Raw genomic sequence first — 64,817 nt, forward strand, 5'->3', positions numbered from 1 at the left:
AATTGCAAGAAAAATAAAACAGAGGTCGGGCACAGTTGCTCGCGCCTGTAATTCCAGCACTTTGGGAGGCCAAGGCAGGCAGATCACCTGATGTCCGGAGTTTGAGACCAGCCTGGTCAACATGGTGAAACCCCATCTCTACTAAAAATACAAAAATTAGCCAGGCATGGTAGTGGGCACCCATAATCCCAGCTACTTGGAAGGCTGAGGCAGGAGGATGGCTTGAACCTGGGATACGGAGGTTGCAGTGAGCCGAGATCATGCCATTGCACTCCAGCTTGGGCAATAAGAGAAAGATTCCATCTAAAAATATAAAAATAAATTAAAAAATTTGAAAAAAATAAAACAGAGAGAGAGACAGAGAGAGAGAGAGAGAGAAAACCATAGACTTAAAGAGTCCAAGGAGGCATATCATTCCATTGTAATGTACGCACCATATTTGGATCCTGATACAAACAAACTCTAAAACAACAAAATTACCTAAAATAATTTTGAAAATCTGGATGCTAACTGAACATTTGTTGATAAGAAACTGTCATTAATTTTCTAGATGTGTTGATGTGCAAATGCATAACCTACTGAGAAGGACACAGTCCCTTGGAGACGTAAACTTCATTGGCCTTTTGGAAAGTCTAAATTCTTTCTCTGTGCTGTAAATTTGCCACCCTCAGTAAGGGGTTTAACCATGTTAGGCAAATAAACTTAATTCATTCCATTTAAGAAGCACAATTTAATTCAGCTATCCTTTTGAACTAATGAGTTTTACCTGACTCATGAATAAAATTTTAAAATCAAAGCTAGAAAACAGTTATCTGTGTCTGTCTGTATATTTATGTGTACATGTCTGTATTTGTGCATTGTTTACATGTTATCAAATTGGCTTATAAATAAAAGAGTACTATAAATGAGTAAGCCCAACTATTTCCCTAGTTCATACAACTTAAATAAATTTTTGGTAAATAAGACTAGTTTAATATTGTTGGTTTAATAAAGAACTATCTTCTGAGTTATCTGCCAAATACCCATATATTTAAGTTTTTTACTTAAGTGAATTCATAATGTTCACAGATTATGAAAATGGCTAAAAGGAATGTATTTTGAAATGGTGACTAGCTTTGATAAATATCTCAGTTCACATGAATAATCAAGGGAAACTGGTAAAAATAAATAGATTAGGTAAATGTAAATGAGATAAATGTCTGTAAATTGAGTTTTCAAGTAATTTAAAATCTTAAAGTTATGTTAAATTAAATATTAGATGCTTATTAAATGTCTGGATCATTTCCAATTAAGATAAATTATAATAAAACATATTTCTGAAAATTATAAAATGGTTCTCATTTACCAAATGCTGAGATGTGACAGTTTAAAATTTTTTGCTAAAATTTAAAGTTACTAGGAGTTAAAACTTCTTTTCTTTTTTTTTGGTTCACTGCAACCTCCACCTCCCAGGTTCAAGCAATTCTCCTGCCTCAGCCTCACGAGTAGCTGGAATTCCAGATGTGTGCTATCATGTCCGGCTAATTTTTATAATTTTAGTGAAGATGGGGTTTCATTGTGTTGCCCAAGCTGGTCTCAAGTTTCAGGCCTCAAGTGATCTGCCCGCCTCAGCCTTCCAAAGTGCTGGGATTACAGGCATGAGCCACTGCCCCGGCCTGAAAATTCTAATTTTTATATAATTCTATATGCAAAATGTGTCCCAAAAGGTAAGTTTTTTAAGGGAAATAATTATAAAATGGCATTAAAATATGGGCTTTTTTGATAAAAAGAATAATTTTATCTAATTTGGAGGTTAAATGTTGATTCAAAATATGGAGTTAGGAAAGAAATAGAAACAAGGCAGAAAAAAACAGTAAGTAGAAAAGAGAGATGTAAAGAAATTTATGGATATGGCACTGTATGCTTGGTTAAAAAAGTGAAAAAGAAAATAATTTTATATGAAAAGAAATCTTGTATGGTAAATTTGTGTCTTAACTAAAATGAATGGCTATTGAAGAAAGAGGAAGCACAGGACAGAGCAGAAAGTGTAAGCACGTCATTGATGCACTGAGTAAGTCATGATAAGGCTCATGAAAAACTTTATGAAATAAATTTTGTGGCCAGGTGCGGTGGCTCACGCCTGTAATCCCAGCACTTTGGGAGGCCGAGGCAGGTGGATCACCTGAAGTTGGGAGTTTGAGACCAGGCTGACCAATATGGAGAAATCCCATCTCTACTAAAAGTACAAAATTAGCCGGGCGTGGTGCATGCCTGTGTACCACCACATAGTGCATTCCTGTAATCCCAGCTATTTGGAAGTCAGAGGCAGGAGAATCGCTTGAACCTGGGAGGCAGAGGTTGCACTGATTCAAGATCATGCTGTTGCACTCTATCCTGGGCAACAAGAGTAAAACTCTGTCTCAAAAAAAAAAAAAAAAAAATTTGCATGTGATCCAGTTGGCAATAATTAAAAGGAAATTATTCATGTCTTCCTAAAGATTGAGCTTTGATATTAAAATTACATTAACACAAAACTAGAAATTTTGGTCTCATGTTAGAACAGCATTTTTCTTAAATTATTGATTTGATCTTAATAAAATTGCAAGAGGTTTTGATTTCTAATTCTGAAATCTATTTCTTTCTGTAACTTGTTTTTATCTAGATAATTCTCACATTATCTGTGTTAGATTTTTGATTACTTAGCAAAATCAATCTTTAAAAGGATTGATTTTTACATCATGCAACTTTTTGTATTGCTTTTGATGTCTTTTGATTATCACTCTGATTAAATGAACAACTATTATTTAACAGTAAGCTGTGATTCTGTTATGGTCAACTGTTTCGAATCTTTTGACATCTTTGGCAGGTTTCCCCAGGATCAAAATCCTAAGTTAAGTCTTATTGGCTTAAACTCAATTGTAAGGTTATCTAGTTGGGCCCCTGGAGAGTTTCAGAACATACATTTCTCATCTTACAGAGATAGCGAATGATTAGACTTATTTGGTAAACTGTATGGGAGTCATTGCTAAATGATAAATAATACCAAATTTTCTTTCAGTTGCATTTATGGGTATGCTATTGATGTCAATGTTACAAAAGTATGCAGATTCATAAAAATGTAGTATTAGTAGTCATAATTTTGGTTATGTTAAATCTTTTCTAAAGTTATATTTGTATACATGTGTTATTAATGTAAATATTCATACAATGTAAATATTCAAGAATATGTGAAATTTATTAAAATCTGATGGTCCTGATGTGACGTTATCAGTTAAGATTCTGGTTATTATCTGAAAATGCTGCATGTAATAGGAATAACTAAATTTCCTTGTCAATTGGGACCTTTCATTAGATTTTAACCATGACCATTTTAGGTGTTTTGTCATCCACAGTTATTGTTTTGAATTCTTCTCTAAAAGCACTTGCAACCAAGTATAGTCCAAAATCACTTTCATGAAAAGACTGTGACAAGTGCTCTTGAACACAGGCTTCCGATAACTTTGGAGATGATATCATTGAACTAGATGAAAACCTTCCAGAACGCTAATAAAAAAAACGACGTGTTCATGAAGATTGCTAACACGACACCAAGCAGAACAAAAGTACTTGCAACTGAACTGCTGAGGGAATAAAGTGATTTTTGTGACTTTATTTGAAATATTGCTGATTCTTTTTCTATTTTATTTTTCAGAATCAGAAAAACTTTTCTTTTGAGAAATTTGTATTTTACAGTAATTGGATAAAGTATAGTTTTGCGAGCACAATGGAAACATTTACCTTTCTCTCTCTACCTGAATTCTCCAGGATTTGGAAAGTACTCACAAGCATTCTTATTTTATTTCAGTATAGTTATTTGAATAAGCTCAATAAGAAACTATTTTCTGGCCGGGCGCGGTGGCTCAAGCCTGTAATCCCAGCACTTTGGGAGGCCGAGGTGGGTGGATCACGAGGTCAGGAGATCGAGACCATCCTGGTCAACATGGTGAAACCCCGTCTCTACTAAAAATACAAAAACATTAGCTGGGCATGGTAGCGCTTGCCTGTAATCCCAGCTACTGAGGAGGTTGAGGCAGGAGAATTGCCTGAACCCAGGAGGCGGAGGTTGCGGTGAGCCGAGATCGTGCCATTGCACTCCAGCCTGGGTAACAAGAGTGAAACTCCGTCTCAAAAAAAAAAAAAAGAAACTATTTTCTTTTGTTATAGGACACATTAGAAACACTGGTTATTTTACTAAGGCTTTGGCTGGAACGTTATATTTTCAAATATGACAAGACTGCTTTGAGAGACTGAGATGGACATTATAGAGCCAATATAAAGAGAAAGACTGGCCTGGTACCTGGTCTGCACAGTTGTTTTACAGGGTGCTTGACCTTGTGGTAAGGAAATAATATCACTTTTTGGCTGGGCACAGTGGCTCACGCCTGTAAGCCCAGCACTTTGGGAGGCTGAGACAGGCAGATTACTTGAGCCCAGAGTTTGAGACCAACCTGGGCAAATGGTGAAACCTTGTCTGTACAAAAAAAAAATTAAAAAATTAGCTGGGTGTGGTGGTGTGTGCTTGTAGACCCAGCTACCTAGGAGGCTGAGGTGGGAGGATCACTAGAGCATGGGAGGTTGAGGCTGCCGTGGGCTGTGATCACACCATTGCATTCCAGCCTGGGCAACAGAGTGAGACTTTGTCTCAAAAGGAAAAATAGAAAGACCAGTCACAGTGGCTCAAAGTACTGTAATTCCAGAACTTTCAGAGCCTGATGCTGGAGGATGGCTTAAGCCCAGGAGTTCAAGACCAGTCTGGGCAATGTGGCAAGACCATGTCTTTTAAAAAAAAAATTAGCTGGATTTGGTGGTGTGCACCTGTAGTCCCAGCTACTCTGGAGGCTGAGGTGGGAGGACAACTTAAGCCTGGGAGATTGAGGCTGCTATGAGCCATAATCATGCTACTGCACTCCAGCCTGGGTAACAGTACAAGACCCTGTCTCACACACAAAAAAGGAATGTCACTTTCTGACAGGCCCAAGAATGTCAAGATATTTGGGGGACTTTAAGAAGAAAGGAATTCACCCCATTTGTACAGGTATTACAGGCATATTCTGATGATGAATCCTTGATTTGCCTTGCTAGCCTTGAGAGGCTTTTAAAAGTCTAATCCAAAATCCCTTGTGAAAAAATTCCGGCGAAGTCAACTTATAAAGGATCCTATGTAGGCAATTACTATTCTTTTTACACTTCATGCAAATAATCAGGCCAAATATAATAAGACTAAAATGTATGTTGAGAATAAATTGGTGTTGCTATGATTTCTCTTTAATAGAAGACGGGGACAGAAGAAAGAAAAATAATGTTTCAGAAGAGAACTATAGCACACCTGCTATTAGATTCTAGCCTTCACCATTGTTTTTGAGTTTTTTATTACTTGCCTGCAATTTGGACTGAATACTAAATTATTTCCTGGCTACAAGAAATCTCTAAATTACAACCTGGATTTAATTTTCTTCATGTTTTTAGTTGGCTCTATAATGGAATCAGGTTTTTTTTTTTCCATTTTGGCATATAAATTTTTAAATTATAATTCTTACGTGCAATATAGTCCCACTATTCAAATTATTAATGTTATGTATCTCTTGTTTTATTCTGACAAGAAACCTAAAATCATGGAATCCTGAAGACTAAGGATGATTCAACAAATGACAGTACCTATAAATTGATGACTTGTTGAGTCATCCCTTGGGACTAAATTCTGTATTTTGTTCTGGTTTTCAAGTTGTTATTATTAAAATCATAAACATGGTTGTTGTTTTTCTGGCTGCTTCATGTTGTCTTTATGAGAAAGACCCTGGAAGGGTTTTCTCACTAGGTTATACTTAATAAACATGATGAACCCACTCTGAAAAGTCATGCGCTTAACAGCCAAACAAACTAAACAGAGGTTACAAAAGTGCATCATGCTAAAGGCCAAGAAGTGCACGAAGTAAATAAATGCCCAAAGGAGTCCACAGGAATTTAAATATAACTAAAATTGGCTGGGTGCAGTAGCTCATGCCTGTAATCCTAGCACTTTGGGAGGGCAAAGTAGACAATGCCTGAGCCCAGGAGTTTGAGACCAGTCTGGGCAACATGGTGAAACCCTGTCTCTATTTTTAAATAATAATAATTTAAAAAAACAACTAAAATATTGCTAAACAAAGGAATCCTCCTGTACGGCTTTTAACTCTGTATTGTAATTAAATAGATTAAGGCACAATTGAATCATATATTTTCTCTAAAAAGCCTAATGTCTATTCTCCACGAATTTTCATTTTCATACCTTATCTTATTCTGCCATTTCCAAATGCTATAGCCTTAAAAAACCCAATATATATATTTGAAAGTATTTGCTACCATTGTAAAAACCATTAACTATTTGATCTAAAGAGATCTCTTTCCAGGGTTTTTATTTCAAAATAAAAGAAAATACAGAAATTATAATTTAAAAAATCACAGGGTTATCATTGGATTCTAAAAATGTCTCCTGTCAAGAGCATACTGTGGGCTCAAAATTTTTTCTGAGGGGAAATATCCCAATATTTTGCTTTAGGACTCTGTCTTATTTGCACAAGTCCTCTCTATCTTGCTAAATTAATCTTTCTCCTGCCTATGCCCTCTATCATAAGGATATATTAAGATGTCATAATAATAAGTCTGTTGTCTTTCCATTATGTGCAACTATGTCTTGCTCTACCTACTCAACCTGGTGGAGGAAGGGATAGGTGGGAAAAGTGGGATAAAGTGGTTTTCTAAGAGAATTCCATGTATTTATATGATCCTTAAGTTCTTATGTTTCATTACCAGCTGTCAGAATTTCTGTTTCACTTTGGCGAATGTACTTTATTTCACCTAGCCTCAATTGTGCAGTGTGTAAAATAGGAATAATGTTATCTGTTAGAGTGATTGTATTAATACAATTATAAATGTAAGCCACCTAACTGATTGGTTTAGTAGAAGCTCGCTTAGTGCAAATATTAGAAACTCATTGAAATAACTTCCGAGGAAATAAAGACTCACTAAATAATACGAACATATGGGAACTAACAAAGAACCGGACAACCAGGGAGGAGAGGACTGATGTGCCTCTAAGGATTAGCCTTTCTCTACCTCTCTTTTTCTTGTTTTTTTTCTGCCCCTCTCTACAGGTCTGCTTATTGTCCTCTTTCCGTCAACCAGCTTTGTTATTTTACGAATTACTCAAATGGCGTCTCTAATCTCCAGCCTATATAGTCACCTGGAACCGGCACCCACCACTAAAAGGTAATTCTCTTTGTTTCTTTATTTTACTTGTAGAGCCTCCTGATGTTCAAATTCATCTTTTAGAGCAAAGAAAGAAGTCCTGGCTTGTTGGTCATGCCCTGAATGAAATGTCCTTGAGGCCTATATTTCCTGTTTCAAAAGCAATGGAAGGGAGGTGCAGCGTCTGGTGGGATGCTTCCTATAGAATGCACTCTGGGTGGGCAGACTGATACATTACTGTATAGGGATGTTTATTTAGCACTCCATAAATATTTGTTCTCCTTGCTGCCTTTACTCTTCCTCCTCTCCTGAGTAATTTGCATCCTAACGCCAAGGTCCAAAGGAGGGAATTACGGGCCCAGGATTACTGATGAAGGATATCTGGGAGATAGGCCTCTGTGGAGTACACACTCTTCATTTTCTGTGCCAGTGAAGGAGGCTCGTTGTGAAATGATAAGCAATACTCGTGCACTTTTTTGCTTCACCATAGCCAGAATGGATCTATTCTGTTGTAGTAATTTTCTACAGTGTTGTGAGCAGCAGCAGCTGTGATGAATAAATTGAAAATAGACCATAAATGTTATAACAGTTATCAAATCACTATGACAAGATGTCTCTTGAAATATATAATTATTAGTCTTCTAGGACCCCTTTAGATATTTGCCCTTGCCATGTGTAAGCGTAGCACCTTGTATTTTCCCTATGACTATAATTGCTGGTTTATTTCCCCCTGTGCCAGACTCTGAGCTACAAAATAGAGGGTTGGGGCTATGTCCACCTTATTCAAGTTCAACTTCATAACCTTGCTACCCAGCATTGTACCTGGCATATAGTAGATGCTAAGAAATATTTTCTTAATTATAAACAAACTTACCTAAGAGACTTATGACTGCAGCTGTTTTCCCTGAGACAATCACTGAATCATTTATGCACTTACAAATTATTCTTTGCTTCATTAAGGCCCACAGTTATTATATTTGTCTTCTATAAACTTCAAGTAAACTCAGGTTGTCTCCTGAGGATCTCATCTTTGAGAACTGCCCATTCAGAACAGTGCTATACATTATATAAGTTTTGTCCAAAAAAGGGCACCCAGATGATGGTGCTTGAAAGGGGTTGAACTTCAGCCTTCAAGAAATATAGTCTTGATTCACATCAAGCCTCTTGGTATAGACTTCATTACCTTAGAGCAAGAGAATGTGTTTCTTTTTGGTCTGTCCAAATGGGGTGGGTGGCTTTTTCTAATTGTCATGGAGGCACTATACACTATAGGACAGCCTGGCCCTCTTCACCTTGGTGAACTCTTGATAGCTGGATTGCCTAGAAAATGGAGATGTGAATTGTTTAAGGCATTTATTCTGAGTCAACAGTAGATATGGGAAGATAATTTATTTGCCAAATGGCAGCCAATTTATTATTTTGCCTCTAGTTTTCAACACAAACTTAGCTCTTTATATAAGTGCCTAACCATGATGGCCTAATCATGACGTTCCAAAAAAGGAGAGTGGAGCATGCAACAACCGTTCCAGACAGTTGCTGACCTGTTTACATTGGCAGCCTGAGTCCTTGCTGAAGATAGAATATTCTGGACAATCACTTTCCAAAGCAAGATTTTAAGGGTAGCCAGAATGTTTCTTCTATTCTAGGGCAGTGAAGATTGAGGAGCAAGTTTTGTATCATTATTTTACTTTTGGTTTTGCATTCATCTTAGCCATGGGAGAGGAAGGTAATAAACTTGTGTCTGTTGGCTAATCTGCTGATGTAGTTGCTTCTGCTATTACTGAAAGCCAAGAGGGTGGAAATTACCCAATACAAGAAATTATTCAGCAGAAACCTACAGAGGCGTATCATCCATTTCAACTGCAAATTATTTTTCCATGTTCCGAGCCTGGATTTCAGTATTTTCCTCATTAACACTAGACTATGGTTTGAGAACAAATTGCTCCATATGAAACCAAAGTAAGGTCAAGCCTGTCATTCACACCTAAAAATGAAGTTCTCTGAATACAAGCTGTCAAAAATACAACATGAGTAGTATTTATAAACGTGTCTTGGACTTAGCTAAGTATAGATCATCCTAAGGAAATTAAATGGCAGCATGCTAGTGCTCTGTACTGAAATACTGTGATTTTGATATCAAGAGCATAACAACCACAAGATAGACATCCTGACAAATACTCACCTCTGTTATTGTGTGTTTCAAGAAACTGGGATTGGCTGGGTGCAGTGGCTCACACCTGTAATCCTAGCACTTTGGGAGGCTAGATTATGAGGTCAGGAGATCGAGACGATCCTGGCTAACACAGTGAAACCCCGTCTCTATTGAAAATACAAAAAAATTAGCCGGGTGTGGTGGCACGTGCCTGTAGTCCCAGCTACAAGGGAGGCTGAGATAGGAGAATCTCTTGAGCCCAGGAGGTGGAGATTGCAGTGAGCCAAGATCACACCACTGCACTCCAGCCTGGGCAACAGAGAGAGACTCTGTCTCAAAAAAAAAAAAAAAAAAAAAAAAAAAAAATGGAGAACAGAGTCTAAACCCAGATCCAAAAATAAAAATAAACTTAAGAAGACAAGATGTTCTAAGAGGGGCTAGGAAGCAGACAGACTGGTTAATAAGCGGACAATAGCAGCAGCATTAAAAAATAAGTTTATTGGTCAGTTGTCTTAACAATAGGGAAAACCATTAATACTCTTGTAAGTTCTTCTTTCAGAAGTCACAGATGGTCCATTCCATTCTCTAAATGGAATTAAGCCTGAAGTTTACAGGTATATAGGTGCCCAGAATTTTTTAGTAACATTTTCATTTATTTCAGTAATTAAATAACACATGTGTTTAATTTTTAAAGGGCACCCAAATAATGGACAGGATGGGAAGGCAGCATAAAATAAAATGTAGTTTATCACCACTACGGCTTATCACTAGAGTTGTGCTGTTCATTTTGGTGGCCATAAGCCTCATGCTACCACTTGCCATCTAAAATGTGGCTAGTGCACTTGAGAAGTTGACATTTAATTTAAATAAAAAAATGAATACTCAATTTAGATATATACAAACAATTCATTTCATCCTGTTCAATTTTCTGCAACTCTCTTGTTTTAGGCCCATCACCCATCATTGAGGCTCTTCCAAAAGCTTAACTACTTTTCTTTTCTAAGGCAACACTGTGGGAAGCTGGACTCAATAGAGCTGCCAATTACAATGAAAATTTTAAACTTTTTTTTGAAGTATAAAAGACATACAGAAAAGCGCAAAATTATAAGTAGGTAAATCCACATGCAATTACAAAATGAACACAACCTGGTAAACAAAGAACCAGGTAAGAAAATGTAACCTTAATCACACCCTAGAAGTCCCCTATTCATGATCTTTTCTGATCACTTCTCCTTATCTCTCTCCAAAGGTAATATTATCTGTACTTCTAATACCACAAATTAGCTCTGCCTGTTTTATACAAATGTAATCATAAGATTGTGCATTCTTTTGTGTCTGGTTTGTTTCCCTCAGTATTATAGTTGTGGAATTCAAATGTTGTGACACGTATCTGGAGTTCATTCATTTTCACTGCTGTAAAGGAATTTTATATATATGAATGTACATCCATAATTTATTTTTTTTCTAAAAGCAGCAAGAAAAAATGAATATCCACAGATTATTTATCCATTCTGTTCTTCATGAATATTTTGATTGTTTCAAGTTTTAGGCTACTATGAATAATACAGTATTGAACATTTAAAACTTTTTGGGTACGCAACATTTAAAATGTGCTTTATGCACACATTTTTGTAGCAGCTATCTTTAGCAGTGAAATTACCAGATAACACAGTATGCACATGTTCAGTTTTAGAAGATAGTGCCAAAGTTTTCCAAAGTAGTTTTATCAGTTTACACTCTTGCAAGTCGTATATGAGAATTAACTTTCTACATCCTCACCAATGTTTGGTATTGCCAGTTTTTTTTTTTTTTTTTTTTTTAAAGTTTATTCATTCTATGAGCATTTAATGGTGTATTATTGAGGTTTGGTGAAGTCCAGCATGTTTTTGTATGTTTACATACAAAAAAGAAAAGAAAATTCTTTTCTTTTGAAGTGCCTGCTCAAGTCTTTTGCTCATTTTTCTATAGCTTTTCTATGTTGATTTGTAGTTCTTTATATGTTCATTTATGATTTACACAGATGTACCACTTTGTAGCTTTGTATTTTATTCTCATTTATTTACTTATTTTTTCAAATTAGAGACCCTGTCTCACTAAATTTCTCAGGCTGGTCTTGAACTCCTGGGCTCAAGTGTTGAACACCTTGGCCTCCCAAAGTGTTGGGATTACGGGTGTGAGCCACTGCATCTGGCCTGTATTTTTTTATTCCTAATGAAGTTTTAGATGAAAAGTTTTTCACCTTAATGTAATCCAGTTTATCGCTGTTTTCCTTCATGACTAAGGATTTTTTGGTCCTGTTTAAGAAATCTTTCCATACACCTAAATTTCTTGGAAGTGTTATTTGACTTTCAGTTTAGAGTTAAAATCCATTTGAAATATATATTTTTATATATAGTGTGCAGTAAGAGTTAAGTTTATTTGACATGATTACCCACTGTACCACTAAAATTTATGGAAAAGACCATCCTTTTCACATTGCTTTGAAGTGCCACCTTTGTCTAGGGTGCCAAGTCATTGCAGTTTGCCTGAGGCTTTCTTGGTTTTAACTGAAATTTCTATGTCCTGGGAACAGTCTCAGTCCATTTTGTCATAAATTACATATGCATGCAAGGATGGGCCTGTTTCTGATAAGTCCCTTCATTTTAATTATTTTACCTTTCTAAGTCTTGTTTATCTTGTAAAGAAAGTCATTCTACCTTGTTCCTTATTTCCGAAAGTCTTGACAATTTTTGGAATTTTCCCCTTTATACTTCAGAATCAGCTCAATACAAAATAGAATTCCAAGATTCAGATTGCATTGATTCTATAGACTAGGAAAAGTTAACTATTTATTTTGAGGAAAAATTAGATATTTATAATATTGAGTCTTCCAAGCTGTTTTATTTAGGTCTTCTTTAATATCCTAAATAATGTTTTGTGGCATTGCATGGCAATCTTATGCATCTTTTAGTTCTAAAAAGCTGTTTCTACATTTCTAAAAAATTGATTTTTTACATTATTGTAAATATTTTAAAATTCCATCTTCAAATACCTGTCACTGGTGTATTAAGATACCCTTGAATTTTGTATATTGCTGTTGTATTTAGGGGACTTGCTAAATTCAATTCTAGAAGTTTGTGTGTCTGTTAAACATTCTTATTTTGGATTCTACATAAACAGGTGGCTGGGTCAGAGGCTGTAGTTTGCCCACCTCTGTGTTAGTTCATGTTTATACTTTTACTGGGGCTCTTTGTCTGTTCAGTGTACATTTGATGCACAGTGGATGGAGCAGAAGGTCCAAATTGCTGCTCATGGGCACAGTGTGTCTTAAGCTTCCCAAAACTGTCCTTGCTTTCTTGTTTTGTAAATTGAGTCAGTGGCATCAAATCCATTTCCAAACCTTCTTTCCTTTTTATAGATCCAAGTTTCCATCTGGTATGTTTTTTCTCTTCAGCCTGAAGAATTTTAACCTATCTAGTAGTGCAAATATTCAAGAAAAAAAATTCCCTCAGCTTTTGTCTAAAAATATCTATTTCACCTTCATGTTGAACGAATATTCACTGGATATAGTGAATATTCACTAGGTTGACATTTTTTTTTCTGCTTCTGTACTTTTTAGATGCCATTCCACTATCCTTCTGTCTTTCATATTCTGATAAAATGACTAGTCTTTTGTTTCTCTATATCATGGATCAGAGTTTTTTTGTCTGCCATAGTAGATATTTTAGGCTTTGCAGGCCATATGGTGATATGGTTAGGTTTTGTGTTCCCACCCAAATCTCATCTTGGATTTAATTTCCAGGTATTGAGGGAGGATCCTGGTGGGAGGTGATTGGATCATGGGGATGATTTCCCTCATGGTGTTCTTAGGATAGGGAGTTCTTATGAGATCTAATGGTTTTATAAGGTAGTTTTCCCTGCTGTCTCTTGCCTGCCACGTTGTAGTGTCTGCTTCCTTTTCTGCCATGATTGTAAGTTTCCTGAAGCCTCCCAAGCCATGCAGAACTGTGAGTCAATTAAACCTCTTCTTTATAAATTACCTAGACTTGGGCAGTTCTTTACAGCAGTACGAGACCAAACTAATACATATAGTCTCTGTCACAACTACTCAGCTCTACCATTGTAGTGTAAAAATAGTCATACACAACATGTCACAGGTATAGCAATGTTCCAATAAAACTTACAGGATGCAGGATAGACTTGGCCTGTGTGCTGGGTATTGTTTGCTGATCTTATATTTTCCCCTGGGTGCTTTTAATTTTCTCTTAGATAATTAACTCTTGGATGTTCCATTTTTTTCTTCATCGTGCTCGTAATTTTCTTTAGATTCCTTTTAAGTTCCTACTTCACAAATTCCCTTCTTACCATAATTTCTGGATTTTCCTCCTTTGAATGCCTCGTACTTTTTGATCAATACTTTTTACAATATCCAGCTGCTGGATATTGTAAATTTTACTTTCTTAAATGCTGGCTATGTATACTGCATTTTTTTTTTTTTTTTTTTTTGAGACAGAATCTTGCTCTGTCACCCAGGCTGTAGTGCAGTGGCACGATCTTGGCTCTCCGCAACCTCTGCTCCTGGGTTCAAGCGATTCTCTTACCTCAGCCTCTTGAGTAACTGGTACTACAGATGCATGCCACCATGTCCAGCTAATTTTTGTATTTTTAGTAGATATAGTGTTTCACCATGTTGGCCAGGCTGGTCTCCAACTCCTGGCCTCGTGATCTGCCTGCCTCGGCCCCTCAAAGTGCTGAGATTATAGGCATGGGCCACTGTGCTTGGCCTGCATTTCTTTAAAGAGGGTTGCACTTTGTCCTGTATGCAGATAAATTAAAGAATTTAACCAGCATTAGAATTTGATCCTTTTAAGACCTACTTTTAATCTTCGTTGGATAAACTTTACACTGTAAAGAATTGGCCTTAACTCCAGTGCTAATTTAGCCCCACTGCTAAGCCATGGCCTTCTCAAAGGGAACCACAGTACATAACCCAGGATAAAGGTGGGGGGACTAATCAGTTTGGGAGGTCAGTATGAGAAGATATGAACATACTGAAGAGTGAGAGGCAATTAGTCAGCTGAAAGCTGGGAAGAAAAAGTAGGGTGAGGCAAATGGTATGCTATCCTGAGACCTGCATGTACAAAGGTCTTGAGATGGCAAGTATATGGTGCTGTGTGAATAAAAATGATGTAAGGTCCAATATGCATGAGAGAGGACATAAAGGCAAGAATGGAAGAGATAAGGCTAGTAAAGCAAGCAGAAACTAGATGGGTTTAACAAATGAGTTTGTTAACAACCACATTTCTCAACCCTTTGTATTATCACATATAGGTTTGAACAAAGTAGATTTTATTTTTCTTAAAGAATCATGTTTGGAGTGCAAAAGGATAAGTGAAATACACTGAGATTTCATTTTATAAAATTCATTAAGCTTTTGTTAATATGTAATTTGTTTAAGTCCTATTGCTTTATTAGAGTATTGACTTTGGAGTTCTGAAGACTTGGGTTAAAATCTTAGTTCTGATTTTTACTAGGTGTGTGACATTGAGCAAGTTCTTTAATTGGAATCTATTTTCTTTCCCCATTAAGGTGTGAGGGAGGATATGGGTATGAGCGCACTTACAGGGCTGGTATAAGTTAAAAAGACACATAAATATCTGCCAGCATCCAGCACATGGTAGACTCTCAGCATACACTGATAATACACTTGAAAGAAAGACCTACGAGGGGAAAAAATTCCTTATGTAGTCCAGTTAGTTCTCAACCCAGGTGACACATTAAAATCACGTGAGGCACTTCAAAAATGTTGATGCCCAGTCTCCACATTAACGTAATAGGTCTGGGATGAGGCTTGGACATAGTATTATTTTAAAAAATGCTCTTCAAGTCATTTTAACATGAAATGCAAGGATAAAAACTGATGATCTGGCCAGGAAAGCCTAAATTTTTCACCCTCTGAAATCAAGGGGTGTCTGTGTGTGTTTCAACAACACAAGCAAAACATGAAAACATGAGATCCATGGAGAGAAAAACAACTGCAGGTCGTAACAGACACTGACGAGAGCTGGCAATACACTTGGCTGACTTCTTAGATTCTATTTTTAATATTAAGTCCACTCTGGTTATGTAACTGGGCTAGTGGTTTTACATAATAAATCCTTTTGAATTTGTGAAACCTAGATTGTTGATTTTATAAAAATCTTGATTCTCATTTCTTTAAAAATTATTTCTATAATTATTATTCCAAACTTCTTCATATGAGAAAGCTTTTTTTTAAACAAGCTAGTTTTTTTAAAGCAGTGTTTTTTTTTTTAATCCCCCATTCTTTTTGAGGTTTGTTCACTTCTAAAAAAGGACTCTTAAAAAATTAACGTAGGCTAACACTGAAGACATGGAAGTTTGATAAAGCTTAAGAATATACAAAGGAAATAGCTTATAGCTTATATTTTAGAATTATTTGTTTCTTTGGGATAACAACTTTTAATTCACATTTCCTTACTATTGTACTTTAACTTCCTAGTTACAGGTTTGCATTATCCAAGATTTAACCTTACTCTTCTGGATGATGTCACTCAGTTGCTAATGACAACCAGTTAGCATTTCCTAGTAAGTTTTCTATAAAATGTGAATAACTTACTCTTCTCCACCTCAGGACTATTTAGTTTTAGAAATCTAAACTCTTTAGAAAAAATGAATGACGAAATGATATATAAACTACAGCATTTTCATGAGAGAAAAATATATAAATGTACAGTATTTTTGAAATACTCATTTTAAAAGTGCTCTTTATATGGAATATATTTTATGAAGTACACAATCATAGGAAAAGATAGACAGAGAATTAAAACCTGGAGCTAAGTACACAGCAGCAAAATGAAGACTTCCAGTAACTGGACAAATTATGCCAATTATTTTTTTCCTAAACTGTGCTGGGCACACAATAAGCATCCAACCCCACTTATAAGAGAATAGCTTTAAAGAGGTAGTATGTTAAAAGAAAACAACTACCTTTGTAAATAATATTATGATACAAAGAACAGAACTAAAGAGAAAAAAACATGATTTAAACTTAAGACTTAGCTTGAAATATTTTTATTCTTTCCAGCTGTGCTGTTTGAACCTTTCACATGGACCCCCCAATACCTCTAGACATCATAATGGATTTTTATCTCTAAATCCAAAGGATCTACCAATAATTTAAGATATGGAAACAAAAGTCAGGGTTCTCCAGGTATATGTTGCCCCGCTTCTCTGATTATTTAGCTGGAAGAGAGGCAGTGGGAAGATGCTTGGAGAATGAACTAGAATCCTTCCTCCAATTTGAGATATGTTAATGCTGTAAGTCAGAGTTGCATAGGCAACTGCTTAGTGACTAGGTTACCGGGGTTTGTTTGACATCATATATATTTCCCTCTCTGCATATCTCTAAACAATTTTTTACTTTTTCAAATGTGTCAATAAACATCTTTGAAAGAAACAAACTGAGATTTATAGTTTTTCATTTTTGCTAACAGTGAAGCCTAATGCTTCTTAGCAGCAATGAGCAACTTCATTTAAACTGATTACTTTGGACTAAAGGAAAGACAAACAGCAATTGTACTCTACTCAGTCTTCAGAATCAAACCTCACAACAGTATTTCCTAGAATTGGAGCTAAGTACAAGGGTTAGAAATACAGGAGAAATAAAAAACCTAATATGACAAATAAATCTGTAATGAAGTAACAGGGATCTGTTAGAATCAGAGCAGTCCTGAGTATTACCTTACTAAAAAAAGTTCAGCTGCATAGGTTTTGAATGAAGCTTCTGATTATTCTGGTTCCACATATGTTTAATTCAACAAATAATTTAAAAGGTTACTATATTTTTAATGTTAAAAGGAAGTCTTCAAATTTTTGGTATTGGTATAAAGTTATCATTTGAATACTCTCAGTTACTACATTCAGTCAGCTTTCCAAATCCTCAGGCTCTGTATCTGTGGATTCAGACAACTTTGGATAGAAAGTTTAAAAAACCAATAAATATTATAAAGGATAATACAAATGAAAAAACAATACAGTATAACAACTACATAGCACAATGTAAGTGCTATGCAATCACATCTAATCATCTAGAGATTATTTAAAGAATATGGGAGGATGTACATTGGTTATATGCAAATACTGTGCTATTTTATATAAGGAACTTGAGCATCTGTGGATTTCAATATCAGGGTATGGCGTTCTGGAACCAGTCCACAGCAGATACTAACTAGAATTCATTTTATCATTTTAAAAAGTCAATATATATTATCTTGATACATAAAATCCTTGAGAGACCTGATATTCACAGATAAAGCTGTGTAAGTCTAATTGCTTTTATGAAAGTTCCTAGAAGCATCTTAGCCCAGTATCAATCTACCAAGTATTAAATGACTTTACCAATTTCAATAAATGCCAAGACTGATATAATCTGATCATAAGTTACTATTAAGTGGATAACTGAATACACAGGGTAGTTCAGAAATTCACTATTGGGAATGGAAGATCACAGAAAAGCATGATAACTCGTTCATTCATTTATAAGGAGGAGAACCTTGATTAAATCTGCAAATAATTTTCAGTTTTTAGTCTAACCTGCTTTCCTAATCTTCCCGGTGACTAGAAACAGGTTAGGAATGGGAGGTAGTGGAATAAACATGAGGATTTCTGTTTTTTAACCACTTCCATAAAAGCTTGGGAAAAAGATAAACTCCAAATCACCCAAGAACATTCTTTCCTTAAAATGTTTTCAAAATAAATGAGACCAATCTTTAGAACAATGCACAACTGTGGATAAGTTAAAACCTTTAGGAAGGGGATAACTGGGATAACTCTTGAGTACTGTATAATCCAGACTCAGGAGAAATGACATGTTTCCAGTTTCCTGGCAATAGAAAGTATAGGACGGTAGGGTTTGGCATTTTAACATTTTATCTAAAACTGTGAAAACAGAAATAAATGTGCAAAACATATGACTGAAACAAACAAACAAAAAACTCAAATGTACAACTCTAAAAATATGTGATCAATGTTTAATATTCTGAGGCATAAGTAACAAAATCAAGAAAGATTTTTTACTTAGCTGGATTCATTTACTCTGAATTCTTCTGAGAGTTAAAAATGAAGTATCACACTCATTGATTTAGAACCATCAGATTTTACTTCTGGAAAATCTAATTCCTTTCAAAAGTTATAATTTTAATGTTAGCACAAAAATTACTTCCTAACATTTCATTTTTAAAAAACATTTTGCAGCCAAAGATTCCTATTTTTGAATTACAGTACTGCAAGGCACATACAGAACTCACCTCCTTCAAAACACACAGAAGATATACTCCCTGAAATAGAATTTTAAAATCCTTGAACAATTAGAAATACTACAAAGTTAGCATTTTTTAGGTAAAAATGTTGCTCCTACAGGATCATGCAACTTTCTTAAAATCAATTCAGCACATATGTCTAAAGAATCCTTTTTAAAAACATTTGCACTTAAAATGCAGATACAGTGATGCTGAAGACACTAAACAAAAACTGAAAAGTACGATATCTTGATAAATTTTGTTATTGCCTTCTTTAGAGATTTTATCATCTCTAGTTGATTTTCAAAGACTTGAATTTAATAATGGGGTAATTACAGAAGACATAAAGGATTTTTTAAAAAACAATTATTTTCTTACCTCTAGCATCAATTCTTTTATAAAGAATGCTAAATAAATTACATTTTTTGTTCAGTAAAACTGAAGATAGACCATTTAAATGCTTCTACCAAATTTAATGCAGCTTAATTAGGGACCGGGTACATATTTTCTTCTGAACATTTTTGGTCAAGCATGTCTAACCATAAAAGCAAATGGAATTTTAAGAGGTAGATTTTTTTTTTCCATGATGCATTTTGTTAATAAATGTGTCAAGAAAATAAAAACAAGCACTGAGCGTGTTCTCTTGAAGTTTAAGGGTCTAATGAAAAATAAAAGATAGATATTTGCTATAGTCTTGACATTTTAACAGTCATAGTATTAGACGTTTCGTGACCAGTGCATTTTGGACTCTCTAAGGATCAAAATACGAGTCTGCCAACTGTATTAAATCCTCCTCCGCCCCCTCCACCAGTTGGTCCGCAGCTTCCTGGTGGGTCATTGTCATCAAATCCATTGGGCCGAAATGAACAAGAAGCAGATGAAGCTTGTAGGGCTCGGGCTCGAGCATTCAACTCTTGCTCCTAAAATTAAAAATAATTTTTATAAAATTAAAATGCTAAATACAATGGATGGTTATATCACCTACAGAAATATTTTAAACTACGTTAATCCTTATAAGCATTCTTCAAATCTTAGTAACTTTGAAATTAAAGCACCTAAGAAAAAAAATTTCTCTAAGAAAATATTACAGTTCCTGCAACACTCTCTAAAACATATTGGAATAGATTGTTTTCTAGTATATTTAACATAGAATTCAAAGATTATCACAATAGATTATTCTCCAGCAATTGAGGCTATTTTGGAAGTGGGTGATAACAGTTAAAGGTATGGATAAAGGAAGAAGACTGAATTTTTTTCTACCCTTTCCATAGACTATTTCTCAATGAACAATAAGACTAGTCTCAAAAAACACTGACAAGTAAAATGAAGCCTACCTCCTTACAGTAATATCTAAAACTTTTCCTTATCTGGAAAACTTTTTATCAGAAATCAGTTATATTAATCTAGATGCCAGGCATATATTGGGTACTCAATAAATATTAATGATTTCAGATTAGAATAGTATTAGGTGCTTAGCTTCACAGGGGGCAAATGTGAATAAATAATGGCAGATTCATTTGGCAAGGTGTACAACTGTATTCTAAAACTGGGGACCCACAAACTCTTTGGAAAATATGCAAAATATTCTGGCATGTGCCTATTTTTCTGGGAGAGGATCTACAGATTTCAAATGGAGTTGGTGAAAATAAGGTTTAAAAGTTACTGGTCACAGGATACCCCTGAACTTGTTAGCATAAGCAGCCTGAAGGGCTTTTAAAATACAGTTAACATTAATAACAAAAATTTTATTATTTCAATTTTTCAATTTAATGCCTAGTGACTTTGTTCCACCTGGCAAGGTAATATTATTTTATAATTTCTAGCTAAAATGATTTAGTCAACTATTCTTCCCCTTTCACAAAATGCTCAAATTTTCATTGTGAAGAAAAGACCCAGGCATACCCTAACACTTATCCCTCACATTATGGATACCTTATTTTTTCAGTGGAATACAGGACCTTCTGTTCAAGTCTCAGTACACAAAATCATCAAGAATCACCTATTTCTATGGCTGAAAGGGACCTTTGCTAAATCCTTGTAACAAAGTGGCTTAACTAACCAGTCTCTGATAGAGCTTTTAAAACTTAATTGGCAAAATATTTCTGAAAAAAACCTTTGTAATCTACTGCGTCATTTACATTTGTAATTGCTGGCTCTTTGGTATAATGTCTACCTACACAGTATTTTAAAGGTGATATATATATTAATTTATCCTTTCATCTATAAAATTAAAGAATTACAAATGTTTTACAGATTTAAAATAAGTGCCATAAGTAACATCAGAAACAGACACACAACCCCCGCCAATCCTCGTTGTTCTAGCTCTCTAATGTATTAAATTATCCAAACAAGAAATGAAACTATGACTCTATATCTGAGAAACAATACACGGTTTCAGATATATAGATGATGTTCCCTAATAAATTAAAACTTAACAAACATGTAAGGTAGAGCTCAAGAAGTTCAGCCTGAACTTCTGCTACTAAAAAATATGGCAAATTTTGCATAGACATTTTTATACAGTGATTCCCTTTCAGAAACTATGTCGAATGACATAAAATACAAAATTAGTAACTCCATTGCATCTGTACCCATGAAACCTATATTGTATTTCAAGATATACAGCATCCCAAAAAAGAAATATTCCTTTTCTGCTTTATTATTTATAGAAGTATACGGCTGACAGAAAAAATGTGTGGTATTCTGTTTTCTGACAATAAACTTAGACAGTGGATAAAAATAGGAAAAACTGTCTTTCATTTTACTTAATATAGGTAACAACATTGTATACAATGCCAAAATTATGATTATCATAGAATGTGTAATTTATATCAAGTACTAAAGTTAATTCTAATTTCAGTAGACTACAGGTCTAGTCACAGAAAAGTTACTGCTCCTTAAGACAAATAATTTTCAATATATCTCATTCAAGTAAAACTGTTGGCATTAATCCTTTTATTTTTCTTTAAACTGTACACATATGTATATTGAATATACTCTTCTGAATGTATGAAAAAGAAAAAAAAGAAGTTAAACTACCACTTCCTTCAAAGAAACAAAGGAAAGAAATAAAGCAAGAAAAGATGGGAAGCAGTCTGTGGCTGATGCAGGATAGATGAGTGAAGAATCTGGACAATGCAATGATGATGCATTACACAATCTCTCACTGGATCCTAACCAAAGGCATAGTTTTTGTAATCCAGACACTAAAACAATAGTGATACTCCTAATGGAAGCTGGACTGAAGGGAAATAAATATATGAAGAAAAAATCCCTTTCAAAAATTTACTTCGAGATTCACAATTTGTATTGTTTTCTCAAATGTCAGGCAATGATACACAGAGTAGAAAATGGTTTGTCATAAAAGATTTTTTGCCTAGGTTTTTAAAAACTATGGATCTTGCCAATACTCAAAAGAGCAACATTTTCTAACACTTGTAAATCTGGTTGTGGCTAGGTTTAAAATTGAAAAATAAAATACTAAAATTTAAAAATGAAATCCTAAAAAAAACTCCTTAAAATTGTCACAAGGTGAGTTTCTCTTGTGATTATGAAACACTAAAATGAAAGCAGCTACCACGATATGAACAAAAATGGTAGATTAGCAATACTGTTTAAGAGCAGAGGAAATAAAAATGTTCACTTCACATCCTTATTTTTACTATTTAAGTTTTTATAACTGTTTTATAAATAGGTATACTGCTATTTCTTAAAGCTATAGTACAGACATGATAATCTATTATGAAGCATGACATATTTTTATAATTGTATCTCAAAAATGGATATAAAAATGAAGATAGTAGCCAGAATGAAAACACACATGTACATGATCCATGTGTTTAAAACTAAAAAGTGATAGCTGAAAACTGCTGTATTCACAACCTCAACACTATAGTTTCCAATTGCCTGGCAATTATGAGCACGTGTGCATTCACATAACAGAATAAACAACGTAGTCTCTTATCATGCACTTAAAATACCAGAATGATCTGATTAAATGGTATGAAAAACTTCACAATTTAAGCCTTTATCAATCACTGTTTTTAAAAGTAAATAGGCTGGACACAGTGGCTTATGCCTGTAATCCTAGCACTTCGGGAGGCCAAGGTGGGCAGATCACTTGAGGCCAGGAGTTTGAAACCAGCCTGGCCAACATGGCAAAACCCCATCTCTACTAAAAAGACAAAAAAATTTACCAGGCATGGTGGGGTATGCCTGTCATCCCAGCTACTTTGGTGGCTGAGACCTGAGAATCGCTTGCAGTGAGCTGAGATCGCACCACTGCACTCCAGCTTGGGTGACAGTGTGAGACTCTGTGTCAAAAACTAAATAAATGTAAATAATCACACTCTTAATTATAAATTTCTAATTAAGAGTTGATTATTGGGCCACATGTAGTGGCCCACCACTTTGGGAGGCTGAGGAAGAAGGATTGGTTGAGCCCAGGAGTTTGAGAATAGCCTGGGTAAAATAGCAAAATAGTCTTAAATTTTTTTTTTTTTTTTTTTAAATTAGCCAGGCATGGTGACATATGCCTGTACTCCTTAGCTACTCAGGAGGCTGAGGCAGGAGGATCACTTGAGCCCAGGAGTTCAATGCTACAGTAAGCCACGATCATGCCACTGCACCTCAGCCTGGGTGACAGAATGAGACAGTCTAAAAAAAAAAAAAAAAAAAAAAAAAGAAAATTGAATATTTATTATTATATTTTGCTTTCAAAGGGTACTCTGATAATGAAACTTTGATTTACTACCTAGTCTTAATACACGTAGATACCTTAATTAAAAATTTTGCAGTATCTTTTTTTGCACTAAACAACTTGTCAATATGAAACTTAAGATCGAATTTAGAACTGCATAACACTGAAAAACTGAATTAACAAAATACATAATGCTTTTTCTTTATAATAAAGTTACATAAGAGCCTTAAAATAATAATGAAAAGATGGTTCCTCATGCTCAAATATTGCATAATCAGAAAGTAACGGCCTAAACTGCAAGATAAACTGGAAAATCACTTAAAAGCTAAGCTACGAACAAGTGTTGCTCTGACTATACAAGCATTTGGGATTCTAATCAGAGAAATGAGGGTAGTTTTTTGTCTTTCAAAACCTGTATTTCTCCTTTGACAAATATATTTCACTCAAACACTGATACATAATCATCTAAAAGTCAAAACTGTAATAGGCCTTGTATCTATCTTTTATATTGTAGAAATTTTCTATTCCAAACTAATCCTTTCCTCCTCATTCCACCTTTTCAAACTTCAAGAATCGTGAAGATCTAACTAGAGCTTATATGATATCTAGGAAGAACACAGTTGAATATATTCTATTTCTAGTATGTTGATCATAAGCCATCTGACTGGATGTTAGAGTCTTCAGTAGTTAATCAGTTCAAACAAATATTCTGATTTTTGTTTTTATTTTCCGTAAAGTTAATTTTTGTGTGTGTCACGCAAGAACATTGCTATACTTCTTTAAAAATGTGTCAGATGAGTATTTTATAATGCAGTACATTTGAAAGCTTTTGAGAAAATTTCCCTCTAAAAATCAGTATTATATTGGCTCACTTCTTACTCTGTCTGTATTTTTTAGGAGTGACATTCAAACACAAAAATTTTAAAACATACTCATTAAAACTTGAAATCACTTGGACTACCCAATTAATATACCTAGAATTTCACCTGTAATTTACTGTTAGCTCTGTATATTGAGAAATTGGTAAGCTTCAAAAAAAAAAAAAATTCTTTCAGCAAGACTTTAACTTTTTATTAGCCTTAACTTAAGTAATAAAATCACGAACTTCTTGAAAGAAGTATATTTATGAGTAAATTTATCTCACATAAAAACATTCCATGGCTTTTATTTACAATTGTATTATCTCCTTGGTTTTACTGCCCACATCCTCAAAGAATATGAATATCTTTTCTTTACATAATCTACCTTTTAGTGTTTTTTTAATCTTATCCACCTAAATATCAATAAATGACTCTTAAAATATTTACACAAAGGTCTTGCAGGTATAAACACCACATTTAGCAGTTGCTTCCCCTGGTGGGTGAAGTGGGAGGATACGTCCACTTTATTAAACTTTCTATATTTCTGTATGGCATGATTTCATAATGAGCCATCGTTTGCAATTAACACATAAAGTGTTACATTCTGCATTACATCTAATTGCCACTTTTCATTTAAATTAAGTCACAATATCAGAAAGTAAAGCAATTTAATTTTACAGGTTGAGAATGTCATATAAATCCAGAATCAAATTTCAGAATTTCATAAAAACTTATCAGTTAGATTTTAAAATTAGGGTACTCATTTAACTATCTGTTAATTATTTAATATTTTCCACAAATAACAAAGCTTATAATTCCAACTTACCTGTAAATATAGTTTATTGTCTTTTGTTATAGCATCCATAAGTTCTTTCTGTAGAGGTGGGTCTCCATTTATCCAGAGTCCACTGGTTGGGTTATTACCACTTAAACCATTAGTACTATTCTGTTTTTTATACAAAAGCACATAAGCTGTGTCCTTTGGAAATCTACTCGTAATTTTCTGGACTGACTGAAATGAAGTGAATGTCACTCTACTGTCATTAAATAAAAACCATTCTTTTGACATTTCTTTATTTTCTAAATCCTGTTCGATAATTGCACTGGGACTATCTCTCCCTAGTAAATGACTCTGGGAGGATGCTAATGCCAGAGCTTCAGATTGGTGGCACATCTGATATGAAGACTCTGTACTTGTGACATTTCTGGCATAAGAATAGTAATGGCCACTTTCAGAGGATATACCAGAGTGAACCACAACAGAACTTAATAGATAGGGCACCAATTTTGTGCAGGAAGCTTCATCAGTCCCTGAAGGCTTTAATTTTTTAGCAAGGTTCTCACTAATATCAGTGAAGTCAACATCTACAGACCAACTTTCTGACAGTGAAGAGAAAGAAGTAGTTCTTTTAACTGGCAACTCCAAAACCAGTGGCAGTGATACATTGTCTAAAATTTTTCTTCTCACATGGTACTTCTGATCATATGAAAATCTCAGGAGAGTAAGAATAAGGTATTCCGGTTCCTCCGTGATTTGCATAGTTTTCTCAGCATTCTGCAGAGAGGCACAGTTTCCACAATAATATTGGTTATCACCAGTAAGAATCTCTGGAGCCAAAAAATAATTTAGTAAGTCAGTTACTGAAGGTGTGGTTTCACCTCCTGTTTTCTGAGGTACACCTTTATTAACAAGAATCTTGTTAGATTCATTAGGGACAGAAGTGTTTTCAGAACAGTAAAACTCATCGGGAGGACTGCCTATGGTTCTTTCATTCACAACTGAGTCACAGATAAAGGCAGCTGTCGTTGGATTATAAACTACTGGTTCTTCTGAAGGACTGGGTATAGTGGCTTGCATCAGACCACCATCTTGTGCATTGGGTGATGACGCCGTATCTTGGAAAGACATGTTTTCCAAAGAGGAAGGACAAAAGGCAAGAGAAAGATCTGTAAAGGCTTCCACTTTTTGTGAGGTACTCCTGCAGTTCAAACAACATATGTGAGTTCGTAGTTTTCCTCCAAACATTTTTTCTATTAAAGTCTTCTCACCATCACTTGTACAAGGGGTCTCTGTTAGTACAGCTGCTTTACTAGTTACTTCCTGTAAAGAAGTTTCACTACATTCCAGAATTTCAGAAGCCTTGTGTGAGGACTGAACTCTTAAGATCTTTTCTTCTTCATGGAGCCTGCAGGAGAGTATATCATTATATAGTTACTTAAATTAACTTCAAATGTCATTTCTATTTAAAAATATTAGTGGCTTCCATAAACTGTTTTAATCAAATTTAATGCTTAAGATAAACAAATCAGGTTTTATTCCTGTTTTAATTAAAAACAAATTGAACAGTTTCAGAATGCAGAAAAAATAGCTAAGTGGCTATTACTAGTCTATATTCTCATTACACCTTCTTCATACTGCTACTTAATAGAACTTATTACATTACAGTTAATTATAAATGTTCCTTAACTGTCTTATATATCTGTCTTCCTGACATCTCATAGAAAGTCAGGCACAAAGAAACCACTGAATAGATTCTTAGCTGAATGGAAGGAAAGCTACACATACCGAGCCCAAATAACTTCATTCCACACAGTAGAACAAAGACAGGAAGATAACAGATAACAGGTTTTATTAATTAAGTGGTCAGGTGACAATAAAATATATCAAACCCATACAATTATGAACTAGTCTAAAAGAGTGGATCTTAAATTTTTTGGTCCCAGGACCCCTTTATACTCTTACAAATAATTAAAAAACAAAGAGCTTTCCTTTATATAGGTTATATCTATTGATATTTACTGTCAGAACTGAGAAAATAAAACATTAACATTTAACAATAATAAACCCATTATTTAATATTAATAACATTTTAAAAATGAAAAAGTTATATTTTTTAAAACAAAAAAAGCAAGAACGGCAGTGTTTTACATTTTGTAAATATTTTAAGTATCTGGCTTAATAGAAGACAGCTGGAGCCTCATATGTCTACATTCTATTGTTATATGTTTTTTTGGATGGAGGATATAAAGAAAATCTGGCCTCACACAATTATGTTGTTGGAAAAGAGAAGACCTCACAGACTCCTGAAAGTGTTTGGGAACCCGCAGGGGTCCTTGTATCACACTTTGAGAACAGCCGGTCTCAAGGAAGAAAATTCAAAAAAGAAAACAAATTAAAAACAAAAGAAAACATAAAAAAAATACAAGAAATGCAATGGTATTTTAAAGAGTAACATTTGAAATATGTTTTTAAAGGTAAAAACAATATTAAGTAGAATTAAACTGTTATGAAAGACAACATTCAAATCATGATTTTAAGAATACTTTTTACCTGTCAAGGAGAAATCTGAGGTATTCAGAACAGTCTTGCTGTGATCTGGGAGTAAACCAAGGAGGTCTGGAAGCCTCAAAGAATATCCGAGGTGCATATGCTTCCCTCTTTTGATGGCAGTTGAGAAAATATAAGGAAGTGATTCTTATAGCATGAACCAAGTAACTGAAATCTTAATATACAGTTTTTAATAAAGATTATTGAAAGTTACATTGCATCAGCCTTTACTAAAAAGTGCCAGATATAGCAACATAGGGACAGGTAAAATTATTTAGAAATAAAATTAGGTAATTTTTAGCCATAACTTGAGGAGAATTAAGAGCTACAGAAACTTATGTGACTTGCCCAGGGTCATACAGCTAAATGAGTGGCACAGGGCATTAAAGTAGAACCCATGTCTACTTTACTAAACCCAAAACAGTATATATCTGCCTAGGTATACATATATACATATGTATTTTATATATAATAAATACAGACTAGTGATAAAGTCTCTCTTAAGTCTCGATATAATGCTCCTGGTATCATCCCTCTATGATAGTCACGTGTTTGAGTCCACAATTTTTTGAAATATCAAATTTAAAAAAGATTAATATATATTTTATTAATGTATATTTTGAACAAAGTAATAAAGGAAAAACTCTATAGAGTTATGCATATCCACTAATTTTCCTTGACTAGGTACATGTTATAAATGTGCAGATTGTGAGTTTACTGTTTAGGGACCCTTCCTAATTTTTTTTTTTTAAAGTATAGAGGCAGTGTAAACTAGTGATTAAATAGTGGACTCTGGAATGATCTAGGTTCAAATCCTAGATTTTTGCCATGACAAAAAAGAACTGAAAAGGCATCTAAAAGATGTAATTATAAGTTGGAACTTCAGAATTCTCTTACATTTTGATTATTTGTGGCATATAACGATGAAGTTCTCAGTTAAGAAAAATTTTACGGTAAAAAGGAACGAACAAAGTCTCCAAGAAATATGGGACTATGTGAAAAGACCTAATCTATGTTTGATAGGTGTACCTGAGTGTGACGGAGAAAATGAATCCAAGCTGGAAAATACTCTTCAGGATATTAGCTAGGAAAATTTCCCAACTTAGCAAGGCAGGCTAATATTCAAGTCCAGGAAATACAGAGAACACCGCAAAGATATTCCTCAAGAAGAGGAACGCCAAGGCGCATAATCGTCAGATTCACCAGGGTTGAAATGAAGGAGAAAATGCTAAGGGCAGCCAGAGAGAAAGGTCAGGAAACCCACAATGGGAAGCCCATCAGACTCACAGCAGATCTCTCAGCAGAAACCCTACAAGCCAGAAGAGAGTGGGGGCCAATATTCAAAATCCTTAAAGAAAAGAACTTTCAACCCAGAATTTCATATCCAGCCAAACTAAGCTTCATAAGTGAAGGAAAAATAAAATCCTTTGTGACCACGCAAGTACTCATAGATTTCATCACCACCAGGCCTGCTTTACAAGAGCTCCTGAAAGAGGCAGTAAACATAGAAAGGAACAACCAGTACCAGCCACTCCAAAAACGTACCAAATGGTAAAGAGCATCAACACAATGAAGAAACTGCATCAACTAATGGGCAAAACAGCCAGCTACCATCAAAACGGCAGGATCAAATTTACACATAACAATATTAACCCTAAATGTAAATGGGCTAAATGCCCCAATCAAAAGACACAGACTGGCAAATTGGATAAAAAGCCAAAACCCATTGGTGTGCTGTATCCAGGAAACCCATCTCACATGCAAGGATACACAAAGGCTCAAAATAAAGGGATGGAGGAAGATTTACCAAGCAAATGGAAAGCAAAAAAAAGCAGGAGTTGCAATTCTCGTCTCTGATAAAATAGACTTTAAACCAACAAGAGCAAAAGAGACAAAGAAGGACATTACGTAATGGTAAAAGGATCAATGCAACAAGAAGAGCTAATGATCCTAAATATATATGCACCTAATACAGGAGCACCCAGATACATAAGGCAAGTTCTTAATGATTTACAAAGAGACTTAGACTCCCACACAATAATAGTGGGAGACTTCAACACCCCATTGTCAATATTAGACAGATCAGCGAGACAGAAAATTAACAAGGATATCCAGGACTTGAACTCAGACCTGGACCAAGCAAACCTAATAGACATTTACAGAACTCTCCACCCCAAATCCACAGAATATACATTCTTCTCTGCACCACATCGCACCTACTCTAAAATTGACCACATAATTGGAAGTAAATCACTCCTCAGCAAACGCAAAAGAACAAAAATCATAAGAAACAGTCTCTCAGACCACAGTGTAATGAAGTTAGAACTCAGAATTCAGAAACTCAGAACTGCACAGCTTCATGGAAACTGAACAACTGGCTGTTGAATGTTGACTGGATAAACAATGAAATGAAGGCAGAAATAAAGATGTTCTTCCAAACCAACGAGAACAAAGACAAAACATACCAGAATCTCTGGGACACATTTAAAGCAGTCTCTAGTGGGAAATATATTGCAAGAAATGCCCACATGAGAAGCAAGGAGAGATCAAAATTTGACACCCTATCATCAAAATAGAAAGAGCTAGAGGAGCAAGATCAAAAAAACTCTAAACCTAGCAGAAGACAAGAAATAACTAAGATCAGAGCAGAACTGAAGGAGATAGAGACACAAAAAACCCTTCAAAAAATCAATAAATCCAGGAGCTGGTTTTTTGGAAAGATCAACAAAATAGACCACTAGCCAGATTAGCAAAAAAGAAAAGAGAAAATAATCAAATAGATGCAATAAAAAACGATAAAGGGGATATCACCACAGATTCCACAGAAATTTAAACCATCATCAGAGATTATAACAAACAACTCTACGCATATAAACTAGTAAACTTGGAAAAAATGGATAAATTCCTGGACACTTGCATCCTCCCAAGCTAAACCAGGAAGAAGTCGAAACCTTGAATAGGCCAATAACAAGGTCTGAAGTTGAGGCAGCAATTAAGAGCCTACCACACAAAAAAAGCCAAAGTCCAGATGGGTTCACAGCCGAATTCTACCAGACATACAAAGAGGAGCTGGTACCACTCCTTTGGAAACAATTCCAAACAATCCAAAAAGAGGGAATCCTTCCCAAATCATTTTATGAAACAAACATCATCCTGATGCCAAAACCTGGCAGAGACTCAGCAAGAAAAGAAAACTTCAGGCCAATATCTATGATGAACATAGATGTAAAAATCTTCAATAAAATACTGGCACGCCGATTGCAACAGCACATCAAAAAGCTTATCCACCATGATTAAGTAGGATTCATCCTGGGGATGCAAGGCTGGTTCAACATACGCAAGTCTATAAACGTAATTCACCACATAAACAGAACCAAAGACAAAAACTACATGGTTATCTCAATTGATGCAGAAAAGGCCTTTGACAAAATTCAACAGCACTTTATGCTAAAAACCCTCAATAAACTAGGTATTGACAGAACGTATCTCAAAATAATAAAAGCTATTTACGACAAACCAACAGCCAATATCATACTGAATGGGCAAAAACTGGAAGCATTCCCTTTGAAATCTGGCACTAGACAAGCATGCCCTCTCTCACCACTCCTATTTAATATAGTACTGGAAGTTCTAGCCAGAGCGATCAGGCAAGAAAAAGAAATAAAGGGTATTCAAATAGGAAAAGAGGAAGTCAAATTGTCTCTATTTGCAGATGACATGATTGTATATCTAGAAGACCCCATCGTCTCAGCCCCAAATCTCCTGAAACTGATAAGCAACTTCAGCAAAGTCTCAGGATACAAAATCAATGTGCAAAAATCACAAGCATTCTTATACACCAATAATGGACTCAAAGATAGCCAATTCTAGAACGAACTGCCATTCACAATTGCTACAAAGAGAATAAAATACCTAGGAATACAACTCACAAGGAATGTAAAGGACCTCTTCAAGGAGAACTACAAACCACTACTCAAGGAAATAAGAGAGAACACAAACAGATGGAGAAACATTCCATGTTCATGGTTAGGAAGAATCAGTATCGTGAAAATGGCCATAGTGCCCAAAATAATTTACAGATTCAACACTATCCCCATCAAGCTACCAATGACCTTCTTCACAGAACTGGAAAAAAACCACCTTAAGCTTCATATGGAACCAAAAGAGAGCCCGCATAGCCAAGTCAATTCTAAGCAAAAAGAACAAAGCGGGAGGCATCACACTATCAGACTTCAAACTATACTACAAGGCTACAGTAATCAACACAGCATGATACTGGTACTAAAACAGAGCTATAGACCAATGGAACAGGACAGAGGACTTGGAGGCAACACAACATATCTACAATCATCCGATCTTTGACAAACCTGACAAAAACAAGCAATGGGGAAAGGATTCCCTGTTTAATAAATGGTGTTGGGAAAAATGGCTAGCCATGTGCAGAAAGCAGAAACCAGACCCCTTCCTGAGACCTTGCACTAAAATTAACTCCAGATGAATTAAAGACTTAAACATAAGACCTAACACCATAAAAACCCTAGGAAAAAATCTAGGCAAAACCATTCAGGACATAGGTGTAGGCAAGGACTTCATGACCAAAACACCAAAAGCATTGGCAACAAAAGTCAAAATAGACAAATGGGACCTAATCAAACTCCACAGCTTCTGCATGGCAAAAGAAACAGTCATTAGAGTGAATTGGCAACCAACAGAATGGGAAAAAATTTTTGCAGTCTACCCATCTGACAAAGGGCTGATATCCAGAATCTACAAAGAACTAAAGCAGATTTAAAAGAAAAAAACAAACAAGCCCATTCAAAAGTGGGCAAAGGATATGAACAGACACTTTACAAAAGAAGACATATGTGAGGCCAACAAACATATGAAAAAATGCTCATCATCACTGGTCATCAGAGAAATGCAAATCAAAACAACATTGAGATACCATCTCACGCCAGTTAGAATGGCGATCATTAAAAAATCTGGAGACAACAGATGCTGGAGAGGATGTGGAGAAATAGGAACACTTTTACACCATTGGTGGGAGTGTAAATTAGTTCAACCATTGTGGAAGACAGTGTGGCCAAAATTACTCAAGGATCTAGAAATAGAAATTCCATTTGACCCAGCAATCCCATTACTGGGTATATATCCAAAGGATTATAAATCGTTCTACTATAAGGACACATGCACACAAATGTTCATTACAGCACAGTTTACAATAGCAAAGACCTGGAACCAACCCAAATGCCCATCGACGATAGACTGGACAGGGAAAATGTGGCACATATACACCATGGAATATTATGCAGCCATCAAAAACGATGAGTTTGTGTCCTTTGTAGGGACATGGATGAACCTGGAAACCATCATTCTCAGCAAACTGACAGAAGAACAGAAAATCAAACACTGCATGTTCTCACTCACAGGTGGGTGCTGAACAATGTGAACACATGGACACAGGGAGGGAAGCATCACACACTGGGGTCTGTTGGGGGGAAATACTGGAGGGACAGCGGGGCGTGGGGAGTTGGGGAGAGACAGCATGGGGAGAAATGCCAGATATAGGTGAAGGGGTGGAAGGCAGCAAATCACACTGCCATGTGTGTACCTATGCAACAATCTTGCATGTTCTTCACATGTACCCCCAAACCTAAAATGCAATAAAAAGAAAAAAAAAAAACAAAAAATTTTACCCAAATTAAGGCTTTTTATAGTATTCTAAAGGAAGGAAGTTTAGCCTACATGGGCTTCACAGCTGTTTGGTTCATATCTCAATCCAGCTGCTCATTTGCATGACCCTGAACAGGTAATGTAAACCTGTTTTCTTTATCTGTAAAATGAGGACATACCTTATTACCTGATAGACTCCTTTTGATGATTAAGACATAAAACATTTAGACTAGGAGCTAAAAAAATGTAAATGTTCAATAAATGTTGCCTTTATTAATTATAAGAAAAAAGGACTTTTCAATTACATGGGAAAATCCATCTGCCTAAGATAATCTCTGTCAGGCTGCTTTAATCAGGCTCTTGTTAATTTCTACTTTTCTTTTCTTGGGAGGAGCAGGGAAACTTCCCCTAAGATTTTTTTTTTCTAATAGCTCTGATTTAGTAAGTTAATACAGTATATATCTGCCTACATATACATATACATATATATTTTATGTATAATAAATACAGACTAGTGATAAAGAAAGCACAACAATCAATTTACAAGGAAACAACAGGGGAGTGAAGAAGGAGATAGTTTTCATTTAATGTCCCCTGGTCTTGATATGGTAAATTTAATTTGTGAACATACTTCCCCCAGATAAAGAATAATAAAATCATCTGAGTATAATTACTCATAGGCCATTACTATCATCTCATATCAATCCTGTCTAGATTCTTTCCATTTAAGAAGTTATACTTGAGATATTTCTCAGCTTGTAGAATGAAAACAAAAGCATTCCCATCAATTGAATCCCATCAATTCTCAACCTATTTTTTTCTTCTGGCTCTAACTACTACTCCTTCAGACTGCTGTGAGATAAAGGCAATGAAAGTAAAACCAGAAAAGTAATCATATATATTATAAATAAATGATATATATATTATTCATGCATATAGGCTCAAAACCTAATCTAAAAGTTCTTTGAACATAAAGACTCTTAATGCTTATCATTGACTGCATATAGTGTCTCTTAATAAATGTCTGTTGAGTAAATATTTACTATATATGACCACCTTGGTGCCATTAACATAAATTAATTACCATGGATTAATGTGTGGACATGAAAGATCACCACGAAAGTTTAAGTTCTGGAACTTATCAGATAAACAGAACTGCAGGGATCTTTATTTATAATGAATGGGTATATACAAGAAAAGAAAAAAAAAGCCCAGGCACCACAATATTATTTTAGTTGCTCATTATTGTACAAATCTATTAATTTAGATTCAGGAAACAATCATGCATTTAAAAATAATTCTTCATGAAGGAGCTTATTTATTGGATAGAAAGTCATATTTTCTTTGTAAAAATTTCTAGATCAATGGGTCAGCATAATATTCAGCTACAAAAATGGGAAGCAAGAGAAAAATATAGAAACTTAGGGCATATCCTGATATGTACATATTTTAGGCAGTACCTCTTTAGCATTTCTAAGGATTTGTTGTACTGGGTGAGATATCTAATATATTATTTCATCAGTTAAAAAGGTATAATGTAAAGTTTAATGAATATTACCATGCAGTTAACCTAAACATACTTTATGCAGATACACACTCACCTGCGTATGAGCCAGAAAGGCAAAAAGATGCTGTAATTTTTTCATTAATGAATTGCACCCATTTAGATTTAAAGATAATACTTGTCTCCTGAAACTGAAAGAGAATATAATGATTTATTTATATGTGTATACACACACTTGCATTTTTTAAAAGCTTTTTTTTTTTTTTGAGACAGAGTTTCCTTTTGTTGCCCAGGCTGGAGGGCAGTGGCACAATCTCATCTCACTGCAACCTCTGCCTCCCAGGTTCAAGTGATTCTCGTGCCTCAGCTTCTCAAGTAGCTGGGACCACAGGTATATGCTACTGTGCCCAGCTAATTTTTGTGACTTTTGTAGAGACAGGGTTTCACCATGTTGGCCAGGCTGGTCTCGAACTCCTGGCCTCAAATGATCCAGCCACCTTGGCTTCCCAAAGTGCTGGAAATACAGCCATGAGCCACTGTGCCTAGCCATTTAAAAGCATTTCTTAAAAGCTAAAAGCAAGTTAGTTCATGAATTTATTACCCTTAAAGTAAAACTTCATTTACCTGCGGAAGTTATCTACCTGTACTACAGTAAAGGAGGAGGGGGGAATGACAATAAACTAACACTTACTATATAGCCTGTTAATGGCCTATGTGCTATAACATATTATTTCTATTTTCTGGATTAGCAAATAGAAGTAGGTTAAGCCATTAATTTATAACATAAGTAAACAACTTAAATCCTTTCAAATCTTCATGAAATAAAAAATATGCTGTCATTAAAATGCACTATAAAGTGATTTCAAGAGTATAGCATGGGAAAAGGATAAACTACTTAAAAAAAAAAAAAAGCAAAGGGAAAACTGGGTGTCCATTTGGTAAAAAATGTAGTTAGATAAGATTATACACCATCACAGATATCACAGGACTAATGAGCTAGATATAAAATATAAAACTACTGAAGTCATTAAAATGAAGAAAGAACAAATTTAGAGTAAAGGTTTTCTAAAGTCCAGATAATATAAATGAAAAGTGGAAGACTGGAATACGTAAAATAATCATAAATAAAACACCCCATAAACTTGAACTGTGACTCAAAAAAAGCATGTAGCAAAGGATGATCATCCAGGGTATATATAAATCAACAGAAAAACAAAAGAGGCCCAACAAAAAGATGTACAAAAAGAACAGATTATTTGGAAGAAAAACACAAATGAATAAACAAAAATAACAGAGGGAAAAACTCTACAATTAGCAGCAATATGCAAATTAAAACAGAGACTTTTTCTTCATATTGGCAAAAAATTAAAAAGATTGTTTTGCTGCTAAAGGTAAAGGGTCTATGTAGAATTTTATATTAGCATCAGAGTTCAAAATGCTACAGCTTTTTTGGAAAGCAAGTTGAAAGATATTCAAAGGATATGCAAGATATGGAAGATATTCAAAGAAAATCCCCTATATCTGTATAAGGGCAGAGATATGTTAATTATAAGCAGAACAATCTAATATTCATCAATAGGAGTATTACTACATAAATGATGGCATACACATTTACTGGGAATGACACAGATCTGTATTGCCTTAACATAGGAATATTTCCAATACAAATTATTAAATGATAAAAGCAAGTGGCTGGAAAAGATTATATAATTAGGATTCTCTGCAAATTTTCTCAAAAAAACAATGCATTTGTTTTCACATTAGACACAAACATGTAACTGTACCAAAAAAGGTCTGAAACAATGCAAACTTTTAACAAATTACTTTTGGAAATGGGAGTGTCTGATTTTTATTCTATATACTTTAAAATTTAATTATTTTTAAACTATGAAGAATTCATATAATACTTAAGAAATAAAATATGCTGTCTTCCTATTCAGAGATAATATCATTGGCCATTGGTCATTAAGATATAACTTCTATTTGCTCTTGCCAGTTACAGTTGCTTTGGGTGTCTGTTTTCTCTGTCATTTGTAAAAGGAGATGTCTGGACTAGATGACCTCTGGTGGTAAGAAAGGGATTCTTTCAGTCTTAAGCCTAGTATCACTTGTGTCTAAAGGTACACATTTTCTTAAAAAAACAAAAATAAAACCTTCCCAAATTCCAAATACAAACAAATCAAAAAACTAAATGCTAAGCTAAACCAAAAACACATGAGTGCTGATACTATAATCTGGGGCCCAAAAATAAAGCGAGTTCTACATTTCATAGTGTATGATTCCTTTCGGCAGGCATAACAACTTGGAAAAGCTTACAACTCAATTTGTAAACCTCTTTGGGCAAGTTCCATGAATACTTTATTGGTATTCAAGAGAAAAATTCAACCATGTTTTTGTCTTCCGGAAAAGTTTATCATTATTTTGTACCTTTGCAGATAGCATTTACATAACTGGAATAGCATTCTGATTTCTTTCTTTTTTTTTTTCTGAGATGGAGTCTCAATCTGTTACCCAGGCTGGAGTGCAATGGCACAATCTTGGCTCACCATGCCCGGCACGTGCATACCACGACACTCGGCTAATTTTTTGTATTTTTAGTAGGGACAGGGTTTCACCATATTGGCCAGGCTGGTCTTGATCTCCTGATCTTGTGATCTGCCCGCCTCAGCCTCGCAAAGTACTGGGATTACAGGTGTGAGCAACTGTGCCCGACCCTGATTTCCTATTTGCTTAGTTGCAAAAGAAAATGGATTCGAAAGAAAATTTTTAAGAGGGGAAAAGATCATGTCTGTTTATATACATGTGTTCAGTAATTATTGTCCTGGGTTAGAAGCAGAACTTAAACTTCATAAACGGCAACAAAGTTGTTGATCTGATAAGCATGAAAGTACCAACAGGCAGATAAAATTATATATGACTTCCCTCAAAACACATTTAAATATGTTAAAAAAAATGACAGTCTCACAGGATAACAATGAAGTACTCTAGTATACTTAAACTGTTTGGAATAGGTGCAATCAATCCTTCTGTTACACTATTAAAAAATTAGAATTTTTAAAGTGCCATTTAAATGCAATGAATAATAAGCAGAATTAATGCTAACATTTTCTTTTTTTTTTTTTTTTGGGACTGAATCTTGCTCTGTCACCCAGGCTGGAATGCGATGGCACGATCTCAGCTCACCACAACCTTTGCCTCCTGGGTTCAAGTGATCCTCCTGCCTCAGCCTCCCAAGTAGCTGGGATTGTAAGTACTCACCACCACGTCCAGCTAATTTTTATATTTTTAGTAGAGATGGGGTTTCGCCATGCTGGCCAGGCTGCTCTTGAATTCCTGACCTCAAGTGATCCACCTACCTCGGCCACCAAAAGTGCTGGGAATATAGGCGTGAGCCACCATACCCAGCCTAATGTTAATATTCTCATGGTTTCTGGGCACTAAAAGCAGTTTCGTTTCTGAATAAGGCAATATAAGAAACGTTAACATTTATGCCATTTATAAGGAATAATGTGGAAACAATTCTATCATCTTATATTTCATTAGCATGCATCAACTCTTACAGTTAAAAAGATTCAAATTTAAACTTACTCTGTGGCCATAAACAAGGCTTGTATAACACTGTTCATATAACATGTATTGCCTAGGTTAATAAGGCCAGTTTTCCCAGTTTCAGATTTTCCAGAAAGTCTAGACAAGCAAGATGCCAAAGAATTGGATTGAGAAGTCCAGGCACTTTGATTGAGAATTAACTTAATCTTCTCTTCACTGGGTTTAGGAAAATCCTATAGATCATAAAGAAGAAAAACAGTTTAAAAGTAAAGTAAAAACTATTTTCGTTGTTAAATTAATTAACACCGTTAAGAAGATTCTTACACTGACATTTGAACTTTCTTTCCCCCAACTTAGTTTTGTAGTAACTGATAGTACTTGGCTAGTCATCAAAATATCAAATTTCATTGCAAGGCAAAAATAAATACCTTCTAATAACAGAGTTTATCAAGTTGAAGAATACTCAAAAGCCAGAAATTCAAGTTACATTTGAACTATTTATATTCTCTATATGCCAGCAAAATGTCTATAAAAGTCTGAGGTCAGTGCTATTCAAAGGCAGCAGAATGAAGACTTAAATTTTAGCTCTCAGTTAAACAAGATAAGCAAACAATTGGTTTTCAAATTTTGTAATAAAATGTTTCCTTTTCATTAAATACTAATATTTACTCAGTGTTAACTCTTAGAAATAAAATCCCAAATTAAGAAATGAGAAATGAAAGCATCAATGCACAATGACTTTTAACTTTAAGAAAATAAAACTTAATCTCATGTTACCCACATAGAAAATTATTACAACATATGGATTTTTCTTATTACCTTTGTGAAATATGAAATAACATTTTAAGTGTAAATTATTTCGAGCATGAATAGAGTACTGAAGAATAAGGAAAGTTGGTAAAATCATTAGGACTTATCTGGACTGCTATTAGCATTTAGCACTTAGATCTTAGCAAACAAACATTTTCTGAAGGAATTTCAATCTCCTGATTTTTTTTTTTTTTGACAACTAAGAAAAAGTGTTTTCTTTGGGCTTAGAGTGAGCCCCTTGTTTCTTCTGAGCCTGTATGAGTTATCAGAATTTTCAACATAAAAACTCTCATAAACAAAGAATGGTAATCAATTAACAAGTGCAGCAACTATCACCTATGGATCCAGTGACAATGTTGAAAGAGATGCATATTACCATCAAATCAACTCCACAATGCTCCTGTACATAATTTACTTTTAAAGTGTCAGTGTCACACCAGCAATATACATTAATTGTTTAAGTATTTGTGTTCTGAGCTCAATCAAAATAAGTTTGATTTATTAATGATATAGTTAATGATATAGTAAAAAGAACTGCTTTAAATCCATCTCAGATACGGAAGTAAAGATAATAAGACCTTTATATTGAAATTCATATCTCAAATAAAAACACAATAGAATTGACTTCTATTAATTTCTGGTTAAGTTTGACTGAGTTCAGTTCTCCAATTCTTTTGCTATATACACTGATTATGCAGTAAGTTTACTAAGAGTAAAGTATGTTTATTGTGATCCATTCTTCCACACAGAAATGTTTTTTTTTAGGCTAGGCACAGTGGCTGATGCCTGTAATCCCAGCACTTCGGGAGGCTGAGGATCACTTGAGCTTAGGAATTCAAGACCAGCCTGAGCAACATAGTGAGACCCGGTCTCTACGAAAAATAAGAAATTAGCCTGGTGTGGTGGTGCGCACCTGTAGTCCCAAAGAGTTGGGAGGCTGAGATGGGAGGATCACTTGACATCAAGATGTAGAGGCTGCAATAAGCCATGATCATGCCACTGCACTTCAGCCTGGGCAAGAAAGCAAGACTGTTCCCCCACCAAAAAAAGTGCTTTTTAGATCCATTTCCATATAAAGCTGAAAAACAGTGTAACTCCACAAATAATTCAAACGAAGTTTCTAAACATTCATGAACAATCCACAGCAAAAATAGAATTAACTAAAAAGGGGGCCAGGTGCAGTGGCTCATGCCTGTAATCCCAACACCTTGGAAGGCCGAGGCGAGTGGATCACTTGATGTCAGGAGTTTGAGACCAGCCTGGCCAATATGGTGAAACCCTGCCCCAACTGAAAATACAAATATTAGTCAGGTGTAGTGGTGGGCCCCTGTAGTCCTAGAACTCAGGAGGCTCAGGCAGGAGAATCGCTTGGATCCGGGAGGCAGAGGTTGCAGTAAGCGAAGATCGCACCACTGCACTGCAGCCTGAGCGACAGAGTGAGATTCAGTCTCAAAAACTAAAAAAAAAGAAGCATTAAAAAGGGGAAGAAATCAAAGTCAAATATTTTACTGAACTCCATTTCCTATATTCCAAGATGTACTCTACACATACTTTAACATTTCTAATATTGGGGTGCAAATCTGATGTATGCATTAACTTGATGTAGCATTTCTTTTTAAACAAATTGCCCTTAAAGATATTATAAATTTAAAGCTATGCCTTACAATTGATGACACTGCAGAAATGAGAAAATACGGTTATTAATTTAGAATGGTGATAGCAGCAAGAAAGCAGTTACTCCCTAAACATAAATGAAACCTGATTCTAACTGCGTTTTTCAAACAAAAAGCATTATTACCGTAAAATAGTAAATTGCACAGCCGGTTATAACAATGTTCATCAAATTAATATAACACAACTCTACAGATACTGGTACAACTATCATTATACCTTTATTGCCTCCAGAATAGGTTCATAGAGATCTGGAAATCCAGAATAATGATACATCATACAGTGTATCAGTTCTGTTAATTGCACTAAGAAGGCTGTACTGGAAGGCAGACCATCACTTTTGAAAGAATGAACCAAATTAACCACGTGAGGAACAATCTGAAGAGAACAAAGGACAAACAGTGCTGAATTTATACAAATTGGTAACACATTCTCTATCATACAAACAGAATACAAATGTTATGATCAGCAAATATTTTTCTGTATGTTCAGTTACAGAGTTTTTTTATGAAGTTAAATGTTTCTAAAATATCAAGGAAAATCTAGTTTTCAGTCACATATGACTGTAATCCCATATATGACTCCCTCCTCTTCCTTACACACCATCTAAAACATAAACTAAGGTACAAAATAGAAATCTTAGTAATTGCTGCCATTTTGGAAAATGCTGTAGGTTGAAAGCGTTAGGGCTATTGTATTTACTAGATCATTCAATGAGGATAAACTTTTGAAAAATAATCCTAGAATTAGCTAAAGAGCTCCATCTAGTGTGAATTAAGTATTTTTCACTTGAAAGAATCAAAAGTACATTGCATGTTAAAGTCTACTTCAAGAAAACCTTTACACATGTAACTAAAATTACAGCTCAGGAAATAGGATTGTTTTTTGATAAGCACACAGAACACGGCAAGGTCTCTGTGCTTATCTAAAAGTAATCCTATTACCTGACATATGCTTATGCTTATGTTATTACCTGACATAAGACATACACTCATGTTAGAGTGGCTTTCTTACTAACAAATCCCATTTCCCACCCTCCAAAAAATGAGATCATTCTAAAAATAAAGGACATCAGAAGCTGCTGTTAGTTTTAAAGAACTAGGGCTAAAAATAAAAGTCAAATAAAAAATGATCATTGCTCGTAAACATATAGAACATTGTTAAAATTGATCATCAGCATAATCTTCTTTAATTATAAAATTAAACTAAAAAGTCAACCAATCCAGGGCCAATCATATCTTCAATAGGTTATTAAAATGAAACAACTTCTATTTTATAGATATGGCTCATTCCATTAGCATGATACTATATTTTTTTCAATTAATTTTTAATTATAACCTGATACTACATATTTACACTTCTTATGGTAAAAGATATCTTCTGTTTTATTTGTAGAACATTTTGGGGTTGCTAACTCGTGGTAAAAAACAAAGTTATAACTCTACTAGGGCCATATCATCAAACAGCAATAACTACAATGATAGTAATAACCCATCAATTCCTTTTCCTTCTCACAAAAAGAACAATCATAGTCTTACATTAATAGTGCTATTTCCATTCTGCTCTGTCTGGCTTTACTTTTGTACTTAAATCACACTGTAACTTTTGCACTACGTTCTTTTATCTTACTGCCATCATAAGTATTGATGTGACCATAAAACTACCAGTTCCTAGTGAGTTCATTCTATTGCTATAATCTCTACATTTCTAAGCAAATGTGAATTATACTTACATCTCATAAAGCCACATCTATCAGATACTCTCTTGCTAAAATAGAAATCCAAAATTATTTGTTTTTTTCAAAGGTGAAGAGAGACTGAAGAGGCAAAAATTTTAGAAGTGTTTATTAAATTTATAATTCCAAATCTGTCAGACACAGATTTGGTCTTTGTAATCAGGTTATATGGTTTGTCTATTACTATATCCTAAATGGTCAAGATTATCACAACATGGAAGTAAGACTTAGTCTTTCACAGTTATACAGATGCACTTCCAAGCAGGCTATTATTGTCTAAATATATGAAAGTTGATTTTTTTGAATAAGTGAACCTAAATGTTTCTTGACATTATAATAGTAAACTTTTTTTAAGAGAATGTATAAAACTTATTTAATTCAAAGCTTTGATTTTTTTTCTTCCTCCATTATTGCTATCTGCCATAGTGTCTGTTTAAAATAAATTCTTTTCAGTGGGCAAAATGCATAAGAAAAGCAACCTGACCCATAACACCACATATTCTAACATAAATCTTGGTTTGCCCTAAGATGTCCTTAACATATAAGAAATTATGATGATGCTGATTCCAGATTATTGCTCATACTTAGCAATTCCTAAGCCCAAGTCATTTACTGAGCTATTTGGAGTTATAGGTGATTTAACTACCACATTTCCCACTACTAGAAAAAGGAATATCCTCAATGTGGACAATAAACATTAGAATGAATGATAAAGTTAAGTCAGAATCTCCTTCCTAGAAATTTAAAAAACATCTTGAGTTGATTTTTGTATTCAGTATAGGAAGGGGTCCAGCTTCAATCTTCTTCATATGGTTACCCAGTTTTCCCAGCACCATTTATTGAAGACGGAGCCTTTTGCCCATTGCTTGTTTTTGTCAGCTTTGTCAAGATAGATGGTTGTAGGTGTACAGCCTTGTTTGTGGGCTCTCTATTCTGTTACATTGGTCTATGTACCTGTTTTTGTACCAGTACCACACTATTTTAATTACTGCAACCCTGTAGCGTAATTTGAAGTGGGTAATGTGATGGTTCCAGCTTTGTTCGTTTTGTTTAGGATTGCCTTGGCTATTCAGGTTCTTTTTTGGTTCCATACAAATTTTAAAATAGTTTTTTTAGTTCTGTGAAGAATCTCATTGGTAGTTTGATAGAAATAGCACTGCAACTGTAAATTGCTTTGGGCAGTATGGCCATTTTAATGATATTGATTCTTCCCATCCATAAGCATGGGATGTTTTTCCCTTTGTTTGTATCTTCTTGATTTCTTGAGCATTGTTTTGTCTTTCTCATTGTAGAGATCTTTCACTTCCCTGGTTAGCTGTATTCCTAAATATTTTATTCTTTCTGTGGGAATTGTTAATGGGATTGCCTTCCTGATTTGGCTCTCTGCTTGGCTGCTCTTGGTGTGTAGGAATGTTAGTGATTTTTGTACATTAACTTTGTATCCTGAGACATTGCTGAAGTTGTTTATCAGCTGAAGGAGCTTTTGGGCTATTTGTAGAACATTTTGGGGTTTTCTAGATATAGAAACATGTCATCTACAAACAGTCTCACTTCTTCTCTTCCTATCTGGATGCTCTATATTGCTTTCTCTTGCCTTACTGCTCTGGCTAGAACTTCCAATACTAGTTGAATAGGAGTGGTGAGAGAGAGCATCCTTGTCTTGTGCTGGTTTTCAAGGGGAATGCTTCCAGCTTTTGTCCACTGAGTACAATGTTGGTTGTCGGTTTGTCATAGATGGCTCTTACTATTTTAAGATATGTTCCTCTAATACCTAGTTTATTGAGAGTATTTAACATGAAGAGATTCTGAATGTTACTGAAAGCCTTTTCTGCATCCATTGATATAATCATGTGGTTTTTGTCTTTAGTTCTGTTTATGTGATTGATTTGTATATGTTAAACCAGTCTTGCATCCAAGGGATGAAGCCTACTTGATCATGGTGGATTAGCTTTTTGATGTGCTGCTGGATTTGGTTGGCAAGTTGAGGAGTTTTATATTGATGTTCATTACATCAAGGATAAAACTTAAATGTAAAATCCAAAACTATAAAAATCCTGGAAGACAACCTAGGCAATACCAACCTGGACATAGAAATGGGCAAAGATTTCATGACAAAGACAACAAAAGCAAAAATTGACAAATGGGATATAATTAAACTTAAGAGCTTCTGTACAGCAAAATAAACTATCAACAGAGTGAACAGACAACCTATGGAATGGGAGAAAATACTTGTAAACTATGCATCTGACAAAGGTCTAATATCCAGCATCTATAAGGAACTTAATTTACAAGAGAAAAACAACCCCATTAAAAAGTGGGAAAAGGGCATGAACAGACACTTTTCAAAAGACATACATGCAGCCAACAAGCTTATGAAAAAAAGCTCAATACCACTGATCAGCAGAGAAATGCAACTCAAAACCACAATGAGCTACCATCTCATACCAGAGTGGCTATCACTAAAAAGTCAAAAAAGAAGACATGCTGGTGTTCAGAAAAAAGGGAACACTTATACACTTGGTGGGAGTAAAAATTCATTAAACCATTATAGAAAGTAGTATGGTGATTCTTCAAAGAGCTAAAAGCAGAACTATCATTCGACCCAGCAATCCTATTACTGGGTATACAACGAGAGGAATATAAATCATTCTACCATAAAGATACATGCATGGGAATGTTCACTGTAGCATTATACATGATAGCAAAGACATGGAATCAATCTAAATGCCCATAAGTGACAGACTGGATAAAGAAAATGAGGTACATATATACCATGGAATACTATGCAGCCATAATAATGAGATCATGTCTTTTGCAGACAAGGATGGAGGTGGAGACTATTATCCTTAGGAAACTAATGCAGAAACAGAAAACCAAATACCCCATGTTGTCACTTGTAAGTGGGAGCTAAATGGTGAGAACTCATGAACACAAAAGAGGAGACAACAGACATTAAGGTCTACTTGAGGGTGGAGAGTGGGAGGAGGAAGAGGAGCAGAAAAGATAACAACTGGGTACTAATAACTGGTTGATGCAATAATCTGTACACCAAACCCATGCGACATGAGTTTACCTATGTAGCAAACCTTCACGTGTATCCCTGAATCTAAAATAAAAGTAAAAAAAAACAAACAAAAAAAGAAATGTGGAAAACAAAGCCTTTTCTCAAATGTCTTACACATGATTGTGCCTGAAGACAAGGACAAACAATTGATGCTTTTTTTTCTTGGAAGACTTTGCTAGTACACCTGCTATCTTAGTTCAAGTTTGAGTTTTGTTTATATTATACACATATATAAGGTTATTGCTTGATGATTTAAACTCACCAAAATTTGGGCAATTAACTGTAGAAATCACTCACCCTAAGTGGTAATGTATAATGTAATTACTTGCTAGTAAGGTTTACTTACTACAAAGCCTGTGGATTTTCCTTCAGTAGAAATGGGGCACTGAGCAACCTATGTGAATATATTCTAGCTAAAAATAAACAACTGGAATTCTGAACTTCATCAGTCTTCTCTGAAGTTTATGGTAAGTCAGTATTCCTAAGATTTTTCCACTGTGGGTTTATTGACAATCAGTTTCTAGTCTTATAAAACAGGATTAGACTTTGGAAAAAGTAAGTAACCACACAAAGGCACTACTTTCCTATGATGCCCTAGAGTGGTAAATGGACAGTTGGCCAAAATAACAATTTGTCATTTCCCAACTGCAGTAACTGATAATCAAATAACTGAAATCAAATCAAAGCCAATGATTCAGCTGGCTTAAAGTGGTAGGATTCTAGATATATTTTAAAGGTAGTGTCAACAGGATTTGTAGGATGCAGGCTGACAGTAAATGAAAAGCCTGAATACTGAGGCTGTAAAACCAAAGACTGGTGTGTTTTCATGCTTTTCAAATTCTAAAGCAGTGGTTTTTAATCATTTGAATCCTCCTATACTGCTCACATGTGCAACAGACATCCATCAGTGACATCTCCCATGTGAACAGTAACTCTCAACTGCTGGTAGTTGTTGCAAGTGGAGTAGTTTGAAGGAGATACAAAAATATATTCCTTGGAGGGAAATCTCACAATTTCAATTTTCTAGGAAATCATAAAGCAATATGAAAACAGATTTAGGACTAATTTGCAATATTTTCAGTATGTAAAAATGTGACTCAATATTAAACTAAATAGAAAGCTAATGTCATAACTTACCAAGTGGAACGCCTCTGGAGAATGCTGAAAGCTAAGCAGCATGTGAGAAAGAACTGCAAGAGCACCAGGTCTCACAAGAGGAAACCAAAGTCGATTAAAAACCTTCAAAATAAGACAAGACACCATCTTAAGAGTTTGCAGAAAAATCATTAATCTAACAGTGGCTATTTTTCTGGGGCTAAAAATTATTTATATGAATGTCCCCTTTCTGGAAAGTTCTATCATAACTTACGGTATTAAACTTTGAGAGAAGGATGAAGTTAGGAAATAACAATGCAACAGAGATCAAGGGGAATGTAACTGGCCTAACCAATTGTTAAAACTCTCCAATTAAATAAAAATTTGTCAAACTATGTTTACAAGGCAATAGCTCCCTAGTCCACCATTCATTCAATTCAATCGACAAATATTTGTTAAGCACATGCTATTACTCATCCTACTTCTAGGAACTAATGCTACAACAGTGGATCAAAAAAAAAAATCTCTATCTTACAGAGTTTATCATCTAGAGGGTAGGTAGAAACAATAAAAAGTAACACATGGTGGTAAGTGTTATCAACAAATTTAAAGCAGGGTATGATAAACGGAATGCTACGTAGCAAAAAGATCTGCTGTTTTATATAGCATTCAGTAAATGGCTCATGAAAAAAGTGGTATCTAACTATAAAACTGAAGGGAGTGAATAAGCCTGGCAAATATCTGGGACAAGAGCATTATAGGCAGGGCAAACAGGATTGCAAGGGCCCTGAGGCCTTCAGGCTGATGTGCTACAGATGAAGCAAAAGGTCAGTGTAAGTGAAGCAAGAGACCGAGGTAAGAACAGTGGGAGATGGGATTAGTGAAGAAGTGGGCCAGAACACATAGGACCTGTGTGACAAGTACAGGGGACCAAGGACAGGAGCAGGAAGGCTGTTGCAACCTTGCAGCAAGAGATGATGTAGGATCAGGGTGGTAGGATTCTAGATATATCATAAAGGTGGTGTCAGTAGAATTTGTAGAATATGGGCTGAGAGAGAATTTAAAAAAGGTAAGAATAGCTTCAAGGTTTTTGGCCTGAGCAAGTGAAAGGATAGAGTAGCCATTATTAAGATGGGAAGATCAAGTCTGGGAGAGAAAAATCATGAGTAAGATTGTGGATAAAGTGAATCTGAGATCCATGTAAAGACAGACGGACACATGAATATGGAGTTCAGGGGTGACTAAAAATACAAATCTGGCAGTCATCAAATTAGGGATGTTATTTAAAGCCATGGAACACCTATGCTGTGATTACACACTGATAAGAAAATGGACCAAAGACTGACTTGTAAGGTATTCTAAAAGTTAGAAAGAGTAAGTACAAGAGACTGATATGCCTGTAAAGGACGACAAAAATCAAGAGAGTATAATGTCCTGGAAACAAGAGGGAGTGACTGACTATGTCAAATATTGCTGACAGGTCAAATGAGAAGAGGCCTGAGAAATGATTCGAGTTTAGCGACACTGGAAAGCATTGGTAGAGTAATAGTGGTAAAAGCTTGATTAGTTGGATTCAAGAGATGATGGAAAGAATGTTTTTGTACTGGATATTTGAAAATAAAACAATTGCTTTAATTACTTTTTTTTTTCTTTTTTTGAGACAGAGTCTTGCTCTGTCATCTAGGCTGGAGTGCAGTGGTGCAACCTCTGCCTCCCAGTTTCAAGTGATTTCTTGTGCCTCAGCCTCCCAAGTAGTTGAGACTACTGACATGCAGCATCATGCCCAGCTGATTTTTGTATTTTTAGTAGAGATGGGGTTTTGCCATGTTGGCCAAGCTGGTCTTGAACTCGTGGCCTCAAGTGATCTGCCTGCCTCAGCCTCCCAAAGTGCTGGGATTATAGGCATGAGCCACAATGCCCAGCCTAATTACTTATACTTAAATGACATTTAAAAAAATTTCTAAAGCCTATTCAAAACTGTTAGACAAAAGAAAATAACAATAACATATTCAAAATTAGATGCTTTCAAGGATATCACCCAAAGATAAAAATATTGATTTTCATGAGTCCATATATTCTAACAGATTTCCATATTCCCACTTACCAGTTCTATTTTCAGCAGAGTAACATCTATCAAAATAGTAAACTTCTGGACAGCTGCCAGTCCTTTCAAGAGTGCAATTACCCATGTATCCACATGCTGAGCCAATGGCCAGGACAGCCAGTCAATCATTCTGAAATTGAAGGAAAACAAAACAATCAGTATTGAAAACATTTTCATTTAGTTAGAGATAACAAAAGTTACAGCAGACAACCACTCACTTTGTGAATGAATATTTACTGAATTTGCTGGTGAAAAGTACTGACAAGGATGTAGAAATGAGTGTAACAGGTGCTTGTTCTAATGGAGTTTCCAATCTTGTAAACTGATAGTTTCTCATATTCAACATATTTCCATAAAAAGAATTTCTGATAACTTATTTTGTTTATGCTTTATAGTGGCACAGGATGAATATTCCTTAACTGAAATGCTGGAAACCAGAAGTGGTTTGGATTTTCAGTTATTTGCATTATATACTTAACTGGTTGGGCATTTCAAATTCAAATATTTGAAATCTGAAATGTTCCAATGAGCATTTCCTTCGAGCACCATGTCAGCACTCAAAAAGTACTGGATTTTTGAACATTTCAAATTTGGGATGCTCAACTTATATCAATAATTTATTAGGCAAATTTACTCTAAAAAGAGCAGCTGAAATGTAATCTGAACTAAGACATATGAATATGAATCAAGATTCCTCTTTCCTGGTGAGTACAGACTAATATAAATGTACTATTAAAAAAGACTTTATTTTGAATTGTGAAAGAGGTATCTTCAGCATTTTCAAAATCCTACTATCCAAAGACAACAAAAAGAAACATCAAATACATAAAAGAGCACTAAGTCTATAAATACTGTATTGGCCTCATTTTGCACTAATGAGTGCTTTTCTTGAATATCCAACCAAATTAATGAAAAAAAAAAAAGTAATATGGATTCCAACAGAGAGACTCTCCAAAGTTAGATCTCTAACACAATGAACATTGGTACAGCTCTTTCAGAAAGCAACTGAAGTTCAGGCGTAGTGGCTCACGCCTGCAATCCCAGCACTTTGGGAGGCCAAGGGGGCTAGATCATCTGAGGTCAGAAGTTTGAGACCAGCCCAACCAACATGGTGAAACTCCATCTCTACTAAAAATACAAAAAAATAGCCAGGCATGGTGGCATGTGCCTGTAATTTCAGCTACCCGGGAGGCTGAGGCAGGAGAATGGCTTGAACCTGGGAGGTGGAGGTTGCAGTGAGCCGAGATCCTGCCATTGCACTCCAGCCTGGGCAATAGAGTGAGACTCCGTCTCTTAAAAAAAAAAGAAAAAAGAAAGCAACTGAGGCAAATGTTCACATACTTTGACCTAGTAATTCTATTTTTAGGATTATACATTAAGAAAAAAGAAGAGGGAAAATGAGTTTTTGAAGCCAGAGTGACTGGTTTAAAAATCTCAATTTACCATTTATTAGATAGGGGACCTTAAATACTAAACAGGTTTTTTTAACCTCTCTATGTCTGTTTCTTTGCCTGTAAATTATAGATAAACATGCTTATTTTACAGGACTGTTGTGAAGATTAAATGAATTAATCCATAACACTGGAAATACTCATTGTGAATGTCTCTTTCCCATCAAATGTTAATACATGTGTCAATAAATAAATACCTTGATTGTACGAAATGCAAATATAAATACTAAGGATATAAATACATTACTAAAATAAAAACTAATATGTTAAAATGACTGACATCTTTTTTTTTTTTTTTTTTTTTTTTTGAGACGTGGTCTTGCTCTATTACTCGGATTGTAGAGGCATTACTTCGGCTCAGTGCAACGTCCGCCTCCAAGGCTCAAGCGACCCTCTCTCCTCAGCCACCTGAGTAGCTAGGACTACACAGATGTGCGTCACCACATCTGGCTAATTTCTGTATTTTCTGAGATGGGGTTTCACCAAGGGGGTTGCCTGAGCTGGTCTCGAAATCCAGGCCTCAAGTGATTTGCCCACCTTGGCCGCCTAAAGTGCTGGGATTACAGGCATGAGCCACTGCGCCTGGTCAAAGGACTGACATCTTCATTGATACAGTTATTTTCACAGCAGTTGTGTTATATAACTATCTACATTAACACTAGAATGTTATTTTTATTAAGGTTTTTGTTTTTAAGATTATAAGGTCCATTCAAACATTAAGAGTAGTCCCAAAGTCCAAATGCATGTTAACTATAAGTTATGTGTATATTCCCTCCATTCTCTACACAAATTTTATTTCCTTTCTTGTTTTTCTAGCCTTTTCCAACAATGATGGTTACAAGTCATTAAAGTAATCCTTGACAGCGGTTTCACATCTTCTAAATATTGTGGGGGTGATTCTCATAAAGTCTTGTGGTGATTCTACTTATACAGAGTAGCAAAGGAGAGACACACTTGCATTTGTGTACCAAGGGTATTCACTGTAGCATTGTTTATAATATAGAAAAACTGTGAACAACTTAAATGATTGTCAATAAGGAAATGGCTGAAGATACTATGGTATTGATACTATGGAACTATATAAAGTTTTAAATAATAAGATAGATGTACATGATCTATCCATGAGGGGTCTAAAATAGAAAGAGCTGAGAAATTGTTGAATTAAGATGGAAAAAAAAATACCAGTGGTTTTTATAAAAAACAATTTTAGTTTAAAAGAAAATCATGTGAATATATATATGTAAATATGGACATAGAAAAAAGATATAATCTAGAGGCAGGGCATGTGTGACCACATCTTGGCTCTGTGGATTCTTTGCCTCATGGGAAATCACTGTCAGCGTAGAGGAAACAGGACTTGCCAGAATACAGGTCTCAAGGCCAGAATCCCCTTTAGCTCAGTCTAAGGTGAGTACTGAGAAAGGGTTAGAGCACAGAAAGTACAAAAATTCCACTTGGCCATGGCTTTTCACTATCCTTCATTACTCGGTCAGCCTTTTTCTCATCCTCTCCATTTCTGCCTTTCTATCTCATAAGCATTTATTCTTTACATTATTTTATGTACGCCAATCTCCTGACCACCTATAAATAAACTTCATATCAGATGGTACACAAATCAAAAGCTGCTGTGGTCTGAATGTTTGTGTCCCTCCAAAATTCATACATTAAAATCAAACCCCAATGTGTTAGTATTAAGAGGTGGGGCCTTTGTCAGGTGACTAGTGAGTGGGATTAGAAGCTGATGGGGGCACCCCTGCTCTTTCTGCCATTTGAAGATACATAGAAAGCTCCATCTAAAGGAACAGGCCCTCACCAGATACCAAATCTGCTGGCAACTTGACCTTGGATTTCCCAGCCTTCAGAACTGTGGGAAATATATTTCTATTGTTCATAAATAACCCAATCTAAGGTATTTTGTTATTGTAGCCCAAACAGACTAAGTCAGAAAGCATTCATGAAATAAATATTTGTGTATTACATAGCAGGTACTGTGTTTGGTGCTGAGAATATAACCATAAGATATGGTTTCTGTCCTTAAAATGGAAAGAAAAGTTAGGAAATTTGTCAACAAGCACACAATTATCAAATAATAGTATGGGCATTTAAACTAAACTCTGCCAGCATATAATGCATTTTTTTTTTTTTTGCTACATTTTAAGTATATTCCAGTTCTGTTTCAATTTGACCAGACTTGCCCATGTCTGTTTCTTCTCCAGTACAGGCAGGCACTGTAGGATGAGCTATTTTTATGGCTAACTATAGGAATCTTATCTACCATGTATCAGTGATTATCAATTTGAATTCTCAGGACACTTTCTTTTAACCCTGGTATACTGATTTAATATCTTACTATTTAAGTAACATTGAACTATATACTTACCATTCATATACTCCAAGACCTGTCTCCTCCATTAGACTGCGAGCTTGAGAGCAGTGATCTCTTACATATCTTTGGATTCCCAGCACTTAGCACAGTGCCTGGCACTGAGTAAGAACTTAAATTTATTAAATAAATGAAACTATTTCTTTATATAGCTAAAGGAAAATACTTGCAACTTGAAAACCATAATAGTAAAACTGGCAAAATTATGAAAGACACCAAGATTGGTTTAATCACAATTTATGGAGAATAAAACCAATTTCCACTTTTACATGGCAGCTTGTGGGCTATAGGCAGCCTTCCCTTATATTTGTCTCAATGTTTTAAACATTGGGAAATTTCACATAGAAAATTGGATTTCAGGCTTCTTTTGAAAAATCACATCAAACAAGACTGGATTCCAGTTTCCTCACATCAATGGACAACTGGAGTTGATGATCAGTTTTCTCTTTTAGAAGGTACTTATGTATCCCATTCCTTATCATTTCACTTATACCTGGCCTATTTCATATTTTAATATTATCTGTTTGGTCCTGGTATGGTATTTGCATTTGCATTTCTATGGATTATGGAAAATGACTGTGAAACATGATCACTGCTATGTTTGGGAAAATATAATGCACGGGGAGGTATAAAGTGGGAGGAGTATGGTAAAAACAATTATCACTATCCCTTTCAGTTACATTTTCTATATCAGAATAATTACTTCATGTAGATTATGGGTAAATAGGTTCACACAGGAAACACTGGAAATGTAATACAAAAGCTGAGTCACAACTCCCCATAGAAACAAATAGGTACAAATTAATTTCCAAATACATCTTGAAAAAAAAATCCTAAATTGGGTACTATGACTGTTTTTGAAGAGACTGGAAAATTAAGACGACTAAATGCTAAGAAGTGGAATTTGCATTCAACTTGGCAGTGGAAGTTACTACAATGTCTTTATTAGAAGACAAAAATCAGGAGTCCAGATGATTGAGAGAAGAAAAGTCAGCCACAGTTAGCAAAAAGACCAACTAAAAAACTATGCAGAGAGGAAAGCCTGATTTCTTCAAGGTAGTGGGGACAGAATAAGCGTCATTTTAATAAATGTCCTAAAGAAATAATCCAAAGGACTTATTAATTATGTTAATCAAAGGAAATAAAAGAAAGGATGGAGTAGAAAATTGCTTATAGGTTTGTGACCAGATATTTAGAATTAGTGTCAACTTAAGTAAAAAAAAAAAGGGAAAAAAATAAAAACCAACATCAGTCCACAAAGATAAGTTCTGCCTTTAAGTGAGTGGCCCTAAGTGACAAACTTGACTACTTTGGTTTGTTTCTTCATTGGTGACTATATCATAACTCTAAGTTCAAATACAGAATTCACTGTTTATTACCTGAATGAGATTGGGTACATTATTTAACCTCTCAGTTTCCTCAACTATGAGATGCGGCCAATAACAGTACCGATTTCAAAAGACTGTGGTGAGCATTAAATAATTTATGTCATGTAAAGAAAATCTGCTACTATGACTCTATGCAATGAAAGTGATGGACTAACTAATCTCCAATTTCACTTCCAGCTATAAAATCGATAATTTTCTGAATCTACTTTATCAGGAGGAAATATAAGTTATAAAATATTCATTCCAAAGAGAAAGAGACTTTATTGCTGTTACAGTCACACTGACAAAAGCATGTTGCTGCTAAATAGGGCACAGAAGGAGTTTCATTATGAGGACATGAACAAGATAAGAGTTTCTTAAAAGAACAATGAGAACTTTACATAAAGACTTAGAAGTCAGCCATATACAGGTCAGAACTGATAAAGTGATGATAATAATGGGAAGAAAGAAAATAAAAAGGATACAGAAAGAAATTCCTAATAGTATGGTGTCAGAGACAAGAATTTCAAGAACAATGAATACCAAGGTATCAGGGAGACGAGAATAAAAATATAGATTGCCAAATACAGTAAGGGGATCATCATAAATGAAAAGCAATGGGGGTAGAGGTCACGTAACAGGAAAAACATTTACACAACGTTTTCTCAAACATACAAAGTACTTTGACAAATCTCTGAAAGTCAAAGAGGGAATGAACAATACGAAATTGGAAGTAAAAGTTACAGATAAATTGATTCAATTATGTTTAAGAACACAAGAAGAAAGAAGAAACGCTAGAAGTGGAAGACCTTTTAATCAATGAAAAGGGGGAAAATGTGGAGAAAATCAAAGTCCCTAGAGTTTGTGTTACAAAGAGTGAAATTAGTACAAATGGAGCTGAGAACCCAATATGAATACCTCAGTTTATATGTCACCTTATAATTTTATAACAGGGGCACAGAAACCATTTTGTCCAAATCCCTTATATTGTATTTAAATTAGCTTAATATACACACACATAAGAAAAGAATTAAACTACAGCAACTGGCAGATATTAACAGGTAGACACAAAAACCTTAATTAGAAAAAAATAGTAATTGAAATAAAGAAACTCAGTAACTAAGCTCCACAGATGAGCACCTTTGAAGAGAAAATTAGTGAACTATAAAATAGTACTGATATTCTTCCCCTCAGATATCCACAGGTTTGCTTCTTCACATCCTTCATGTCTTCACTTCATGGTCACCTCAGTGAAGCCTTCTTCATCCATCTTATTTAAAATTGCAAACCACTTCCCCACAATCTATCCCCCTTCCTGACTACTCCTATCCCTCTTTTTGTCTACTTTTTTTCCAAGTATGTATCACTATCTAACAAACTAAATTATTTTACTTGTCATATTTAATTAAATCTAAAACAAAATCAATTTTAAGATGCATAATTAGCTTATGTACCACTAAGGCAAGAAAAGTCATACCAATTTAACTAGGACACGAATGACTGGGCATTTCTACATTTAAATATCTTTGAAATTAGAAGGCATGTTGGAATCAAAGAAGTGTGTTATTAAATTACCATCTGCCTCCCCAACTAGAATGTAAGCCCATAAAGGCAGATATTTTTATCAGTTTGTTTGAGGACGTTTTGAACACTGCCTGGCACTCATGGTAAGTACTCAATAAGTGTGGTTTGAATAAATGAATGAATGACTAAATAAAAGTGACAAAGTGCTGAGAAAGGCAAATAAGATTATACCTAGAACTGTAAGAATAAAACTATAGAACATTAAGGATAAAGAGATCATAAAAGTTTCCAGAAAAGCTGACTACTCACAAAGGAATAACAATCAGATTGACAGTTGACTTCCCACCAGCAACAATAGATGCCCAAAGGTAACACAGTATTATTTTTAAAATGCAAAGAAAAAATGGCTATCAAGTTAGAATTCTGTATCTTGCAAAATCATCTATTTAAAACTGAGAAAGAAAAAAAATCCAAACAGGCAAGGGCAAAGAGTGTAATACCCATTGAGCCTGGTTGAAAGAGAAAGTAAAGTATATACTTACAATTAAGAAAAGAAAGAAAGAAAGAGAAAAAGAAAGAAAGAAAGAAAGAAAGAAAGAAAGAAAGAGAAAGAAAGAAAGAAAGAGGGGGAAAAACGCAGAAGAAAGAAATAGGTTGGAGAAAACAATAATGAGCAAAGAAATTAGTTATACCATATAATGATAACCCAACCAACTTCTGAGTGTATAATATGTGTATATGTGTGTATATTTTGGGAATTAAAAAAGCTGAATTGAAAAAAGATTTGTGAATTATTGGAATGCCTGTAAACACTATAAGGTAAATAATTCCAATCTATTTGGAGAATCTTTATACATGTGATTCCATGATTTTAGTTTTAAACATTCATAAGTTTTTCATTACTCACAAAATGCAAAATATTTCCTCTTCCCAAATCTACAATTACCATTATTAGTGGCATGAAGAAGTACCTGCAAAGGGCTTGGGTCATACTTGCATCTTTTACATTTGGATCTGTAGTAAGGCTCCTGATGAGAACTGTAATCATCTGAAGAGGAATATGCTGAACAAGGCTTGCCAATGCTACAGAAGGCTCAAATGATGCATCTGTTTTTTCAAAAAAGAAAAGGGAACATGGCAAGAAGGTACAAATATTTAAAAAGAACAACACTTTCCAAAAAAAAAAAAAAAAAAAAAAAAAGGAATTGCAGCAAAGGTGTTAATTACAAAGGAGTTACTATGCTACACCCTCATGGGTAGACTCTAATTTACATGCAATGTTAAATTACAGGAATGAAAGATTAAGAGTGAACAGAAATGATAACTCATACTATAGACAGAATACTGAAATATTTTGCCATGGTTAGTCAATAAGTTACTTTAATTTTTCACCATTTATTCATTTATTGTTGCACTAAAATATTCACTTGTAAACCAATTATCAGAAAGGAAATATAAAGAAATATAAAGTATCATTTCAATTCCCACTTCAGACCCTCCAAAATAACTTGAAACTATTAATCATTTCATTGCTCTAAGGATGATTTTAAAAAATCTCTTAAAGTAGAAATTAAGGTGACCTTTGGGGGGACTTTGGTTGAACTATATACGAATTAAGCAAATAGGCACCTTTCCTGCTACAGTGGAAAAAATTTTGGGGGAACCTAACTGTCATGACACCATAGGCAACAGATGTAAAATTACAATAAGAAAAAAGAAAAAGCAATTCAGATACTGCAAATACATCGTTTGTAATTTTTTCATAAATATATTAAATTCATCAGAACATAGGATGTTTGCTAAAACTCTACCTTTACTTCTGGTTCTTAAGATAAAAAGAGGACACGTCCCTCACATGTTCAATTTTGAACAGCCAGACAGTCCCCACTGGTGGTATAAATGAGGCAGAATGCTTGTACCAAGTAGAGCGGAAATGAACATGGTTTTGAAGGTATTATCTCACAACCTACAGACTTGAAAGGTCCACGACAGAACAAGGGATGTAGAGGTACTGGTAAAATTTCTCAGCGAGAAAGCGTGTTCTAGGCAAGTATCATGTGACCCTTCTCTGCTTTCTGAGGATGCAGTTCATGGGCACAAAAACAAATATTTAAATCCTCGTACTATTCCTTCCCTCCTTCTACCTGTATCCCTTTGTCTACTAGATACTGGATTATCCCAGTTAACTATGAAGTTTTAAAATATTCAGTATTTAAAATACTCAGTATTTAAAAACTTTATAGTTAAGTGGGATAATCCAGTAATAAACTGCATAATCCATTAATTCGAAAATAAGGGAATAAAAAAATGGGGGAAAAACTCATTACAAAATATGAGACACGTACAACAAACACTATGGTAAACATCATGCTACCATTAGTCACCAATGAATGGAAGCTTTCTGCAGTAGCTGTCATCCTCAAAGTATTCCAAATAACTTGAGCAGAGGCTGGGTAATTAAGCAACTTGTTTACTGCCAAAGGTCTTGGACCTGGACGTTCTTAAACTTTAAAATGGGAACACTGCCTGTTTTTAAAGTACGAAGTGACATCCTGAATAAGGTAGTGAATGTTAATAAATTTAGGATAAGGGTATTAGGATTTGCTCACCCTTAAGAATGTTTTCAGGGCAGAAGGCAAACATGGTGTGAATATATGTGTGCAAGAGTGACATATACTGAATTTTTATGAGATATTCTGAAAGGTAATGACCCTTACCTGTGGAAGAGATGCTTGCAAAAACTTCTTGCAGGGAAGGCAGCAGGGTGGCAGGCTCGGCCTTCCAGATGTTCTGCAGCAAGTTACTCACTTTTGTCACCTGGGAGACATATTCCCGCAGCTCTCTCTCCTGCGTGGACACGCACTGGAAGTGGCTTATCGTTCGAACCAGCTGCTGACAGAAGGTGATGGACAATTTCCCCTTGGGGATGCATTGCACGAAGTCAGTCAGAAGGTCGCTTAGTCGGGCACAGAGCTGCGGCTCCGGCCTCTCACACACCATCCGTAACACCTCTACCTGCAGGAGGCTGAAAAGATCCAGCACCGACGGACAGCTCATAATCAGCTTCAGGCCGTTGTGAATGTAGTCCAGGATGGCTACGTCCTTCCTGTCCAGAGAGTGGTAGCCCTGCTGAAGGAGGCTCAACACGAAGGTCTTGTTGAAGAAGGACTCGAACTCTGGCCGGTGGTATCGTGCGTAAGCCTCCAGCACCTGATGCCCCACCTGCCGCTGGAAAGGGTCCTGGCCCTCCAAGATGAGCCGGGTCGTCAGGTCAAACATGGCCTCGCACTGCGCCTTGTCTAGCCAGTGCTCCGCGGATTCCACCACTTTCCGCACAATCACCCGCTTGAGGGGCAGCGGATGCGAAGAGCTCACCAGGCCCTCCAGGATCTTGTCCATTGTCGCCACGCTGCAAGGCCAGGGCCAGGGGATAAGGAGCAGGTGGCGGCAGCCCCGAGGTGGGGCAGGAGAGCCCCGGGGCGGAGGTGAACTTGGAGCGCCGCCGCAGCAGCGTGACGGGCCACCGCCACCGCCGCCTCAGCAGCCACATTTATGGGGCAGGGAGACCCATCCAAGCCGGGGCGGGAGCTGGCGAGCCTGGAGAGCTTAAGAACCGACACCTGCGGCTGGCCTAAGGCGCCAGAGGCCGGTACTCCGCCGCCGCCCCGGGCCCTCGATTCCTCTTAGCATCAGCGCAGAGGAGCCAGCCCGGGCCCCCTCGGCGGCGTCGGCGGGCGCTCAGGGACCGGGGCTGCGAGCCGGTGGGTGGAGGACGCGCGCCTCCAGGTTCCGAGTCAGGTGTGGGCGTCCAGGCTCCGGCAGGTCGTGAGGAGAAGCCGGCCCTAGGCTGAGTCAGGAGGCGCTGTCACGGAGGGTGCCGGGATCAGCCGGGGAGAAGAAAACGAAGCGACACCCTCTGACCCGGATTTTGAAGTGCCGGCAAACAGGAAGTGAAGGACCTAGGGACCTCCGGAAAGGACCGCCTCTCCTTTCCTCCCTCTCTTCCTGCTCCTTCACCTCTGTCCCGACTCTTAGATTCCCTTTCCCCGGCGCTCGGACCCTCCTTTCCGCCCCGCCGCGCACGTGCGGCACTTCCGCGTCACTGGAGAGTGTGTCGAGTCACAGGCGGTCTTCCGCGCGGAGCGTCCCTGGGTGGACGCTGCTCAGATGGCTGCGACTGTAGGATTCTCGCCGGCTAGTTTCCGTAGGTTCCGCCTGGGTCAGGTTACTCGTGAAAACTCGAGAAAGTGCTATTGATATGAAATCCGAGGAAAAGAGCATTTGGGGGAAAAGTAAGGAAAACTCAAAATTCGGATTGAGAAGTCTTTGCCCTGGCTCAATTCATCTAGAGTTGCGCTTGTGCACCTAAATACGACGTTATTAAAGAAAGAGCAATACCGATGGCGTACCTACCATTTAGCGACCATCAGTATCAGTAGCAGGCCTGTAGTAAAGACCCAGTTCGTGAGCTTTTATACCATATCAAAATTATAAGCTGTCCAAAAAAATGTGAGGAGAGTAAGGAAAATGGCGTATTACAGTCAAAGTATTTTTATGCCTGTGTCATACAAAAGAGTACTTTGAAAACAGAAAACCAGGTCGAAATAAATACCATAAAACTTAACGTATATGTTGACACGGAAGATGGTTTACAATAGGAAAGAACAGATGCAGTCATCATGCTTGTTCTCTTTCATGCCAAATTCCAAAGATTCACAATAAGAATTTAAACTTTAATCAGAAGTCTTTATATTGGAAAATATTGCCTAACTATACCCCTATTCAGGCTTGGTTAATATAGTTGTGAAATTAGACATTAAGGTCCTGTAATACAGACAAAATTTAAAGAAATAGGTCACTTAAAATGTCCAGTGGAAAAATGAACAAAATTCTGTTATTTCAATTTGCTAAGTAGTGTTTTTTTTTTTTTTTTTTTTTTTTTTTTACCAAGTACAAACATGATTTCAGTAATGTATTTAACACGTTGATTATGGTAGCCTTGAGAAGAGCAGTTTAGAGGAGACAGGACCTGGGTAAAAGGGAACTTAACGACCAAGTTGTTTTATAGGAAGTTACTGAAGATAAAAGAGAATTGAGGTAATTGATCTATCAGTCGTGCTAAAGACAGGAATTATTTTGGAACTTTCCTTTATCCAATAGGCAGGAGGTGAAGGTACAGAGATGTTTGTCTTTACTGGGAATAGTGCCACAGTGGAAGACAAAAATAATATAGAAAATAAAATATTAAGGAATTAAGCATTAAGAAGGATCGTGGATTTGAGATGGAGTGGAGGAGATTTGGAATTAGTCATTGTGCTAAGAAACTAACAGAATGAATGAAGATTGCTGAATAGTAGCAGTGAAGTGATTATTCCAAAGCAGACAAGAAAAAAAATTGGTTAATTTAAAAGTTGACAGATTACTTTGATTTGTCTATAACATTTTCTTCTTTCTGTTGATATTAGGTGTTGAAAAATTGAATGTTAACAAAATAATTTGTCTGAGAACATAATGCTATTAGTTTTCAGTCCATATAATATAAATTGCATAATGTCATAATAGACCTGGTTTGCTGCTGGTTAAAAAAATTTATGTATATAGTACGCCTTTTTATGTTTATAAGATTTCAATTGCAAGTGGCCAACTTCATTTTATAGCTTAGCTAAAAATTCTATAATAATACCATGTTCCTTTTGATTATTTTTAAATCTTTTCAGAAGTCTGTGGAAGGTTTTGTTGTAGTGAGTCATGCCACTAATCATTGGATTAGTGGACGCTATTGTAATGGGCTTTAAAATTTTGTATAAAGATTTAGTCTAAGGCCTCAGTTGCTAATTACATGGTTTTACAAATATCTTAGATCTGAGAATGGGAGCTGAGTGGTAAGGATGAAAGAGAAAAAGCACGGGATAGGGAATGATCATTTACTGAGCAACCTCCATGTGCCTGGAATTCAATATATTATGCTTTATCCTTAGTTCTCAAAGCAGGGTTTGGAAGTAGATATTAATAGCTGCATTTTATAGATAAGGTACTGAAGCCACAAGAGGTTAAAAAAATGCTAAAGCCTGACTCTAGAGTCTTTATTATTTCCATCATACTATTAGATGAAAAGTGTGTGTGTGTGTGCGCGTTTGTTTGTGATAAGCAAAGACAAAAGGCAGTTCCAAAAGCAGTGGTTAGAGTTGGCCAACTGCAATAACATTATTATGAGGCTAGTTTTCTCTTAGGAAGTTTATATCGCCTTATAGAATCAAAAGAAAACCGATTGTACAGGTTAGAGAGGACTGTGATCAATAAATTATCATATGAAGTAATTACAAATAATCCCTGACTTTATGAAATTTATGTTCATATACTTTTTTTAAGCTGTAAAGAAAAACAGACTCCAACCACTTTGATATATATATTTTTTAATGACTTAAAGTGGACACCAAGCTAATCTCACGGCCCTATTTCATTTAATGTTTTTCACAATGTAGCGTTAAAGCAAGTTTATTAAGAAAATAAAGGAATAAAAGAATGGCTACTTCATAGGCAGAGCAGCCTTACTACCCTATTTTAAATCTTCCAGTGCTTCTCATCTTAAAATTTAACTGGCTACTATTGACTTTAAGGCCCTACATAAAGTTGCTCTTGTGTCTTTTCCTCCCATTCTCTTCATTTACTGTATGTGTACAGCCTTTTTCTGTCCTCTAGAATCTAAGCTTCATGAGGTCAAAAAACCCTTAATTTTCTTAGTTTTTTCTAGCAGATAGAACACTAGAGTAAACAATCTAACAATTTTTTTTCCTTTTTTTTTTTTTTGTGAGATGGAGTCTTGCTCTATCTCCCAGGCTAGAGTGCAACGGGGTGATCTCCGCTCACTGCCTCCTCTGCCTCCCAGGTTCAAGCAATTCTCCTGCCTCAGCCTCCTGAGTAGCTGGAATTATAGGCACCTACCACCACACCTGGCTAATTTTTGTATTTTTAGTAGAGATGGAGTTTCACCATGTTGGCCAGGCTGGTCTTGAACTCCTGACCTCAAATGATCCTGCCAGCTCAGCCTCCCAAAGTGCTGGGATTACAGCCATAAGCCACTGTACCCAGCCGAATCTAACAATTTTTTGAATGAATGAACTTTTAAAAAATGAAATGAAAAACATGGTTTAAAAGTCTTAAGGAATCTGCACAATTTCTAGAACTAAAAAATGAACGCAGCACAGTCTTAGAATATAAAAGAATAGACAAAAGTTGATTGTACTTTTATGTACTAGCAACGAACACATGGAAACCAAAATTAAAAATATACCATTGGGCCAGGTGCCGTGGCTCATGCCTGTAATCCTAGCACTTTGGGAGGCCGAGATGGGCGGATTACCTGGGGTCAGGAGTTCAAGACCAGCCTGATCTATATGGTGAAACCCCATCTCTACTAAAGTTACAAAAATTAGCCAGGTGTGGTGGCACACGCCTGTAGTCCCAGCTACTCAGGAGGCTGAGGCAGGAGAACCCAGGAGGTGGAGGTTGCATTGAGCTGAGATCACACCACTGCACTCCAGTCTGGGTGACAGAGCAAGCTCTCTTAAAACAAAACAAAAAACCATTGATAATTGCTTAAAATAAAAACTACGTAGGCGTAAATCTGACAGAGTCCTGACAGTACAGGACTCATGCTGAAAACAAAACACTGATGAAAGAAATCAGAGATCCTATAAATGACTATGTACATGGACAGGAAGACTTAATGATCCCTAAATTGATATACAGGTTTATCACAATTCCTATTAAAATCCCAAGGTTTTTTGTTTCTTGATATACAGGCAAGATTATTCTAAAATTTATTTGGAAAAACAAATCAGAATAGCTACAATATTTCTGAAAAGGAGGAATTAAGTGGGAGGGATAATTTTACTTGTATTAGTTTGTTTTTATGCTGCTAATAAAGACATACCTGAGACTGGGTAATTTATAAAGGAAAGAAGTTTAATTTACTCACAGTTCAGCATGACTGGTGGGGGGCACCTCAAGAAACTTACAGTCATGGTGGAATGGGAATCAAATATGCCCTTCTTCACATGGCAGCAGGAAGGAGAAGAATGAGAGCTGAGTAAAGGGGAAAGCCTGTTGTAAAGAACTTATCAAGAACAGGATGGGGGAACCTGTCCCCATGATTCAAGTATCTCCACCTGTTTGTTTCTTCTCTCAACATGTGGGGATTATGGGAACTACAGTTCAGGATGAGATGTGGGTGGGACACAGCCAAACCATATCACTAGCCAAATATTATATGCCAGGGCAATTAAGATGGTATGGTAATGGCAGAGAGATAGACACATAGATCAGTGAAATAGACAATACCCTAGACCCACACAAATATCTCGAACTAATTTTTGACAAAGATTCAAAAGCCATTAAGTGGAGGAAGGATAGTGTTTTCAACAAATGGTGCTGAGTAATTGGATGTTTATAGGCAAAAAAAGAAATAAGAAAATCCTATAACTGGGAGAAAACAACAGTACCACTGGACTATGCTGCCATAAGGTTTCACGGAAGCCCCAAACTTATTTGGTCAAATCTTAGAAAAAGTCCTGGAGGAATTCTAAACTTCCAGGGGAACCCAGTTGTTACAATATATAGATGAACTTTTAATTTCTTGGGAAAGGAAGGCCAAAGTATCGGAAACCAACATAAGCTTGCTTAATTTCCTATGAGAAAGGGGATTGTGAGTCTCTAAGAACAAATTGCAGTTTGTAGAAAAAGAAGTTAAATATTTAGGACACCTGATTAGTGAAGGGAAGTGGATAATAAGCCCAGAGAGAATATTGGGAATAATAGGTTTGTCTTTGCCTAAAACAAAGAGAAAACTCCAAAAATTTTTAGTTTTAACTGGCTACTGTAGATTATGGATTGAGTCATATGCTTAAAAGACAAAAATTCTGTACCTTAAGTTACTAGAAGAGGAACCTGATCCCTTGCAATTGTCCCCAGAGGAAATTCAGGCAGTGAAAAAGCTAAAGCAGGCCCTCTTATTAAATAGGGAATCCTTTCCACATTGCTTGTTTTTGTCAGGTTTGTCGAAGATCAGATGGCTGTAGATGTGTGGTATTATTTCTGAGGGCTCTGTTCTGTTCCATTGGTCTACATCTCTGTTTTGCTAACAGTGCCATGCTGTTTTGATTACTGTAGCCTTATAGTATAGCTTGAAGCCTGGTAGTGTGATGCCTCCAGCTTTGTGTTTTTTTTTTTTTTTTTTTTTTTTGTTTTAAATTTTTTTGGCTATGTGGGTTTTTTTTTGGTTCCATATGAAATTTAAGGTGGTTTTTTCCCC

The 64,817-nt window shown here is 35.7% G+C and overlaps 1 protein-coding gene across 2 annotated transcripts; it reads right to left on the bottom strand.

Annotated features, from left to right (window-relative positions):
* Positions 1-16,789: 16,789 nt before the first annotated feature.
* On the bottom strand, positions 16,790-59,818 carry USP38 (ubiquitin specific peptidase 38). Of its 2 annotated transcripts, XM_032246501.1 has the most exons (10): positions 58,225-59,442; positions 56,479-56,614; positions 48,783-48,912; positions 46,721-46,822; positions 41,004-41,162; positions 38,343-38,536; positions 34,852-34,945; positions 27,581-27,687; positions 25,076-26,435; positions 16,790-19,610 (listed from the first exon to the last, which is right to left on the bottom strand). In XM_032246501.1, the coding sequence occupies exons 1-10, from the start codon at positions 58,904-58,906 to the stop codon at positions 19,449-19,451; spliced, it is 3,126 nt and encodes a 1,041-aa protein (XP_032102392.1). In that variant the 5' UTR covers positions 58,907-59,442; the 3' UTR covers positions 16,790-19,448. The 2 variants fall into 2 exon arrangements, with proteins under 2 accessions (XP_032102392.1, XP_032102393.1); XM_032246502.1 differs by lacking the exon at positions 46,721-46,822 and having other exon boundaries at positions 58,225-59,818.
* Positions 59,819-64,817: the final 4,999 nt, after the last annotated feature.

This window comes from Sapajus apella, unplaced genomic scaffold (assembly GCF_009761245.1).
Source record: "Sapajus apella isolate SASKATOON/1434 unplaced genomic scaffold, GSC_monkey_1.0 scaffold61, whole genome shotgun sequence".
Classification (NCBI taxonomy): domain Eukaryota; kingdom Metazoa; phylum Chordata; class Mammalia; order Primates; family Cebidae; genus Sapajus; species Sapajus apella.

Coding starts and splice junctions, on each gene's coding strand:
- USP38 (XM_032246501.1), bottom strand. CDS start 58,906: ATGGACAAGATCCTGGAGGGCCTGGTGAGCTCTTCGCATCCGCTGCCC. Junction 56,615..58,224: donor TGCAAGCATCTCTTCCACAG/GTAAGGGTCATT, acceptor TTGAAAAAACAG/ATGCATCATTTGAGCCTTCT. Junction 48,913..56,478: donor ATGACCCAAGCCCTTTGCAG/GTACTTCTTCAT, acceptor CTTCAATTTCAG/AATGATTGACTGGCTGTCCT.